This window comes from Carcharodon carcharias, chromosome 9, assembly GCF_017639515.1.
Source record: "Carcharodon carcharias isolate sCarCar2 chromosome 9, sCarCar2.pri, whole genome shotgun sequence".
Lineage (NCBI taxonomy): Eukaryota > Metazoa > Chordata > Chondrichthyes > Lamniformes > Lamnidae > Carcharodon > Carcharodon carcharias.
Window position 1 is genome coordinate 21,800,229 of NC_054475.1, and position 72,089 is coordinate 21,872,317.

The following is a 72,089-nucleotide window of genomic DNA, read 5'->3' on the forward strand; positions in this document are numbered from 1 at the left end:
GGGGTTCGCTAATAATTGCACAATGTTCAGCACTATTTGCGACTCCTCAGATACAGAAGCAGTCCATGTCCAAATGCAGCAAGACCTGGACAGCATCCAGGCTTGTCTGACAAATGGCAAGTAACATTTGCACTATACAAGTGCCAGGCAATGACCATTTTCAACGAGAGAATCTAACCATTGCCCGTTGACATTCAATGGCATTACCATCGCTGAATCTCCCACTATCAACATCCCGGGCTTTACCATTGACCAGATATTGGACTAGCCATATAAATACTGTTGCCACAAGAGCAGGTCAGACTCCCCAAAGCCTGTCCACCATCTACAAGGCACAAGTCAGGAGTGTGATGGAATACTCCCCACTTGCCTGGATGAATGTAACTCCAACACCTAGGAAGCTTTATATCATCCAGGACAAAGCAGCCCACTTGATTGGCACCCCTTTCACATGCACTCCCTCCAGCACCCAACGAACAGAAGCAACAGTGTGTACCATCTATAAGATGCACTGCAGGAACTCAGTAAGCCTCCTTAGGCAGCACTTTCCAAACCAATGACCCCTACCATGTAGAAAGACAAGGACAGCATATAGATGGGAACGCCACCACCTGGAAGCTCCTCTCCAAGCCACTCACCATCCTGGCTTGGAAATATCACCATTCCTTCACCGTCGATGGATCAAAATCTTGAAACTCCCTCCCTAACATCACTGTGGGTGTACCTACACCTCAGGGACTGCAGCAGTTTAAGGTGGCAGCTCAACACCACCTTCTCAAGAGCAATTAGGAATGGGCAATTAATGCTGGCCTAGCCAGTGACACCCACATCCCATAAATGAATTTAAAAGAAGTTTATTTAGTGCTGAATCAAATTGACATATGACATTGATTGTACAAGTTATTTACTGATTTCTGGAAGTATAGCATCAGATTTCCTGTTGAGAAACCAAACAAAATCATCTCTATGATAGATTTTAGTGTAAGTATTACAGAAAGGAAAAATGCAGCAGAGATTATGAATATCGTACATGGCTACTTCTACAATACATTAATCTTACCTAAATTCACTCTAGATTACATTTTGATCTTTATCCAAAATAGAGCACTTAAATAAAAATGTTTCATTTCATGTGAAACTCAATATACAAGTCAAAGTACAGATTAGATACAGGGCAATCCTTTCTGCTCTTCCTTCCTCTCTCCCATTTGGTAAAGAAATTTTCATTGTGATTTTTAGACTTATACAATGTAGACATTATAAGTAGATGGTACTGGTAAATTTAGTTATATAAGGATCATTTCATAAAGCCAGCTTAAACATAGACCATTATTTTATGCCATAAATATCAATACTTCATTTACAAAGTATAAAATACTCTAGGGATCAGACACATCATATGAGGTAACACATCTATTGGGAAAATAAATCAAAATTTAAAAAATAATTAATTATTTTTACAGGATATTCTTTATTTGATTTTTTGATTAAGATGAGCTTATAAAATGTGTACACGGTAATGTAAAAATGAATATTCCTAATACTCCCATGATTGCAATTGCTATAGCATAAGATCAACACTGAATCTGCATGTTAAAAGATACTGTGCTGGAACTGTACCACAGGATTATATAAATTAAAGGGTTTATGTATTATACAACACACAAAGGTACTTTCAAAAAGCATACCTGTTAAAAGCATATGTTTTACATAAGGATACATACAATATAAACAAGCTGTAACATGCTATTACTGGCAAAAGGCCTCTTCAGAAGTGTCACAAATACAAAATGTACACGCACACCAAGTGCTGATGTGCTCAAATAAATTGTGTGAAATTTGGATGGAATGTTGTCCTTGGAAAGTGAATAAAGTCAGTGTGAAGATCTTCAGACATTAACTAGGCAAAACCCACGCTTTGGTTTAAAAAGAGCAGATTTTCATTTAGTTGTTGGAGGGTACACCACAGTTATTGGTTGCTTCGTACCAGGCCGGATAGTAAAGGTCCTACCGTAAGATTGTGAAACTTGTGTATTCTGTGAGCTGGAAAAAATGGAAGATTCATGAAAGCTTTTTTAATTTGCAAATGTAACAATTTAAAACCATAAGATAATTTCAAGCCCAGTACTATCACAAGATGATCAGATGTATCAGTTACTGGTAACGTTGTGCTCAGTAACTACACTGTTCCCTTTCACATCCAGAAGTCACTAAGGATCTCTCACATCAATTGATAAAGTACCTCAATATTCTACCGCTATAAATAACAATTGCCGAGTGTTGTTTCTGAGCAACCTCAATTACTAGTTGCAGTTGTGACTGGTCTGATCAGATCACTTTCTAGCAATCTCATTGGCTGCTAGTGATGGTTTTGTTTTGCTGCATTCAAGTCTGACAGAAGTTCAACAGCTCTTATTGAATACTGATCTTTTCGTAACTGGTCCTCAATGCAGAGACACAAAGAACTTGAAGTAAACATTTCAGTTAATACTAGTTGTATTAATTTAATTTTTTAAAGCATTGGATCATTTTAGATAACATTTCCAAAACACACGTCAGTGCAGGTGTAAGGTAGAACTTTTAATCTGTCAGTTAAGTTTTAATTTATGATTACAGTGTTGTACACAGAAAATAATCAAAACTCTAATGGAATGCTGGCCTTTATGTCTAGAGGACTAAAATATAAGGGGGAGAAGTCATGCTTCAGCTAAATAAACCACACCTGGGACAGGATTTTCCCTTCTTCAGACGACACCCGTGGGTAGGCCCGGGAGTGGCCACAGAACACACCACTGCCTGCGATTGGGCCCCAACCACGGTTTCACACTGGCTGGCCAATTAATGGCCAGCCAGCGTGAAACACTCGCCGAGGAGCTCGGCGCTGCCGGGGTGGGGGTGGGAGGAGTGCGAGTGCAGGAGTCTGCACGTGCACAGGGGAGCACGCGCTGAAAGCTCCCCGAGGGTACAGAGCTGAAGAGTCGTGGGCACAAAAATAAACGTTTTAAAAATGAGAGGAACATGTCCCCACGTGACTCAGTCACATGAAAAGGGAAATGTTTAAATTAATATTTAAAATTTTATTTTAAATTACTGCTGGAAACCTCATCTTATCCACGGATGAGGTTTCATAAAAAATCCAAAGGCCGTCTGGCCGATTTGCTCGCCCGCTAACCGAATGGTTGGGTGGGCAGCAAAAAAATACAAAATAATTACCTGCTTAACAGCCTTTATCGGCCTCTTAGTTGTCAGCGGGCTTGCTGCTGCTGACTCTTGTGCGCGCTCACCGACCGTAAGGTCGCGATAACGTCGGGACGCTCGCCTGAAGTCATCGCGTGTGATTTTACGCCCAATCGGGTTGGGTGCGTTCACCTGTGCGATGTAAAATCCTGCCCCTGGTGTATTACAAGTAGTTTGGGCACCACACTTTGAGGATATATTGGCCTTGGAGCGAGTGCACGGAAGGTTTACCAGAATAATATCTGCACTATTGCTGCAAAAAAGAGGCTAGCTAAGCTTTTAGTTTTGCAAGCATCAGGACCTTGGCAAGAATACCAATATAAGGGGACAGTAACAGTTTATACTGTATGTGAAGAGAGTGCTGATTGGTTGCATGTGGCATTGATGGTGACTGACAGTTAACTGCCAAGCATTGTTTGAAATTTAAACCACACAGCTTGACCCTGATTGGTCAAGGCATTGCCCTGAGGAATGAGTCAGCGAGTAGCTGTCACAGCTTTCAGCAACATTCAAGCTCTGTACTATCAAATGACTATTAATATTTGGACTCCGAGGCTTAAATTACATGGAGAGATAACACAATTTAGTGTTTTGTTTCCTGGAATTTAGAAAGTTAAGGGGAAATTTGATCGAAGTTTTCAAGATATTAAGGGGAGCAGATAATTTAGGACCAGGGACATTGTCGATAGATTAGTGCCACACATTTCGGGACTGCAAGTAGGAAATACTTCTACACAAAAGGCTGGTAAAAGTTTGGAATGCTGCTACAAATAACAACTGATGCTAGATCAATTGTTAAATTTAAATCTGAGGTTTTTATTATCCACAGGTATTAAGGGATTTGGGGAAAGGTGGTTAAGTCACAGATCAGCCATGATGTCACTGAATGCAGAACAGGCTCAAGGGATTAAATGACCTACTTTTGTTCCTATGTTCTTTTTAACATAATTGCAAATGAACTAATTGGTTCTTAAAAAGGTTCACATTTAAATAGCACCTTTCACAACCACAGGGCATCCCAATGCACTTTTCTGCCAACAAAGTGTAATCATTGTTTTCACGCAGAAAATACGGCAGCAAGCCCCCACAAACAGCAATAAACTAATGACCAAATAACATATTTTTGTGATGTTGTTTGAGAGATAAATATTGGCCAGGTCACAGGGAATAACTCCCCTGCTCTTCTTCGACATAATGCCATGGGTGCTTTTACATCCATCTGAGGGGACAAGCAGAGCCTTGCTTTGATGCCTCGAACCAAGTGCAGCACTCCCTCAATACTGCAGTGAAGCATCATATGTAGTAGAATTTGAACAATTATTAAAAAGCTAAAGAGACAATAATGGAATTGAGTGATTTAGATAAACTGTAGACTTCCTTGAACTTTGTTCTTAAAAAGGGTTATTCTTTTATCCATTCCAGGACATATTTGAACTCACCTTTTAGATGCCACATCAGAATGGTTAGTGCTTAAAGCTTGCACCTTAGACTGCAATTCATCGATAACTTTATTCTTCACTGCCAGTTTGTTTGTTGATGGCATGGTTTCTGTCTGCTGCTGTTCCATCTTGGGTACATTTTTTCCATATGCTTTAGACATTAAATAAGAATAACTGTGCGAATCTGAAACTTGCTTTGAATTGTGAAATTTTGCAGAGCCTCCATTCACCACAGCACTATGCAGGAATGTGGGCTTTTCTGCTATTGAAGGCTTTTGCTGATCAAAGATTTTTTTGATAGGAGACGACAAAGTGTTTAATGGCAACTTGTTAATGGAATAAGAATTTGTATTGATTAGGCTGTTATAGTGATTAGATGCTAAATGGTCAGCACTTTCATGAGTGGATCCCTGTAGAGAAAGTCCTCTCTTGTCTGAATTGGCAGAATGTAGACTGTCAACCCCAGGTTCATCATTTACTTTTCTTTCTGGCTGTGGAGAATAATCTCTATTATCATCATGGTTCGAAAATTCAAATGGAGGTGGCAGAAGCCCAAATGAGGGCTCTTCATTCTCTTCATCACTAAAACTTGGTGGAGGTGGAATCAGAAGTAAAGACATGTCAACATCTTTTTGAGAGTCATCTGGCTCTGCAATTCTATGTGATGTTGAGTGGAGTGAAGGTTTTGACCATTCGTGACTTTTTTCAGTGCTGCTCAGAGAACTGAGTAAGTCATCGACGTGCTTGTTTTGTGCTGTAATATCTTCTGCCTGTGGAATCAAAGGACGTTCCTTGTAATTAGTTATTGGTGTGATGTGGATTGTATGTGAATTTGTTGACTTTATGTACCGAGTACCTCCCAAGGATAAGCTTGATGTCTCTGAACCAGCTTTGTGAAGTCCTTTGTTTTTACTAGAATCTCGCTGCTTTGCAGCCATGAGAAGAGCCAGTGGTGAACGTGAATTAATATTCTGCTCTGTGGAAGGAAGAGTTTGATCTGGAAAAGGATCTGGAATCTCTGCAGCTGCTGTGGCCGGTTTCTCAACTGGCTTAGAGAACTGAAAATCAAACATAGCATTTTCAAAATCCCTTGCCTTGGTGGATTTTGTTTTTTCCCCTGCTCTGTATTTCCCATATTCTATTTCTGAATTGGTGATTGAAACAGGTGAACTACTGGAGAAATTCTGAGTGTTGGTTGAATCATGAAATTGCATTGAACTGGTTTGCCGAAGATCCATGTTATTGCTCCAGTTCTCTTCTTTTTCATCTTGGATAGAATGATCTCTGGAAGTACCAGAGTATATAGGATGTATTCCATTATTTTGGACTGATTTAGATTGTTGCACGAGCAGGTTGTTCTTACGAGCTGGCTTCTGTGGCTTAGGTGGAACGGAATCTTCTTGCACCTTATTCATACTTGGACGTTCAGTGCCTTCATTCGACACTGCCTTCTTGTGTGTGGAAGCAGTGAGGTTAATTCCACCTGTCTGGTCTATTGGATACTGGTCAGCATCTTTCATGACTATCATGGATTTGCTTTTATTTGGCCAGTCAGAATCTAAAGAGCTTTCTGATTTGTTAACTGGTTCTGAAAATCCGAAAAGCTTTGCTGTTGCTTTAGGATTGAAAGTTGACGCAACCAAAGGCTGTGAAATCACTTCAGGAGATTCTGCCATATACAAAGATTGATTATTTGAAACTGATATTTGTGAAGCAGTAGGAAAGAATTTGAAAGAAGACAGCAAATCCCTTTCAGGTTTTGGAGTAAAATTATGTTGCATCATATCCCTTTGCGGAGGGGGTGGTGGTGATTTTTTAGGATGTTTAATTTGATTAGATTTTGAAACACCATCTTGTTGAGGAGATTGGAGAGAATAATCTTTAGGTGGAAGCAAGAGGGGAGGTGGGGGAGGTGGTATTTTTGGAGTGGATGGGGGAGATGTTGTTGTGAACTGGTCAATCTTTGAAAGAAATTTTTGAGGTGCTATTATGGGAGGCGATGGAGGAATCATATTTGGAGCTGATGGTGAAAAGGTTGTTTCAGGAAGCTGGTAGTTTGGAGTAGGTCTTTGTTGCGATGCCATGCTTAAAGGTGGTGGTGGCGGCGGAGCCATCTTTGGAGGTGGTGGAACAGCCACTTCATACGGCAAATGGGTCATACGTGGATTTGGATAAGTATTTTGTGTCGGAGGAGCCATTGGTGGAGGTGGTGGTGGAGCCATTGGTGGAGGTGGCGGAATCCAGTCATCCTCTGGCATGTTGATACTCGGTCCATAGTTTCCAACAATAGGTTTGTTGTTGCTGACTTTTACATCACTACCTATATAATTGAAACATAATAATTATTCAAATTCATCTTTGGTAACAGGGTAATAAGTTTGATAATAAATCATAAAGAAACAAGAGGTTATCTGGAACAATCTTTGTTCCAGTCCTCCCGAGGTCCCCTCCCTGACCTCTTTTCTCTGGGAGACTGATGATGACTGTATTAATGCTGCCCCCTGATTTTGTTCTGAGTGGGAAATTTTCATCAATTTTGTTTCTAAGTACTTGGCTTTCTTCTGCCACATTCCCAGTCCATAGGTTTCTTCTCCCTTTTGCCATATTTTTCACATTTCTCTCCTTCTCCGCTATTACGTATAATCAACAGGGCAGAAATAGGCCATTCAGCCCAAATGCTCTATGACAGAGATTAGCTTCCTCCCATCTTCCTTCATCTAATCCTATCAGCTATTCTGCTGTAACCATTTAGATCTCCTCTGGGTCCAACTTTTGTTTCTTTACTTCTCCCATCATCACCCATTTTTGCCTTGCAACATTATGACTTTTGTCTTTTAAAGACCCTCGTGCTCCTGTTATCACAGGCTAATACCCTACCCCATTTCTTCTAGCTCAGCATATGCTTCAAAGCTGTTCATCTCTAACATATTCCAGTTGCTTCATTCCTGTATCTTTCTCTATACCACAGATGCTGCCTGATCTGCTAATCTTCTCCAACATCAGCAATACTTTGCTTTTGTTGCAATAAAATGATGCTGATTATTGGCAAACCCACAACTACTCCAGTATCTAAAGCTAATTTTATTACATAGGGACATAAATATGTTTGAATGTCTTTCTGCACGACAAACTGTTTCCTTGGCTGATCTAAAGCTCAGCTTCCTATGGCCACTGCCTTTCTGATTATCTGTTGCATTCATTTAAATTACTTTCTCTCATATCTGACTCTATATGTATAACTATTTGTGACAACTTTTTTTGTTCCTTCCGTTCCCCACAGGTGCTATAAGAGAAATGCACCTGAAACCTACTGCTCCTATATCTGGACAGAGGCAGCCGAGATTTGCTGTCCAGAGTCATTTACAGTTTCCCAGGGACAATCCTCACCCAGGCCCATCACTGGTTCTGACAAGTATAAGGCATTAAAATGTTGGATTCAAGAAATAGGCACCTTCTGGCTGCTGACGGGGATTGGCAGACAAAAGTTCTGATCCTATGGGGGAGAAGGTGGTTATTAAAGTTCCCAAAATCACCAGACATTCTTCACTCTACTCCCTGGCATAATTGCAGACCACAGCAATCCAACAGGGGTTTGGAGGCAGCTCCACAATGCATTTTATCTGTATCTCTCTGTGCAGAGGTGCCCAGTTAATAATTGATCCAGAAAATGAGATCCTTCCTCATTTAATTGGATCAATCATGCCAGAAGTTACTGTACACGTAGACGAGCTCTGTACCCATCCCTCCAACCCCCAACTCAACAGTGCCATGGAAATCCCAGGAAGATGTTAAAAAGGATATGAGACCCAGAAAACTGGTTTTCAGTCCAGTTTTCATTACCTTTGTGCCAGGATGGGGATTGAGGGAACACATTCAAACATGAGGAAAATCATCTCCTTTGCTTCCAATTTCTAAATATTTTAATTAAATCTCCTCATTCTTCAAACCTTGATTAGTCTAAACAGTTTGGCACAATCAAATGAACATCCCATCATTTTGAGATAAAAGCAAAAAACTGCGGATGCTGGAAATCCAAAACAAAAATACCTGGAAAAACTCAGCAGGTCTGGCAGCATCTGTTGAGAGGAACACAGTTAACGTTTTAAGTCCGAATGACCCTTCAACAGAACTAAGTAAAAATAGAATAGAAGTGAAATATAAACTAGCTTAAAGGGGGTGGGACAAGTAGAGCTGGATAGAGGGCCAGTGATAAGTGGAGATAACCAAAAGATGCCACAGACAAAAGGACAAAGAGGTGTTGAAAGTGGTGATATTATCTGAGGAATGTGCTAATTAAGGGTGGAAAGCAGGACAAGCAAGTTACAGATAGCCCTGCTTGGCCTAAATAGCCAAGTGGTTATGGTACTGGGTTTGTAACCCCAAGATCAAGAGTTCAAATCTCACAATGGCAAACTATGAAACAATGTAAATTCATCTGAAACAGATGGAAATGGGTTTGTACTCGAAAGAGTTACAGATAGCCCTAGCGGGGGTGGGGTTAGGTGAAGGAATCGAAAAAGGCTAAAAGGTAGAGATAAAACAATGGATGGAAATACATTTAAAAATAATGGAAGTAGGTGGGAAATGAAAAATCGATATAAATTATTGGAAAAATTGGGGGGGGGGGGGCGGAATTGGAAAGTGGGTGGGGATGGAGGAGAGAATTCATGATCTAACGTTGTTGAACTCAATATTCAGTCCAGAAGGCTGTAAAGTGCCTAGTCGGATGATGAGGTGCTATTCCTCCAGTTTGCGTTGAGCTTCACTGGAACAATGCAGCAGGCCAAGGACGGACATGTGGGCATGAGAGCAGGGTGGATTGTTGAAATGGCAAGCAACAGGGAGGTCACGGACAAAGAGGTGTTGAAGGTGGTGATATTATCTAAGGAATGTGCTAATTAAGGCTAGAAAGCAAGACAAGCAAGGTACAGAAAGCCCCAGTGGGGGTGGGGTGAAGGAATCAAAAAAGGCTAAAAGGTAGAGATAAAGCAATGGATGGAAATACATTTAAAAATAATGGAAGTAAGTGGGAAAAGAAAAATCTATATAAATTATTGGAAAAAAAAGTGGGGGCAACTGGAAAGAGGATGGGGATGTAGGAGAGGTCACAAGCATTACCCAGACCTCCCTGTCGCTTGCCATTTCAACAATCCACCCTGCTCTCATGCCCACATGTCCGTCCTTGGCCTGCTGCATTGTTCCAGTGAAGCTCAACGCAAACTGGAGGAATAGCACCTCATCTTCCGACTAGGCACTTTACAGTCTTCCGGACTGAATATTGAGTTCAACAATTTTAGATCATGAACTCTCTCCTACATCCCCATCCTCTTTCCAGTTGCCCCCACTTTTTTTTCCAATAATTTATATAGATTTTTCTTTTCCCACTTACTTCCATTATTTTTAAATGTATTTCCATCCATTGCTTTATCTCTACCTTTTAGCCTTTTTTGATTCCTTCACCCCACCCCCACTGGGGCTTTCTGTACCTTGCTTGTCTTGCTTTCTAGCCTTAATTAGCACATTCCTTAGATAATATCACCACCTTCAACACCTCTTTGTCCGTGACATCTTTTGGTTATCTCCACCTATCACTGGCCCTCTATCCAGCTCTACTTGTCCCACCCCCCCCCCCTTAAACTAGCTTATATTTCACCTCTATTCTATTTTTATTTAGCTCTGTTGAAGGGTCATTCAGACTCGAAACATTAACTGTGTTCCTTTCCACAGATGCTGCCAGACCTGCTGAGTTTTTCCAGGTATTTTTGTTTTTGTTCATCATTTTGAGAACCTACTTCCAAATAATTTAAATTCTCAAGACCAGTGATCAAGTTGGTTTCCCTAAACTGTTCTCTTGCAGGAACCACAATGTGATTAAGTTAAACATCACCATGTACATGGGGAGCTAGGCAAGATATTTTAATTGGAGCATTTATTTTCATCAATTGTTTTGTTTGTGTGGAGCTAATCATCTAAATTGATCACAATATGGTTCCTATGCTAGGGTCACTGAACAGAATTGTGCACTTTCATAATGAGTAAGTCCTTGACCTCCACAACTGAAGAATCAGTTTATCTGATTTTTTATTACAATGCTTTTAAGTAAAAACAAACTCATATTAAGCACTTGTTTTATTTTGTACACAACTGTCAGATTTTTCAATTGGACAAAACCTGTATGCATGGAGCAAGAGGTTATTTGTTATCATAGGTACTGTAAATGATATTTATTTACATCACAAAAATCAACTTGGATGATTAGTTCCACACAAACAAAACAAGTGGTGAAAATAAGTGCTCCGATTAAAATATCTCGCTTAGTTCCCCATGTATAATGGTGATGTTTAACTTGGTGCAACATAGGAATGACAATAGGCTTTTTCCCGCAGTGTTTACTGAAGTCACAAATGCCATTTGAAGGTTCCTTATCTTAAGTAAAAAAGGACATTGCTAGAGTTTAAGTACAAGAACTCTGGGTTCACATGTATTTTGCAGAACTCTACTCAAAAGAACAAGTCACCACATACATAAAAATGGATACTTTTGCCGCCAGTTATCTCACCTTCGTTCGTCCTTTGTAGGCTGCCTTCCACTACCTCCCCCAAGTGACTATTAATCTTCCAGCCTTGAAGTAAGCATCAACAGTCCATTTGACTGCAGCATCATCAAAACTGAGGCCAATAATTTCACCCTCCCTCAATACTGAGAGATGTACTTCACATGGACAGTGATCCAGAAGGAGAGAAACTTCCCAGTCTACTGTTCCCCTCCCTAATGTTGAGGCCAAGAGATGTTTTTAGGAAGCTATGGTAAAATAAAATGAAGTTGCAAAGGGACAAGCTATGACAAAATGAAAAACGATGTCAAAAAATGTAAAGACTAAAGAAAAAAAAAGAAACCCGAGCCTGGATTTTACACTCCCGTGCCAGCTGATGGGTGAGTATGAAATAGCATGAATGGCTTTCATGCTGGGTTCCCACCCGCCCCAACCTCTCAGCAATTTTATGCTAGGAGGCCTGGGACGAGCCACCCGCCCTTGTCCCATTTGAGGCCCTTAAGTGGCCAATTATTGAATACTTAAGGGCTGTTTTCTGCCCAACCTCAATTTTTCAGCTGGCAGGAGGATTTCCCGGGTAAGGGCGAAACCTGAAAATAATCGGGTTTAGGTCTCAGGTGGGAGGTGGAGAGGGGGTTGCCTCCATCAAAAAAGGCCCTTCTAACTTCTGGCACCCCCCCTCCCCCTCCCCTTCCCTTAAAGTCTGGTAACTGCTGGACCTCTCTACCCAACCTTCCCCCCCACCATCACCCCCCACCCTGCCCTTTGCCCCTGGCGTTTCCCCCGACACTCCAATCCCCCACTGTTCAACCCCAAGGGTTCCCTTACCCTCCCCACCCTGAGACTTCCAAAACTGACCTTTTCCTAGAATCCCTGGACTTAAGCTCCAGGGACTGCATGCATTCCCAATCCTGTCCACTGCAGCTTCTGGCACGGCAGGGACTAGAGAGCTGCCAGCCAATTGGATAAAAGACCTAGAAAACTGGTTTTCAATCCAGTTTACACTGTCTTTGTGCCAGGTTGGGGATGGGGAGCACACGATCAAGCATCTGGAAAATCAGCTCTTTTGCTTCCAATTTCTAAATATTTTAATTAAATCTCCTCATTCTTAAAACCTTGATTAGTCTAAACGGTTTGACACAATCAAATGAAAATCTCATCTTTTTGAAAACCTATTCCAAATAATTTTAATTCTCAGTGGAGCGTGAAATGGCTGCTGGGCAGGTGGTGTCGTTGGGGATGTGTTCCCTACCAACTCTTCGGCAATGCTAAAATGTTTCAAACCAACATTTACCTGCAATTACCGATGTTCTTGGAATTTTGGAAAACAGTGCTCGGTCTGGCAAAGTTGGAGTTGGCACAGCAAACTTTGGACGTTCCTGGAAGGGCTGTAAATAAAAATTAATACATAAATAAAAAACAAATGAGTTGAGTAATTGCTCTTACAGATATGACATGTTAAACTGCTCTGAAGTTCTTAAATGTCTTATCATTCAACAATCTCTGTGAATCGTAGTATTGTTTAAAAAGGTGAATGGAAGTACAGGAGGAATTAATTTTTGATTAATGTATTTCCATTTTTTAAGTTTAGAAAAGCGTGATCATTCATGAAGTTAATGTAAATTAAGATCAGTCAGCCAATCTGATCCCATGAGTTTCCCGCTGAATGGGTGAGCGCATTTTGAACAATGAAATTTTGAGTTTGAACTGTAAGCCTGTTGGACGATATAGCGTAGAATTTGAGCTGTTCCTCCAAGCTCTTGTCAAATTTTCAATGGGACCGTCGTAAACTGCAGAGAAGTAGCATAAACCACAATTTTTTGGGGTTTCCCAAGGTTACAGCAGAAGATTAGGAGATAAGCAGAAATTTTATTGCACCACATTTAGCACTGAACACAAACTTCATCCCACCTCTGTGGATGAATAAATAACGAAAAAGCAATGCGAATGGTTGTTTAAGCTCCCTCCACATTTATGTGCAGCGTCTGTTTTATGCCTAAACACTGAATACTCAGTTTATGTTTACATTTAATGAGATGTTATTTGTTCTGTCCTGTTTTTCTGTGGATAATCACATGACCGAGATCACAGTGGTAAATCAAGCAAATTGAAAGTGATGTATTGGAATTTTTTTCTATCTTATTATTCTTGATAATACTCCATCTGATTAGGTTTATGCTTGTAGCAAATGTATGCATATTAATCAGATAAGTTCCTTAGTCCTTTCCACAATCCAACGAGGTGACTGTATAAAAACAAAAAAACTGCGGATGCTGAAAATCCAAAACAAAAACAGAATTACCTGGAGAAACTCAGCAGGTCTGGCAGCATCGGCGGAGAAGAAAAGAGTTGACGTTTCGAGTCCTCATGACCCTTCGACAGAACTGAGGTGACTGTATAGAAGGTTGTCATTTACTTCACTGTGCACATTTTCTGAAAGGACCATCAACTTAGTCCCTTGGCTGTCCCCATACTGCCTTAAATTTTGATTTTTCAAATATTTATTCGTTTTCCGATTATGGATTCTGCTTCCTTAACCCTTTCAATCTTTTCATGATTAACTCATTACCAACTCATCAATTCACAGAAATTGTTTTTCCCTATTTATTTACCAAAACCCTTCATTATTCTGAACATCTTTGTACATTCAGGAACTTTTCACTACTCATTTTTCTTATACATTTGGGCCGCATAAAGAAACAATTTATAATATAAAATAAACTGTATTGCAATTTGCTTTCCAATTAACCAAATATTTTCTGCGAGACCTCATTTACTACCATGAGATCCAACTGAATGGGCTGGATGTTTGTTCCACTTGCACACAGACTTTCTATCGGGATTTCCCACTGGAACTTATTGTAAATTAGACAGCCAAAAAGTGTAACACGCTCTACAGAGCATCTGAGACCGATGCAAATAGGGCAAGCAATTGATGTGATTGGTCAAAGCAATACACATTAAAGAACCATTAGTGAGCACACAGAGTCTAAGCCTAAGTCTACATGTCAGTTAGAATATTGAATTCAATGTCAAATCAGGTATGGAAAGTGAAATAGAAGAAGAAAGGATGAGATTACAAAAGAGATAAAATAAACAAAATTTAAAAATGTGTTTTATATCTTATTTACCTCTCCAACAATAATTAAAATCTGAAGGAATAAAACTCCACATCTGTAAAAATTAATTTTCAGTGCAGGCTAGGTTGTTTGGCGAATGTAGTTCATAACTGTCAGTTAAGTACAGCAACTTTTAGCCTTTCAAAGTATTTGAATGGTGAGTCAGTCAGCAAAATACCACTGCTGTGCAACGTTTGGAGAAAATAACTTCTTGATTTCTGCATTTAACTTCATGCGTAATCACTGGAAGTTGTGGTGCAATTTCCACATAAGTAATAGTGAATACTGTTAACCTGACTGTTATTTTTACTGCAAAATCTGGTCCAATTGATCTTAAAGCAGTGAAGCCTGTATTAAAAACATTTAAATTTAGCCTGACAGATGCCGCAGATACTGTTTCAGTTCAACCACTGGAAACCATCCAAAATAAGTTTGGATTTTTTTTTTTGCACATTAAATTGTTCAGCTCATATGAACAACGCGAAGCACCGGAGACAAGCATTTCTGGATCCCAAATTGAGATGACAGTTCAGTGTAAACATTTTACCTCTCTTTCAGCAAAGTCAAAGGAACTAATTAATTTGTACAGATCCTGCAGTACATCTTTAGATGACAAGCTTTTGTTGCAAGAACAACTGCACCCGCATTTTCATTTATGCAAAATCTAAAGACAATTAGCAACAGAAATTTAATATGAATCATCTCGTGTTTTTTAAGGCAAACCTCAATTGCTGCAGGTGAGGTGACACAGATAGCCTTTTTTGACAATAATAAATTTTGTTCCAACTCTGAAGCATTGTAAAAGATAAAGGAACTAAAACCAAACATTACAATGGCAAGCTTGACTGTTGGCCGCTGTTTCACTTTTGCTGTTCCAGAATCCATCACTGTATTCATCGCTCCTTTACTGGATCGAGTGGCTGCTAGGATCTCATCTAGTTTGACTGGAAGCAAACACAGGTGGCGAAACTCAATTAATGCAATTTTAAAGAACAAAACATTTACTCAAAGTCTAACTTCAGAAAAAAATCAGCTTCTTTACATTCTCAGTGATTCATCAATAAAATAAGTTGGGGACAAATATGGCAATAGCAACAACTTTCACTTAAAGCACCATTAACAGAGAAATGCTCCAAGGTGTTTCACAGCCATGTATTTCCAAAGAAGGACACCAAATCAATGAGCTGCATTTTCATGGGAGTGAGGGAGACTCCACAGACCTTTAAAAATGGTGGCTGTGTCCTTTTCTGGGATACCAAAACCCGATTCTTGGGGTCTCTGATTTTTAACAGTGTCTTTTAAGGGTGTAGGCTGGTTCGGGTTGTGAACCTGCACCCTGCATTCCTCATCTGGCTGGCTCCATTGTGGGGATAGGCATGTCCCAGTCCTCCGCAATTTTCACGGAATTGGGCCAGCTTTTCAAAGAGTTGTGGTTCATGGCCCCTCAAATGGTGTTGTGAACCATAGTCCACATGAAAGGTAACTTCAAAAGGTCCTCATCATTCCCTCCATGCCAAGATATGCCCACTCACCCACCACCTATGGCCCCCATGCCCACCACTCCTTATGGACCAATGCCAAGATATGCCCCCTCCCATCCGGATGGCCCCTCATGCCAAGTTATTGCACTTCCCTTCCCATTCACCCACTATATTCTGTATAGAACCAATGAACTATAGTGGCAATAGGATGTATTAAAAACTTTAAAAGCACTGATAACTTTCCACTTGCTTTAAAAAGAAATCTCCTTTTTACTATAGTCTAATAAAAGTGTCAATCATACAGACACTTTAAAGTATCAATAGCAGAAACTGCAAGCACTTGAAACTTCATCGTGTGTAAATAAACATTGTGCAATTGACAGCATAGATCGAGAGCCAGAGCTGTCAATCAAGCAATGTTTTTCCTGGGGTTCAGGGTGTTTCAGTACACTAATGGATTTAAGGTTCTCCGCCATATCCTCCATGCCAAATGCATATTGAGGTATGAGGAGCCATAGGAGCTGGGTGAAGGGCATGAGGTGCACATGATGAAGGTGTGGCAAACGAAGGGCTAGAGGGCCTGTTTTATTATAACTGGGACAAAGTCCCACAGCATCGAATCTGGCCTTTCAAACAGCCCATCTTGGCACCCAACGTGCAGCTGCTGCCGAAACTTTTTCCTGGGTTGGCTAGCCCAAATGTAGCCTGCACCCGCATACCCCACCATCAAAAATTAAAATAATTGAATCCCTTCTATGTGGCCACTTTCTGCTGAGGTGGGCGGGCCGAGCAAAGAATTTTCCCAGAGCCCACTGCTTGCCTAGGGGATGAAAATGGAGCCCATTATGAGCAATGACCAAAAGCTTGGACAAGAGATTGGTTTTTAAGAAAGCTTTAAAAGAGGGATTATAGGAAGGAATCCCAGAGTGATGGAGCATATGCGAATGAAAGCATGGCTGCTTAAGGGTGGGGAAGGGACCAGAGTGAGACACATGGAGAGTTTGAGCAGATTTGTACAGCTGAACAGTTACGGAGATTGCAAAGGGGTAAGGCCATAGAGGGATTTTCTATTGTAAGACACAATCTTAATATGATTTACTTCTTGAGGGACCACCTGTAAGTATGCCACAATCCTCAGAAGAATTCTCCTCTGTTCCAGCTATTCCCAGAGGTAAAACTTTAATTTATCATCTCTTGACTGTGGGTGCCTCAAGTCCCTTGTTCTAGCTACTTTTCAAATACTTCCAAGTTAATTCAGCTGATTGCTTTCTTTTGGAATATTCCACTCAGGCCTAATGCAGATTCTTCCAATAGCTTCAAATAAGGCAATCTTCCAGTTTCTGTTCTCCCAGAAGATTTAAACTGAGATTAAGCCTCATCCATATTCCATACGATCAGTGATGAAGTTAGTGTTTTACTTTCTTACACTGCAGGTCTTTCTAACTGTCATTTATTTTGGTTATTTTTTCTCAGTGAGCTGCAAACCACATCAGGTCCAAACTGCAACTAACTCTCTCAGCAAACATCTAGGTAAATTGTAACCAGAGAACCTCCCCAAGCTCCTCCCATCCTCATGATGATGTGTCCTGCTCTGGGATATCTTCAAACCAACCTTTAGATTAATTATCTCTAATTTACAATTTCTTCTTTGATTTGATGAAGTAAATGGGTTTTTAAACAACCATTCAGGGTTTCCTGAATGCTTTAAAGTAAGTTAGCTCTAACTCCCAAAACAAAAATATCTCTCAGGATTGCCCCCGTTCTTGTAAGCACTGCAGATGTCATGTCTCCGGTTCTTTAGCTAAGTAAGCCCATCTGCTGTTTCATAGCTCTGTCTCTTCTATTCTGACTGCTATTTCTTTGGTTGTTTTGGCAATCTCTAAAGCCCAGCATTTTAATTTCCTTACCTTTATAATTTTAATCTTCACAGAACTAAAAATTACCTCTAAAATATTAACCATAAAATATGAACCATGAACTAGATATTTGCAACGACATATAGAAGCTTATTTTAAAAATTCTAGTCTGCCTGGCTGAGTTTCTCAAGTATCTCTGTGAAACAATTTCATTGGTGCATGGGAACAAAAGACTAACAAATCTAACCCCTGCACACTGATTTCTTGTAACCAAGTGACGATTAAGATCAGGCTACACTTAGGAGGGTCGTTAATTACTAAATACTCCTTTCTGCCAGACTTATAGTACAGTTAGAAAATAGAGGCTTTTTCTGAACTTTTCGCAGTTCAAAAAAGATTAGTATCATCACTGTTCGCATTTCATTTTTAAATGTCCTTTCAGCCTCATTTATTTGTTTTTTTTTTAAACTAGGCAGTGACTGATAGAGAAATTCAGCCACGTTTCCATTCCTGAAGCTTCACGGGTCCCAAGCCATTGTCTCAGCTTCATGGTTTTCTGCTGTTTTTTGTTACCTTCTTAAAAGGAAGGCACAGGTCAGGAAATATTTCTTTTATGATTATCTCCTCCAAAACCTTTTTGTGCAATTATCTATTCCTGTAGATCAGTGGCATCACTATTATATCTTTTAAAATCTATTTTGCTGCTTTTTTTGAACTTCTAGCATCTGCTTTGGATTTCTCTTTGGGAGTCTTAAAGACAGCTACTGAGGTTGGAGAGGGGTGAGGGAGTGAAAAAACAGCAAACAGAGATAGACGTGCAACAGACAAAGAAAGTGCAAGAAGTACAAATAAATCATCACAAAGGCTTCAATTTTACCTTGGTGGGGGCCAGTTTATGGTGAGTGACTGGTGGCACCAATCAAAATTCACATCCTTAATCAAGCTTTTAATCACCTCTTTGAATTTCTGTTTTTGTATTGGCATCTATTTTGTCTAAATAAGCTTCTGTGAAGTGTTTGTGTGGCTTTTCTATGTTAAAACTGCACTGATCTCAGAAAGGCATTCCAGCAGTTCATGGCCATAGAGAAATGGAGTCATTCCTGCACAGAAGGAAGTCATTCAGCCCATTGAGCCCATGATTCATTTGAAGTCCTCAAAATCTTAGTAATTTGTCTCACACTCCAGTCTATGCATTATCCTATACAATATAGGGAGAGAAAAACATCGCCCTCTGGCATTTTTAGGACCCCCTCCATAATTTTTTTCTGTAACAGATCACTTGGGGGAGGAGATGGTGTAGTGGTATTGTTGCTGGACTAGTAATCCAGAGATCCAGCATGATGCCAGTCTTCAGCCAACTCAATTCAGTCCACGTGATATCAAGAAATGGCTGAAGGTACTGGATACTGCAAACTGGGGCTGTAATTGGCCGGGTTGGATTTGTCCTGCTTTTTGTGTACAGGACATACCTGGGCAATTTTCCACATAGCTGGGTAGATACCAATGATGTAGCTGTACTGGAACAGCTTGCCTTGGGGCGCAGCAAGTTCTGGAGCACAAGTCTTTGGTGCTGTTGCCGGAATGTTGTCAGGGCCCAAAGCCTTTGCAGTATCCACATCACATGGAGTGAATCGAATTGGCTGAAGACTGGCATCTGTGATGCTGGGGACCTCTGAAGGAGGCCGAAATGGATCATCCACTCGGCACTTCTGGCTTAAGATTGTTGCGAATGCTTCAGCCTTATCTTTTGCACTGATGTGCTGGGCTCCTCCGTCATTGAGGATGGGGATATTTGTGGAGCCACCTCCTCCAGTGAGTTGTTTAATTGTCCACCACCATTCACGGCTGGATTTTTCAGGACTGCAGAGCTTAGATCTGATCTGTTGGTTGTGAGATTGCTTAGCTCTGTCACTTGCCGCTTATGCTGTTTGGCATGATTGTAGTCCTGTATTAAAGCATCACCAGGTTGACACCTCATTTTTAGGTATGCCTGGTGCTGCCCCTGGCATTCTCTCCGGCATTCTTCATGAACCAGGGTTGATTCTCTGGCTTGGTGGTAATGGTAGAGTGGGGGATATGCTGGGCCAAGAGGTTACAGATTGTGTTTGAGTACAATTCTGCTGCTGCTGATGGCCCACAGCACCTCATGGATGCCCAATTCTGTGTCTTATTTCTTAGTCGCAGTCTGTCTGATGTTAACATACTTCCTAGACAACAAAACTTACCTACCTGTTTGATCTTTTCTTTCTTCACTGTGATCTTACATTCTGGTGTGCTTTTCTTTTTGGACACTATGAGATGTTTTGTTTTCTTACAATTTATGCTCAGGCCTTTCTTCTCACTTTCACTCACTCTATCCAAAATCTTTTGCAGTTTCTCTTCAAGAGGTGGCAATAAGAACAGTGTCATCAGAGTACCTGATATATTAAAGTTGTAACTGCTTTAAAAGTCCTTTACAGCTGATGAAATACCTTTCAAGTGTAGTTACTATTGTAATGTAGGAAATGCAGCAGTCAACAAGCTCCCACAAACGGCAATGTGAACATGACCAGGTAATCCATTTTACTGATGTTGATTGGGGGGTAAATAACAGCCAGGTCACCAGCGGTAACTCCCTTGCTTTTGTTCAAGATAGTGTCAGGGTCTTTTAGAGGTGAGGCAGAGGGGACCTCAGTTTAACATCTTAGTGCGGCACAGTCTCGCTACTGCACTGGAGTATCAGCCCAGATTTTGTGCTCAAGTTTCCTGGACTGGGACTTAACCCATAACCTTCTGACTCAAAGGTGGTGTGCTACCCACTGAGCCACAGCTGATACCAGGTCACATTCCCCTCTGCATAGTATAATGTTACTTGCTCACACAAATCAGGACAATGCTGCACTAAATATCAGAAAAGCATGAATGCCTGCCTTCCACCAGCTGATCACATGCTTTATTTAGAATATGCCATCACATCAAAGGTCATTGTACCCATCAGCTATTGTTCTCTGCTTATCTGATGAGGGGCGAAGTGGAATTAAGATGATCTGTGTCTCAGTCATCTCTTCCTGAGTAGCTGCATTTGCAGTTACAATGAGCTCTATCCAGCTGTCGTCTAGGAACCAACATGACTCCAGTACGCTGGCAAGCAATTTAGAATTACAGCATTTACTGAGTCTCAAAGAAGTGAATGAGTGGGTGCATGTGCTTGGGGAGGGGAACAGACAAATGAAAAGTTATTTTTCTCCTTTAGAAATATAAAATGGGCCCGGGAACTGAGTGTGTCTAAATAGACAAGAATAATAATACAGTATTAATATCATAACAGCAAGGGGTAGCTGGAGTGGACATTAAAACACTGGAAGAGGGAAGGACAATGAGCAGAAAAATGTCAAAATACTACACAAATATTTTCCAAAAGAGGATAACATAAATATAATATCCCACTGTTATTCTTTAAGTATCCAGATATTTGCAACAGTAGCTCAACCTGTAATTGTCCTAAAGACAAACAAATCCACAGAACATGTTGGTACATATTATGGTGCTGAACATGATGAGAAAAGAGAATTACTCAGGACTGAGTATCCTATTGAGTCACTAGGTGCTAGTGAGATGCCAAGACTGAAGAAGGTAAATAAAATACATATATTTAAAAGGAAGGCAAATTGAATCCAGACAAATACCAGTTAACATCTGCAGTAGGGTTAGGCTGCAGTAGTATCTGCATACAAATAACAGAACAAAGAAAGTCAATAGAAGGCGAAAATCACAGATTAAAAGCTCTCTTAATTTCTTTGAGGTCATTATTGATAAAGTGTAGTATTGAATTCACCACGAGAAGGTCTATTTAGATTTACAAAGGACATTTGTTAAGGTTCCGTGTGGAAAAACTTCTAATTAAGCTGAACACCATGAGAATCCAAATTTAGATGTGATGCCGGATATGAAGTTGGGTAACAGATAGGACGCCTGCACACTGGTGACGTGTTTTGTTAGACTGGAGTGAGTTAGGTAGAGTTTGAGAAAGAAATATTGCCTAGGACACTGGAAGAACACTCTGCTCTTTCTTAAAAAGTATTATGAAGTTTTTGGTCTACCTGAACAGACAGGGCCTTGATTCAACATCCCATCTGCAAGCATCCCTGACAATGCACCATCATTCTTTGTGGCAATGGAGTGTCAACCTAACTTACGTCAACAAGAAAACATTTACCCTTAATCAGCTGTTCCGTATTCTATACCTTCAACCACAATCACTCACTGGCAATGGCTGCAAGAGAAGTTAGGAAATGGATGGGACCACTGAGGACAGGAGTGTTAAACCTTAGTGAAAAACTTAAAAGTGCACTTTTGTAGGAGGGGAGAATGAAAACAAAAGGCAAACCATCAAGAAAGCCATTGCTGGAGAGAAAAACAAACTCAATGCTGACAGAATCCTACACAAGTTTTTGAACATCAGGGAGATGGTCTTCAGGGAAATTGAATCTGAGTAGGGTTAAGTTGCACTGTGGAACGCAACAGCCACATAAACCGGAAGGGTTGGGGGAATTCTGAGGGGGAATTTGCTTAGTTAGGAGGGACCTTACAGTAGGGCAACATGAAAAGGTGAAAGCAAGTAATTGGCGAATTAAGGAAGCCCCAGTGGCAATCCAAAAAGCTGCATGCCAAAAATTCAAAGTTAATTTACAGATGTTATTTGCGTTTGTGTTGGTGCCAATTTTCAACTAAGACCACACATTGCAAATTAATATGCCACAGCTCGTAAATACCAGCGTGATTTATAACTCTGACAGGTTTGACATATTTCTGTTGTGATAAGGTAAGTCAGTTAACAGAAAACAACCTTTTCATAACAACACATTATTATTGACATTAACCAAACCTGTTTTGCATTTGTAGAAAAGCACAATGGCTGCAAAATGGAAGATATCTAATGGAGAACTACAGAATGCTGTTTTTATCCAATCATTGAGGAATATCATATAAATCACAAGACTGCTTCAGCCATTCACTTTTGAATTAAATGGCAACAACATTCTACAACAGTCCACTATTCTAATTATATCAAGTTTAATTTTGTTCCATTTGTTCTCAAAATCTTTGAGATCTCTGCACTCTTCCAATTCTGGTCTCTTGTGCATACCCAATTTTAACTGTTCAACCATGGCCAGCTGTGTCTTCAGCTGCCTAGGCCCCAAACTCAGGAATTCCTTCCACAAATTACTTCATCTCTCAATCGCTCTCTCTCCTCCTTTAAAGACAGCACCAATACTCTGATTTTTGTCCAAGCTTTTGACCATCTGCCCTAAACTCTCTTTACATGGCTTGATGCCAAATGTTTGTCTGATTAATCACTCCTCTCAAGCACATTGAGACATGTTACTACATTAAAGATTCTTTATAAGTATGAGTTGTTATTGTTGAGTGTAAGTGGCACTGTCACTGCATATTTTCCATCTTGAGTTGAAGTGAGATGATGACGTTTGGCTTCTTTTTTAAGCTGTTGCATTCCTTGTGGTGATGGTCCTCCTACACTGCTGTTAGGTGGGGAACCATTTGGATTTTGACCTAGCAATGATGAAAACACTGCATCAATTGTCCAAGTCAGGATGGTGTAGGAAGGAAACTTGAAATAATCAGATTCCCATAACACTGCTTTTCCAGACCTTCGTGGTAAAGAACACAAAGGGAGGCCATCAGCAGTCCAGTCAATTACTGTAGCGAAGCATGTATTGCTGCTACAGTGGTGTTAAAAACACTAGTTATGTTCAATGTCCATACATTAATAAAGTGGACTGCTCCATCCTTGATAGCTTTGAGTTCTTTAGTATTGTCAGCTGGCTACAGTCTCAACGAGTAGCGAATAATCTGTCACTGTCCTGATTTAAGCCTTTTTGTACGTTTGAGGCGCATTATGGGAACAGAAGTAATTCGTTCACGTGAAAGCAAAATTCAATTTGCAAAAAAACAAATGAAGCATGTAAAGGCTTAATTTTCCATAGGTGAGATACAGGGGTGTAGTGCTGATGAAGCACTGCTGTGGCACCTCCAACCAAGCCCGGGAGAGGAGGTGCAGACGGTTCCAAACACCGGAGTCTGGGGACTAGGGGGGCCCGGGCTCTGTGTTTTAAACGGAGTTCTCATCACCCATGCTGAGTAGCCAGAGCTTAGGACCTGACAGACCAGCTTAAAAAAAAATTCGAAACTGTCAGGCTGAGAGTTCCCATTTTTTACAGCCAGTCTGTCAGGTCAATTTCACTCATTGCTGCGCTGCTGCTGGGGAAGTTGGCGAGTAGGGGGTGGTGGAGAGAGGGAGGTTGGGAATGAATGCTGGGGGGATGGTGTGGGGAGGAGGTTGGGGTGGAGGGGGAGGACAGGAGTGTAGTGCTGCCAGGATTGGCCATCCGTTATACACCCCACTTGATTTTTCTTTCCATTGATCTCAGTGGAATCCCCTCTATTAATTGTCTGATTGGATTTTCAGTTTGCAAAATTGGTGTTGATTTTAATCCTCACTGCCTCCAATATTGAAGCTACTGGTTTCCGTGAGTAACACACGCAGGGGGATTTGGCTCATTGATGGCAACAATCAGAGCTAGAGGGAAATCCTCTCGCAACCACCTGGGCTGCATGACCTATGGCACAGAGGCGGCTGGCGCTGGGGCCATGTCGAGTGAATTCTACCTGTGGTATTATGTGGGACACAAGGGCAAGTTTGGCCATGAGTTTCTGGAGTTTGAGTTCAGGCCAGACAGTAAGAGTTGACCAGAATATCTGGAGCTTGCAGTGTGACTGTGAATCTGGAGCCTGGGGAGGTGAAGAGATGGCAGAGGGAAGGCCAGGCCCAGGGTCCCGGGCCTCGCACTGTGGCTGCTGAATGTCTCTGACTCAATGTGCAGCAGCAACAATAGCTGTAACCCTCCTGTACATCTCCTTGCTGTAAAAAAAAATACAGACCTCACGGTTCCCTGCACACAGCTTAAACAGGCACTTTAGGGTCTTTGAAGCTCAAGGTTCCTGGGATCTAAAGCAGCATCAATATCCCCAAACATGTTGCTGTGTTTACCTACTGAACATTCATTCCTTGGCTGTAATGGCCTGAGGATGTGAAACACAGTATAATGTTTGTATTCCTGGCTGGCAGCTTTACGTGGAATTTACAGCACAGAAACAAGCCATTTGGCCCATCACATCTATGTTGGTGTTTATGTTCCACACAAGCCTCCTCCACCCTTCTTGATCACACTAACAGGGTCACCTTCAGCTTCTTTCTTCCTCATACGCTTATCAAGTTCGTTGACTGTATTTATACTAGAATCATAGAATGGTTGCAGCACAGAAGGAGGCCATTCAACACATTGTCTTTGTGTCTATTCTCTGCAACAGCAACTCAGCTAGTCCCACTCCTCCACCTTTACCCTGTAGCCCTGTAAAAACTTCTCTCTTCAGATAATTATCCATTTCCCTGTTGAAAACTGCAATTGAATCTGACTCCACTACATGCCCAGGCAGTCCAAATCCAAACCACTTGTTGCATAAAAAAGTTTCTCCTCATGTCGCCTGTGGGTTCTCGACCTTCTGCTGATGGGAACAGTTTCTCCCCATTTACTCTACCCAGACCCCTCATGATTTTGAACATGTCTAACAAATCTCATTTCAAGTGTCTCTTCTCCAAGAGAAACAGCCCCAGCTTAGCCAATCCAACCACATAACTGAAGTCGCTGATCCTCAGAACCACTCTCGTAAATCTTTTCTGCATCCTTTCTAAAATTTTCATATCCTTCCCGTTGAGGCTGAACCAGAGTTTTATGAAGGTTCATCCCTTACTTGCTTTTGTACTCTGTGCCCTTATTTATAAAACTCAGGATTCAGTAGAATTTATTAACTACTTTCTCAAACTGCCCTGCCACCTTCAATGATTTATGTATGTATACACCCTGCTCCTGCATTTCCTTTAGAATTGTACCCTTTATTTTATGTCAGCTCTCCTCATACTCCTGACTAAAATATATCACTTCACACTTCTCTAAATTAAGTTTCATCTGTCATGTATCTGCCCATTCCACCAGCCTGTCTATATCCTCTTGAAGTCCATCACTATCCTCCTCACAGTTCACAATACTTCCAAGTCTTGCATCAGCTTCAAATTTTGAAATTGCGTCCTCTACACTCAAGTCTAGGTTACTAATTTAAATCAAGGAAAACAGAGGCCCCTCTATATACCATCCGCCAGTCAGAAGTAAATAAAGTTTTCTGTTTTCATAGGCTTAAATTAAATAATTAAACTAACATAATGAAATTCTAGGTATGCTAAAGACTAATGATTCAAAATACTGCGTGGTTCAAAATAAAATGCCTACCGACATGAATATTTTTCACTGAAAAAGCATAATTTTACAGACTTTAGGGGACTCAAATGATTAAGACATAGGAAAACAATGTGTTAGTAGATTTAGAAATGATACAGCCAACACATTTTTTTTTAAAAAAGAGATCCGGCACCTCAAAATTTGGCACTACATCCCTAGTGAGATAAGGCAGCCTCAAAGCTATTTAGAGATATTTAATTCCCTGATTTTGTTTATTTGGTGACAGGGTGATTACTAGGAAAGCTTTTGATGTTCAGCACATGATTTTCACTAGCATTTGGCTAAAGGGAAGACAATGCTTCACAAGATTAAGCGAGAAGCCTGTTCTGTTATGTCCATGTACAGAACTAAAATGAGACTATGAAAAATATATTTTCTGGGGATTATTCCTAAACTGAGCAATGTAGTCCTAATATTAAAAAACATACTCCCTGTAGTGAAAGTTAACACGGTTGATATCAATCAGTTCAAAAGATGAGACCTAATTTAGATTGAGGTAAGCAAAAGGTTTTAACAAACTAGCTTGTATTTTCAAACTGCCATTGTCGTTTTGGTCCATAAGAAAATGTTTGCATTTAGATGCTGCAGTGCCTCAGGAGTATTGTAAGAATGCTAAGTGTCTAATTATATATAGATGGACTGTTCTGTGAATGGACTCCATTTAAAACAACTCATATCCTATTTGAACATTCAGAATAATTATAACACATCAATAAAAATAAATCACTTATTTTTTATTAAAGCTGATTTACAGTTTCTAGTCAACCGCTCACACATGCCTGTGTTTACAGGAGTGGGGGGACAGATCTAATGATTTAAACCCCATTCAGATGGGGTAGGTCCAAACAATAACATTAGAACTTACTTAAAATCCATATATTCAAGATAAAAGATAAAATCTGTAAACTAAAATCTTAAAAAAGAAAATAAGAGGTAATGAGTGGTACCTTTAAGGATGTGAGAACAAACTTTTTCTTTCATACAGCAAGTGGTAATGGAACTCGCTGTCTACAAGAGCGGTGAAAGTGAAGACAATTAATGATTTCAAAAGGTAATTGGATGGGCTCTTGAGGGAACTAAACTTGCAGGACTATGGGGATAGAGCGGGGGAAACTCTTAGAGGTAGGTAGTAGATTGGCTTTAGAGAGCCACAAAGTAAGCCACCTGACAAAGAATACTCAGACTCTGACCAGTTCTAGTAACCATGCCATTTATGTGGCTGCTCCAGTTTTGTTTCTGGTGAATGGTGACCCTGAAGATGTTGGTAGTTGGGACTGGTGGGGGTCTCAATGATGTTATGCTCAAGGGGTTGTTGGGTTCTTTCTTGTTGAATAGTTAGGTCATTGTCTGGCATTTGCGTGGTGCAAAACAGTTTCACACAATTATCTTTTCAAACTAAATATTTGCAATAAACTCTTAAATGTTTGTGTGAGGTAGAATTATTGATAACTAAACACTGCATCAGGATCTAATTTGCAGCATAAAACAATTTGCAATGCAATGCACTTCAATGTAGAAAAAGGTAAAAGGGATGAAATTCCATCATTGCTGAAAGTTTTCTGATGCAGCCTCCATGTGCATTCATCAAGGTAACACTGGTGCTGTACAAATATTTAATAACTGTGGCACAGGACAGGTTCTAGTCTACATCATCACATAGAGCAAACTTGCTGAAATGGTACCAAACTGAAGAGAAATGTTTGCAGACAATAAATGGGAATTGAGGTTTGTAAGAAAATGATTTAGGGAGCAAAAATGTAATTGTGCTAAAAGAATTAGTTAATTACAAAAGCTGTAGAATGTTAAATTGATAGAAAAAAAAGTCTGAAATAACAAAATTCTGCCATTTGTCATGCCCAGTAAAGGTATGTCATGTCATGAACTTTCAGTCAATATGTTTAAAAATTGGAAATAAACAATCTGTTAAGATGGCTGCCATAAATGTGATTTTTGCATTTTGGACTACAGACAGTGTCAAGTCACTGGCAAACACTGAATTAAATATGAACATAGGGGAGAGTAACTCAGTGTTATGATCATAGCAGTGTTAATTGCTGTGTAAATCAAATCCCAGAAGGAAACTTGGCTTACAGGCAAGAAGACAACATCATACCGATCTCAGCTGTAAGAGGTCCAGTAACACTTTTGGGTTTTTAAAAATTAAAGGTAAAAGTTTTATTAACAAAAAAAGTTAAAGAAAACTTAAGCACACAAGATTGCAGTTACACAAAACATTTCCCCAAAACAGTGGTCAAGCCCACAAGTAAACACTTTCCAGGCAACACTCCCTTATAGATATTTAAATATAGAATCCAGTAATATCACACAAGGCAAATTGCTGCAGCTTCTATAAAGGTGTACTACATGATCTTTACCCTTTTCCACTTTACTATGGAATTTACTTCAGAATAAAACTACTTGCTGCAGCCCAAGACTTCTGAACCACTCAAACAGCTCCAGCCATCTCCAGCTTAATGGCTCAACAGCTATCTTTAGCTCCCTCTACCTCAACAGCTATCCACAGTAAATCTAATATACGTTTTTCACCTTTCATCTCAGTCCCATTATTCTCACACCCATTTGAAACTCAACCCTTCCAAATATAAGATCTTTCATGTCTCCATCTTGTCTTTGCTTTTGGGTCAATAAAAATATAATATCCCTCCTATGGGTTCCTGCAAGATGCAAACATCTTTCTTGTTATCTCCGATTCCCCTCTAAAATTCAAATCGCCTCTCAACATATCTAAAAATGCAAATGTTAGATCTAGCCTATTTAATTGTAGCTCAAACTTAACAATCTTAACCTTTTCATGTTTCCAAACACCCAGACTCCTGCCCAGCTTAATTAAATCACACACCCACAGACACAGACCATCCAGCCTTCTTTACAGAATAGCACAATATTCCCTAAAAATATATTTTTTAAAAATTCATTCATTCTCACAACAGCCATTTGTGGAATTCACAAATCTCATTGTTTAAAGACTATGGAGTTTTCAGACTGCCCATCTCCATGTTTCATACAGGAAAAAAGGGAAGGTTGAAATTCAATGACCTTTATCAACTTCCCACTGTATCACAATGGCCACCCTCATCCAAACTAGATTTGGTAGGCCTCAGAAGTGTTAGCTCAGTGGTCTTGTGATCAAAACTAGTTTGAGGGACTATGTTCTTATTCCCCGGGACCCAGCGGATCCATCAGACCCATCAGCCAGTCTGAGAATCAGACACTGAAACCTGCTACATATCATCAAGCAGGCCAAGTACTTAACCTGTTCCAGTTTCAAAGGTCACATGAGAACCAACCTCCTAGATATTCAACTATAAGAAAACTCACAACCTGCTGTGAACCCTTTACTTTACAAGGCCCTTACATCTACTTCAAACCATCAAAGCCCTTCAAGAAACCACAGGTTTGCCATGTAGGAGAATGGAAATTCTAAATCAGAGACTGAATCAACTGTAATGTGTGTGTGTGCGCATATATGTGTGGTGTTGCTTTAATTTGGGCCGTGTGAGAATAAATAACCTTCTTTATTTTAAACACATGAAAGCATGCTGCTGAATTATTTAATTGGAACATACACTCCAAAGGTAAAAAAAAAAGACACCTCTTTCCATATAAAACATACTGAGTACAGGCAGTAAGAGAGCAGATACATTCTGTCTGTGACACATTAAATTTCACAATGATTAACATACGTCCGGGGACAATGGAAACTCCAGACTGCCGGGAAGATTGCGTGACCTTTAGAAATTTGACAGTAACCACAAATAAGACATGGCCAACAGGAATTTTCAATAGGAAGTGAGAAACCAATAGTGGTCACAAAAGGAAATATATAAAGAAAGACTAGAGGTAAGAAAGCTATACGCTGTAGTGCACATAAACTTGTACATAAAGTTGTACAAACTAGGCAGAAACTATGAAGTGTGTCACTGTTGTATTGTACACACTGATTAGCATTGTGTTGTTACTGCAGGCAAGAACAATCAGGTGATCACTGCTTTAGCTATGCTGATTCCCTACCCACTTCAAGGAGCTCAGAGCTTCATCAAAACATGCAGGTATGAAGATAAAATGCATTTTGTGGAGAAAAATTCATCCTTTGTAAATTACAGTTCTGGTGCATTACTATTTACAAAGTGCAGGAGAGAGTCAATTCTCCTCACTGACAAGGAAAATGTAGAGCTCCTTAGTTTACTTCCATGTAAATAGATTCCCAATAGTATTTTAGGACATAAAACGATTTAAATTAGATTTGAAGATGAAAATTCAAAATACAACAATGCCAGTTAAATTAGCTTTGATATCAGTTGTTTGTAAAATAGAGCACATGTACTGTATTTTTGAGATCATAGTGCTAGTGAAAAGATTTAATATGTAGATTTATTCTACTTTGTAATGTTCAATGCGAAAAATGTAGATAAGGATCGTTTCAGGTAAGTTATAGACATGGGTTACAGTAATCTAAAATGTGTCATCCTCATGATGGCATACTTTAAAAGTAACAGAATACTGTTGTCATTCAAACAGAAAAGATTTTTTTTTAAGATGCCTCATACCAGACACTGCATTAAGGTCGACGAATATGGGACTATGTCAACAACAAAGTCTGGGTTAGTACAGGTTCGTTGCTGAAAACTGACTTAGTTCTAACTGATCCGAAGCAATTGCTCACTGGAAACAATTCGTCATTTGGTAATTTATTTTTGTTGCTTTTATAGCAGATAAAGAAAGATGACAATTTTCAGACTTCACCATGGATTCAAGATGAGGAAAGTTTAACATGAATTGACATATAAAGTATAAAAGTTAGACATGCATGGAACTCGTTGGCAGAGTTCCACTATTGGGAATTCCTTCTGTGTTGCTTGTACTTGTACCTGAATTTGTGAGCATTGGAAAATGGTAATAATGGGAAGTGACTACATGTAAAGAAACATACAAACACGAGTGGTCCAGTCAGCCACTTGAGCCCGTTACAGTTCAATTGTAATCATTCAGTGAGATTATGGCTGATCTGCAACTTAACTCCATATACCCACCTTTGTCCATATTCCTTATTACCATTCGATAACAAAAATTTATCAATCTTAGATTTAAAATGAACAAACTGCCATTTGCAAAAGAGTTCCAAACTTTAACAATCCTTTTGAATGTTCAAATGCTTTCCAATTTTACTCCTGAAAGGTCTTTAGTTTTTAGTCTTAGTCCTAAACTCCCCAACCACAAAAAATCTCTTATTTACTACCTTTAATATCTTGAAAATTTCAAACAAATCACCCTTTATCCTTCTAAATTCCAGGCAATGCAACACTAGTTTAAATAATCTGCTTGTAATTTAACCCAAATTCCTGGTATCAATCTCATAAACCCATGCTGCACTCCCTCAAAGGTCAATATATCCTTCCTAAGGTGTGGTGTCCAGAACTGTCCTCAGTACTCCAAAGCCAGGATTATATGGTGTTTGTGGCCAGGTTTGCAGGAATGGAGCCCATAAAGTTCCCCGGTGGCTTTCCCACCGCCCTCTTGCCTGCCCCCTGACCTGTCTGCAATTCCACAGGAAGCAGTCTGTGCCTAAGGCAGCCTGCTCACCCTTGTCCCAATTGTTGGCCACTTAAGGGCCGCTCTCCACCAGGATGCAATTTTTCCACCAGCAGGAGGTGTTCAGAGAAGGGGGTGGGTAGTGTGGGTTGGGGGGATGCCTGACAGATCACCCTGCTTGGGTGGGAAAGGTGGGCCACTTACATTACTGGCCCTCTTTCCAGATCAGGCACCCTCCCCAAACTACACACTCCTTCCCAAGTGCTCCCTCCCCACTTGGCCTTGCCATCACGACCCCCATTCCTTTCTCTCTACTCATCCCTCAGGCCTCCCCCTAATGTCCATGGTGCATAGCCCCGGACCTAGCTGGTCCTGTGAGCCTCAGCTCTTAGGCTTGTGGTCCCAGGATGGCCACTGCTCTAAATGGTGCTGCTGGGGTTACAGAACTGCTGGCCAATCAGATTGGCCGGCAGCTCTCTGAGGCAGGACTTCCTCCCAAGTGAGGGATGGAAATCCCAATTCCAGCCAACAAACACACACCGACTCTTCAGATAGTGGTGCAGGAAACCCCCTATCTGAAATCTCCACCCCAGATGTGGTCTAACCAGAGTTCCGTATACTTGAAGCATGACTTCCACCCCCTTTTATTCTAGTCCTAAAGGCCAGCATTCCATTAGAATTTTTGATTATTTTGGGTACCTGTTCATAACATTTTAATGATCTATGCACCTAGACCCCCAAGTCGCTTTAGGCCTCCACTGCTCGTAGCTTTTCCCCTCAAAGTATGTATTCTATTCTATCCTTTTTTGGTCCAAAGTGGATGACCTCACATTTGTCTGCAATGAAATCCCTCCTGGCATAGTTTTGCACATTCACTTAATCTATCAGTATCTCCAAGTAATTGTATGCTTCCATTTACACTGTTTGCAACATGACCTCTCTTTGTGTTATTGCATATTTGGATATCTGGCTTTTTATCTAAGGCATCAATAAATATTGTGAATGGATGAGGCCCAATGCAAAGCCTTGTAGAATACCAGTCACATCTTGCCAATTAGCATCCCTACCCATTATCCCTACTCTCTCTCCATCAGATTGCTATGCCAGATGTAATGTGTAAAGATAGGCCATTCGTTGCTACTGGCTCATTTCACTGTTTTGCTGTGGCATGTGAGAGGGACTGAGTCACCAAGGATGTTGTTTTCTGTACAAGAAACAGCAGGTAAAGAAAGAACTTAAATGGATAGCGTCTCAAAGCACTTTGCAGCCGATCATGCTTTTTTTTTTGATTGAAAACAAAATTGGTGGAAATACTCAGCAGCTTAGGCAGCATCTGTGGAGAGAAACAGAGTTGATGTTTCAGGTCGAGATGATCTTCATCAGAATTGGCTCATCAGTTCTACTGAAAGGCTGTCGCAACCTGAAACACAGGGCAGAATTTTCTGTGCCCGCTGGCGTTGGGCGTCATGGTGGGCGTGAGTGGATAATATGGCAGGAAGGCCAAAAATCGGTTCCATGACATCATGAAACTAGTTTACAATCCTCTGTTCCGGCTATCAATGGTGGAGTGTGTTTCCCGCCACTGCACGTCGGGAACTTCATCGTAACACATCTGCATACCATTATAAGTCCAGCTCGCTGGAATCATCCTCCCACACTGAATTACCCGAGCATATCAGCATCATTGAATGCCGACATGTTTCATAACAGCATTTATTAGGCAAGCACCTGGCGAGCTGCACTTCGAGGGGAATTTGGAGGTGAATGATAAATTTCGAGATGTGTGCCTTGAATTCAGTAGTAATAAGACCACCGAGTCTTAGAGGTTTCTTACAAAACTAAATTAAACCTTTATAAATAAAACAAAATGATTTTAAACTTGTACATGGCTTTACAAATTACTACCATGATAACTCCTAGCTCCCCTAGTTAATCTGACTCCCAGTTACACCTCCATTAAGGCAAAAGTAAAACACACAGATTTTAAAAGACCCAGGCAAATTAACACAATGTCCTGCACAGTCGAATTCAACATTTGCATTTTTAGATAAACCGGAGTAATTTGAATTTCAAATGAGGTAGTGAAATGTTACACTTAGCCAGAAGAAGCCAAACAATGTGTTTATTTTTCCCAAAGCTTACTGATAAAATTGGTACTATGAAAGACTTTTATTATTAGAAAAGTAGAGTTCAAAAGACATATTGGGACAGTGGAATTTACATTAGAAAGGGAAATGAGGTTATGTGTAAGAGGAAGGCACTCTAAGATTTAACAAGTGTGAAAAACCTCCAGCCTCTAAGCCTCAAGTTGCTGCCTATATGAACTGAAGTGAAGAAAACTCACTTTGAATTCGACTGTGCAGGACATTGTGTTAATTTGTCTGGGTCTTTTAAAATCTATGTGTTTTACTATTGCCTTAACGGAGGTGTAACTGGGAGTCAGATTAACCAGGGGAGCTAGGAGTTATCATGGTAGTAATTTGTAAAGCCATGTACAAGCTTAAAATCATTTTGTTTTATTTATAAAGGTTTAATTTAGTTTTTTAAGAAACCTCTAAGACTCGGTGGTCTTATTACTACTGAATTCAAGGCACGCATCTTGAAATTTATACAAATTGTAAAATAGTTGGGGCAGTTGTTTCAAGTTTCCCTCTGGGATTTGAACAGCCTAGCATTTAGTATTCACTGTGCCATGACAGGTGCCAGGGCAAGGGCTGCACTGCGGTTGAGGTGAGTTGGGGGAGAAGGGGCTGCACAGCAGTTGATGGTAGTGCACAAGCATTTCCGGGTTGGGGGGTGGGGGCAGGGAAGCCACCATGCTTGTATAAAGTAACCATTCCTCAACAGCTGAGGGAGGTCAGGCGCAGCCACATTGACATGCGTGGAGTTGGGCCTCTAGCTTATCTGCCCACTCAAGCAATGCAGAGGCCTGAAAGTGCCACCAAATGCTCCAGAGCTGTTCACCCCTCGGGCGCAGACTACAAACTAATGAATATTTTAGTGAATTGCAGTACAATTAGATCAGTGTGCACATTATACAATCTCCTTGCGAAAGCTGGTAGAGGCGCTCACAGCCCATTGCAATGTCATCATTCCGGTTTGGACCAGTCTCCTCCATGGTTCAAGCTAAAAGCGCAGTCTTGCAATGCAGGTTAGGAGAATGTCTGCCCCTGAGCTAAGAGCACAGCATTCAGTCCAATGGGCAAAGCTGCCGCCAATTGGTGAGGTGGAGTGGGGTGTAAGTGGGTGGGGTTTCAGGCAGCCATGCATTGCACTAAACTCTAGCCATCCAAGTGGTGGCCAGCGCTCTCCAGGATGGATGAAGAGACCTTCAGACTTAACCAAGAGAGATTCTTAGTACACCCATGCTAATCCGCGCATCTCTCTCTTTCATCCTGCAGGAGTACAACATCAGGAGCACAGAGCCAGGTGAACTAGCTATGCGCCTGGTGGCTCACAGAGAGAGTGGAGACAAAGGAGAAGAAAGCAATGGAGGTGCCGGGCTGGGCAGAGGGAGGAGCAGCACCCTCAGGAAGAAGGGATGGCTGGGGTTTCCATGCATGCCGCTGAAGCGCCACAGACAGTGGTAGCTAGTTGGCACCAAGCAAGACCCAGGGCCTATAGACGGCGCGTTTCATTCCTGGCCGAGAACCAGTGTGGCTGAAGACTGCACACGTCTAGGGAACTGATCAGTTACACTTGCCACCTGTTGCAGGATTTGGCGCCAAGGGGACATCAAGGGCATCCACTACCAATGGCCATGAAAGTGACCGTGGCATTCAATTTTTACCCCAGTGGCTCCTTCCAGAGTTCCACAGGTGATCTCTGTGGGTTATCACAAGCCTCCATACACAAATGCATCTAAGAGGTCACGGACGCCATCTTCTCGAAAGCACACAACTTTGTGCATTTCACCCAGGATCAGGAAATCCAGGGCGCAAGAGCGCTGGGATTTGCCCAGGTCTTAGGTTTTCCATAGGTGCAGGGTGCCATCGACTGCACTCATGTTGCAATCAGATCTCCATGGCAACAAGTGCTCAACTACATTAACCGCAAAGACTTCCACTCGCTGAATGTTCAGCTGGCTCCTCGGGGACAAGGGCTACCTGCAGACGACATGGCTGATGACACCCAGGTGGCAGCTTCAGCATGTAGCAGAGAGAATGTATGACGGGGCTCATGGTGGAGCAAACCATCAGAATGTTGAAAATGAGGTTCAGTGCCTGGACAGGTCTAGTGGAGCCCTGCAATACAGTCCACAGAGGGTGTCACACATTGTCATTGCCAGTTGCGCCCTTAACACCCTGGCGCTCCAACACGGTGGAGGAGGAGATGGAGGAGCTGCACGTCTCCTCCAATAGAGGACGACGCAAACGGGGATGAGGGTGAGGAGATCCTCGAAGGTGAAGATGAAGGGGACGAGGCCCTCGCACTGGCCAGATGAGGTAGCCGCACTCGGGAGGCCCTCATAGCTGCTAGACTCATGGAGGATGCTGACAACATGCAGTGAAGGGACACCACAGATCCTCACATTGCATCAGTGAACGTTTGACTCCGGTCTTGCTGATGCCTACACACTGTTGGAAGCCAACTATGGCCTCAATGATGGAGTTCAGCCTGCGCAACAGTGCAGGACCGATGTCCTGGACCAAGGTCTCCATGGCAGCCACCACCCTACCAGTGTTGACCTCGGTGCGTTGGCATGTCGGCGCTATCACCTCAGCCTCTAGGCAGACGGACTCCTCCATCATGCCTTGCAATCTGAGGAGTGCAGCAGACATCTCTTCCTGATGTTCCCAAACTTGTCTTTGCAACTCCAGCAACAGTGACATGACAGAGTCCAGAGGCTCATCATCTGACTTGGACTCAGCAAATTTCTAATCTCCAACAGTCCTCCAAGTGCTGGAAACCTGGGAGGTTCCTGCTGTCGATCAGACAGTGTGATGTGCTCACCACATTATGACCCTGAGGCTACTATAAAGCTAGGTCCCAAAGAGGTGAGTGCCTCTGCGCGCTGGTGCAGAGCATGGGCGAGCACTGTGACGGCTCTTCAATGAGGGTTTCAGCAGACTCCTCTGCTGAGGTGTCTCTGGGGCTTGAGTCGAGGACCTAAGTTGTGCACTCCTTCAGCTGTTTCCCAGCTGTGCCTGCAAAAGCAAGGAGAGATCATTAGTGCATGGCAGTGGCCTGTGAAGCAGGACACATCAATCACAGGATGGTTACCTGAAGAATGTTGCACTGCTGGACCCTCACTTGGTAGAGTACCGCTGACCTCACCATGAGCACAGGAATGGCCCAGATTGTTGCCGGCCAACTGGGTGGCTCTATTTTCAAATTCTGTGAGGACCTTGATTTCAGGCATTCCTCCACCAGTCCATGACCTCTCCCTTTTGGTGTGTGCCAGCTTGAATACAGATGGAGAGAGTGTAAGCTGGAGACCTGCTGGTCCAGATCATAAGTATGTCTGGCATATGTGGTGGTGAGTGGTGCCATGGATGGGATGAGGACACGATCCGCAGGGCAAACGATGGTGCATGTGAGTGTGAAAGTCAATGTCCCTTGAACTGGCAGTGAGTGAAATCATTGTGGACGTGTGATGGGTTTGAGAGTGTGAGGGAGTTGAGAGTGATGAGAAGAGTGACTTACCCGCATGGAGCGGTGGAGATCATTCATCCTCTTTCGGCATTGGGTGCTGTCCTCTTTTGCGGGCCATTGCCGCTGACCACCATTTCCACCACCTTCCATGCTGGGTTTGTCACCTTGCTTGCTGGCCTTCATCCAGAGAGGGGGTAGAAGGCATCATGGCAGGCCTCCACAGTGTCCAAAAGGGGTGCATCACTGAATTGGGGGACTGCAGTCTTCTTGCCTTTCAGGGTCCATGTCTTCTTTGCAGCAGTCCAGGGCAGGAAGCGCTGAGATGTGTGCGCGCAGCTGCATTATAAATATGGTGCCCGGCGTGAGGAAGCAGCGAGGTGATGGTGTGGTAAGTGAATCGGAGGCTGCCTGCCAGTGAAATGGCATGTTTCCTGGGAACGCATGATTAATGAGATGGGATTAGGAAGATAATGCATAAAAAGCCATCATTGTAGCCGGTGGGTAAAACATTCTTTTTCCCTACCACTACCGCACTATGTGCAAACCTGGGACAATTCCACCAGTTAACTCTGTTTCTCTCCACAGAAGCTGCCTGACCTGCAGAGCACTTTCAGCATTTTTTGTTTTTATTTCAGATTTCCAGCACACACAGTATTTTGCTTTTGTATAAGCATCTTTTTTGAAGCATGTTCACTGCTGCAATGTGGAAAAATGTGACAGTTGTTTTGCACACAACACAGCAAAGCCCTACAAACAGCATTGAAAGAACTAACTAAGGAATCTACTTTAGTGATTTTGGTTGAGGGATAAACATTGGCCAGGCCTTTTTTTCCCCCAAAAGTGGGATGGTATCTTTTATGTCCACCTGAGAAGGCAAATGGGGACTCAGTTTAACAATTCATCTGAAAGTTAGCAACTCTGATTGGCAGCACTCCCTTAGCCTAGATAATGTGCTCAGGTCTCTGAATGAGAAGCAAGAGTGTTCGAGACTAGGCCATGGCTGACACGTATAAATGCACGGAAAGTGTTTGTCTAATGGATCAGAATCAAATGATTTTAAATGGTGGGATATGGAACTAAACAGAATAGCTACCTGTCTGTAATCACATTCCTGTACATATCGGTGCCCATGCATAAACAGGTGATTTGTTACTACAAGGAGACAAATCGAAAACTTAACTTTCATTAACACAGGTACAAATTTCATCAAGGCTATGTTGGGATTCAATCACACTGGGTCCAATTTTAACTCTTTGTAAGTGGGTGGTTTTGAATGGGTTAAAATCAGGTCCACTGACACCAATTTTAACTCCAGGCAGGTAGCAAGATGAATTGGGAATGCTTTCTGCTACAGAAATAAGGGCAGGGCTATTATAACACCCGGGCTTTACTACTGCTGCTGACATGCTGCTGGTCCACTTCCCGCTGTGAAATAGGCGGGAAGCAGCTGCTGAAGGAAAAGCCGGGCAGCTCAGGGCCAAAACCTCAGGCTCTGGATGCAATGGCAGATGCGCTTCAACAACCTGATCAGAGGGTCTTTCCATTTCCATTTTACAGTGCTTCCTCTAACCACTGATCTCACCAGAAATCTGAGCACTTCTCTCCCACAGAACACATGCTCTGCCACCACTCACTAAAAACACTGTTCCAACTCTGCTTCTTATTTAGATTACATCATCAAAAATATTCAGTTTTTAAGACGGTAGCAACTAATAAAACATGGCGTTCCTTTGCTGGCTGCCTTCTCATTTCAAATTCCAGCCAACTACTTTCAGATGACCATTTACCCAATCCTGCCTGCAACTTTGCTGCTTCTCCATCGCAGGGTGCATACTGTACAAAGAAGCCCCATGCATCTCCATATCGCCTTTCAAAAGCCACTGACTAACTCCTTCCCTCTCTCCCCCAACAGGACCAAATGGTTGACAATGCAAAGCAGAGAACCAAAACTGGGGGAGGCATAGCAAAGAGCTATGCCTTCAATAAGATGGAGCTGGCAGCCAATTGGGGCATCTGGGCAAGGAGCATTGAGAACGGTGAAGCTGGACGTCATGCTTACCACATTCCACAGAATGCACCACCGAGAACTGTCACATACACAAAGGCTGGAAAATAGGCTGCACATGTTGAACTAATCCAAAAATATTACAATAAAAGCTATAAAATCAAAATCAAGTGATATATCTCAAATGAGCTGAGGGTACTCAAAAATATTAGTGGGAAGTGCTAATAACAACAACAACAACAAACAAAATTTAATTACTATCGCCATAAAAAACCCCATGGCTACCAGTCATGGTTTTTATATAAATAAGCTGTACTGGGTCTCTTACTGCTCCCAGTTTTGTTGGCAGGACACAAAACAACAGCATGAACCTTTCCCTCACACTCCAAAAGGTGGTAAGTTATTAACACAATGGCAAAATACTACAGATGCTGGAAATTTGAAATAAATTCAGAGCGGGCTGAAAATACTCAGCAGGTCTGGCAGTATCCGTGGAGAGAGAAACAGAGAAAGGGAACAATGAGAAACGTTTCAGGTTGATGGCCTTTCAGCAAGGTTATCAACGCGTTGTGATTGGGGAAATACCCCCCCTCCCTCTTTCATTGTTGTAAGTTTTGATTTCAAAACTTACAGATGAAGCTTGAAGATAATTGAGATAGAATCAAACTTCAGAATATTCTGCAATTAAGTGCTTTGCTCAGCTTTGCACAGGAATTAGGCATGAGTAACCTTTCAACTTTTCTGTTTAAAAGATGGGTGTTGTCTTCTAATGAAGCAAGATTACAAACTAACCTCAGAGACATTTGATTACTCTATAAACCAGCCCAATATCAAAAGTCCTGGTAAACATTTATATTTGGAAAGCGGTCACTCCCTTGACTGTTCTACTTAAAAGATGAAAGCCCAGATTGTTTCATGTTCAGACCTTGTGTAGAAATAAAGAACTTCTTAAACAATAATAAAATTCAAAATATATTTTGTTGTGAAGAAATTAACCAAGAGCATAATATAACCAAAATGTACTAAGTTGCCACACATGGTTTGGCTTTCTTCTTTCTTCCATCCCCTCATCTGTTGTGCAGCATGATCCAGCACTTACTCACTATGTGGGTCTGCCTTTCCTCGCTGACTTTCTTTCCCTCCTTCCAAGCTCCAATCTGACAACATGTTGATAGCCAAGGCTAAGATTTATTTCATTTAAACCAGGCAGAGACTTTGCCTTATGTTGATCGTGTTTGGTTTCACAGTTAAAGATACTTCTATAACATCATTCCCAACAGAAATAAAATTCTGGTGATTCTCACCTCAGCAGCAAGTTTACTATGCTCCAACCTGCAGAAACTTCACCTCCATTTTACAAAACTAGCCATGGTCAGTTACTCCACAGGACGTAGATAGTCTCAGACAACTAAAAACACACTTGACAAAATTTAGAATTAAATATTCACTTGCTCATTTGAGCTCAATACATATATCTACAGGAAGAGAATTAAACTTTGGTCCTTAATATATGGATCAATTGATGAATCTCATTTATCTTGGCAAAATTCAAAAAAGACCCTATTTGCATACATTTCAGAGAAAAGAGATGGTTTACAAGAGGAAGTATTAAATTTTGGAAGATCATTTTTCATCATAAGTATTTCACTTTAATGCATCAAAACATCTTTCCCACAGCTCCCTGATCAATGTGCTTCATCCAAAGCTTTAATATTCTAGTGCAGTTTCAACATGCATAATGACTACAATTACGTATCAGCCTGGCTCAGTAAGTAGCACACTTACCTCAGAGTGTAAAGCGCAAAGGTTCAAATTTCACTCCAGAGGCTCAAGCCCATCATCTAGGCTGACACTTTAGTGCAATGCTGAGAGGGTACTGCATTGTTGGATGCACTGTCTTTCAGATGAGATATTAACCGAGGCCCCATGGGGCCTCTCAGGTGTATGTTAAAAGATACCAATGTACTATTCAAAGATCACTTAGTCTCCACCAAGTGTCCAGCCAATATTTATCTCTCAATGAACATCACTAAAACAGATGAACTGGTCATTATTCCATTGCTGTTTGTGGGATCTTGCTACCATATTTCCCTGCATCAACAGTGACTACACCTCACAAGTGCTTTATTGGCTGTGAAGTGCTCTAGGATGTCCTGAGGTCATGAAAAACCATCAAGATTTACCACATTATGATACTCCTGAACACGTGCAACATGCAGAGCAGCATTTTTGCAAAACAGCTTCATATAAAGACCACCATTTTCTGGGGACTGGCAGTCATATTCAGCAATCCTGAATCTTTAATGGCAATTTGGGAAAATCATAATCCATGAAAGCCAACAGGTCAGCAGTGTTACTTCTAAGCAATAATGCCTCGTGATGGTTGAGTTGGTAAATGTACTGCCTAACATGAAACTAAGTCTTTAGGGATCAGCAAGATTCTAGGTACAATCCCAAAGCAATGGTAAACTAGGTATTCAAATGCAGTTTACAAGGCCCTCAACATCACCTGTGGCAGCTAAATGACCAATTAAATACTTTTGATATGGGTGTTAGAGCGGCATCACTAAATCATTCATTTTACTTTAAAGCAGTAAGCCTCTGTTCCTTTTCAGATCAATAGCATTTTAAATCTATCAGAATAATTTATGAAAAATTCACAATACAAACTGAGGTTATACAACCGATGCTTATTCAACCCGAGCACTTGAGCACCTTTCAGACATCTGACATCATGCTGTTAGCCAGATCAGAGGTTCATTTTAGTCACATCAGCTGAAGACTTTGCATTGAGTTAAACAAGTTTATGTATCTCTTAGCTTGGCAACCAAAGAAGCAGGAAGTTGCCCTAACACTTTACAAGAGAAACAAAAGACAAATGTCACATAACATGTCAGTAATAACATCGTCTGACCCACAGTAACTTCACAGCTATTTTATAAAACAATCTAGTTTAGTAAGCAAACCAGCACCTAATCAGTACACAGCAAGGCCCCATAATCAGCAAATTAGATAACTTAGCATTGGTTAAAGGATGAATGCCAGTCAGGATATGAGAGTACCCTGCTCTTCTTTGGATAGTGCTGTGGGATCTTTGACATCCACCTGAATTAGCAAAATGAGCCATGTTTTAACATCTCATCTAAAAGATTGCATTTCTAACAAGACAGCACTACTTAGTGCCACGCTGAAATGAGTTTATACCATAGACACCACAGATATGTGGCCCATTATGCTGAACTAGGAGCCATCTTAAATTATTAGGACCATATAGGTTTTATAAACAGGAAACTACAAAAATTTGCTAAGCTACAGATATTCCCAGTTCTGATGAAACTTATTGCCCTGAAATGTTAACTCTCTCTCTCTCCAGATATACTTCCTTTTCCTGTTGAGTATTTCTAGAATTCCATGTTTTTATTACAGATAATGGATACATCATTAAAATGTTTCAGAACAAGATTTTAGCCTGGTCTGACTGGAATTATTTATCTCATCTGTAGTGCGGCCAAGAATGAAGTAGAACCTGATCAGTTAGCAAGAAAACATGTATCTATTTATATTAGACATTTAAGAGATAGAGATAATAATGAATAGAAGTAAAGATACTTCGATCCATATGTATCTGTGCCCCACCCCATGACACCTAAATGACAACCTTCTATGGTCAAGCCGCTAGTAGAAATATAAGGTGTGTTATTTTGTTTGTCATTTGTTTCCACTTTTAAAAAACAAAGAACTAGTTTCAGTGGGTTGGGAGATTTACTCTCCATCCTATTTCAAAGCATTACAATTAGTTTACGAATATATGATTACTTCTGATGACGTTATTAATCTTGGGACTTTCACTAATGGCACAAGGTGATAAAATCACAGAATCACAGAATTTTAACAGCGGCACAAAATGAGGCCATTTGGCCCAGCAGGTCTGCACCAGATCTCCAAATAAGCATTATGACCTTGTGCCATTGCCTTTTCCCACGTGCCTCTGCACATTGTTCTATTCAAATAATCATCAAATGTGCTCTTAAATGCCTCAATTGAACCTGCCTCCACCACACTTCCAGGCAGTGCATTCCAGACCCAAACCACTCATCGTGGGAAAAAAATTTTTCTCACATCACATTTGCTTCTTTTGCAAATCACTTTAAATCCAAGCCGTCTCGTTTTTGATCCTTTTACGAGCAGGAGCAGTTTCTCCCTATCTACTCTGTCCAGCCCCCTCATGATTTTGAGCATCTCTATCAAATCTCCTCTTAACCTTCTTCTCTCCAAGGAGAACAGTCCCAATCTCTCCAATCTATCTTCATAACTCGAAGTTTCTCATCCCTGGAGCTATTCTTATAAAGCTCTTCTGCACTCTCCCCAATGTGTTCACATCCGTCCTATAATGTGTCACCCAGAACTGTACACAATATCTTGTAATGATATTTGTAACATTTGAGTAAGATAATTTTATGGTCACACTGTGTAAAGATTTGCTCTGAGAAGAATAGCTGTTACTTTAAAAGAGGTCCTTAGAAGAAATAGTGTGCCTCAACATTTCAGGCAGCATACTCTGCCCATTAATGATAAAAACAGAAAACGCTGGAAAGACTCAGCAGGTCTGGCAGCATCTGCGGAGAGGGAAACAGGGTTAACATTTCCAGTCCACATGACACTTCTTCGCTCTGAAGAAGAGTCGAACTGACTTGAAACATTGACTCTGTTTCTCTCTCCGCAGATGCTGCCAGATCTGCTGACTCCTTCCAGTATTTTCTGCTTTTACTTCAGATTTCCAGCACCCATAGTATTTTGCTTTTATTATTATCTGCCCATTGTATGGAGGAATGACTGGAACATGTGAAACAGGAATGTGGATGGGATCTTATTGCTGACTGGTCAGGGTTGTGATAGATCAGCTCGTGTTAACATTCTTGCTGCTGATTAGTCAACTGTGCAAAATGGATGGTAATGTGTTTCTGAGTAAGGGTGGCCAGATATCACTGATGAGAAGACCACTGTGTTGGGGGACAGTGTAGTATTGGTAGGTCTCCACGCCGTCCTTGACATGTCAACAGTGCATGATGGATGAGATAAGACTAGAGTTGGACTATTGGATATGGTGATTATTAAGTTGAGCGCATTTGTTGATAGTTAACTTATCCATGAACTTTTAGTCAATACTCTATACTTTTAAAGACCACAAAAGGATGGCTGCCCGAGGATCGCCCAACTTCTCTTGTGGATTGAAACCCTCTCCTGTCTCAAGAGGAACAAAAAGAATTTTAAGGGCTGATGTTAACACGATGTCTTTTCCTGAAACTAATTCAAAAGGGCAATTTCAAATTGAATGGATCATTCAGATACACAGACACTAGCTGTCTCAAATTTTCAAGGTGTGAAAGTCATCACACAGGATGTATAATCGATCTAGACACCCTCCTTATTTGGAAAAGAAAATTGGACTTGTAACAGATCACATGGTAAGACAGCCATGTTTGCTGCCCTATTTTAAAACAGCAAGAAGCTATTCAGGACAGGATTCCATCAGACAGCTATTGAACCTGCTGTACATCAAATAAGCAGCCAAGGTAATAAACAGCCATACGTTGACAGTGGGAGAAGGACTCTCCCCAACCTGTTCCAACTTCAAGTTCACCTGAGAATTAACCTCCTGGAAGCTGACTACAAGAAACTTCAAATCTTACTGAAAATCCTCTGCTTTACAAGACCTCCACTTCAGCCAAACTATCAACTCATCTAGGAAACTATAGGCCTGCTATGAAAGAGACGGAAACAGTTATAAATTGTAATTGTACTATTTTTTCCTCATCTGTATCCAATGTGTTTGAGTCAAGTGAACGAGATGCCGCGTTTAAACCTATGGGACAAGTGTGTGAAGATAAATAACCTTCCTTATTTTAAAATTCACAAAAAAACTTGCTGCTGGAAATATTTAAATTGGGAAAATCAGGCTGAGGGTAGGAAAACACACACTTATCACATATAAAACACAACGATCACAGGTAGTAAGAAAACGCATAACACTTGTGTCACTGACAGAATTTATGTTCCTCAACAAAAACAGAATTACCTGGAAAAACTCAGCAGGTCTGGCAGCATCGGCGGAGAAGAAAAGAGTTGACGTTTCGAGTCCTCATGACCCTTCGACAGAACTTTTTTTTGTTTTTTGTGTTTGTGTTTTTTTGTTTTTTGTTTTTATCTTTATGTTCCTCAAGTCTAGTGTATAAACTGTGGCCTGTTTGCCCAATGCAGATGAATCTGCAATCGCGTTTATTATGAGATGGTTTCTTGTCTTTGTGGGTATGAAGGATGGAGTGGGACTTCTTAGATTACTTGTGCCAGCCTTACTCAACATTACTGCCCTCACCATGAAAACCTTCAAATAACAAAACCTCAAGAAAATCTAGGATTTTGTCAAATGGCTTCATTTATTTCAATCCATTCTGGAACTGGAAGGTTCAAGTAATAAAAGAGTCATAGTTTCCTCACTGTCAGTCACATTTCCAAGTTTAATATGATCAGCAAATTTTGAAATTTTACTCTGTATTCCAACATGCAAGTCATTTATTTGTATCAAAAAAAGTGTTTCTAGCATTGACCCTTGGAGAATACCACTGTCTACCATCCTCCAGTCAGAAAAATAACCATTTATCAGGGCTCATCATTTCTTGTCCTTAAGCCAATTTTTTATTCAAGCTAACACTAAGGACGGGATTTTCTGGCCCCTTGGTGGAGGGACCCATTGCGGGAGATTCAGCAGTCAGCCAAAAGCCCATTGATTTTCGGCAGCACCAGACGATCCTGGTAGTGGGCAGGGCTAGAAACTCCTGCCCTGATCCTATTTCACCCCCTTTAATTTTATTTCCAACCTTTTAAGTGGTACTTTGTCAAATGCTTTCTTCAAATCTACGTAGGTAACGTCAACTGTATTCCCTTCACAACCTTCTCTTATTATATCAAATAATTCAATTTGATCAAACATAAATCTCCCTATTGCAAATCCAAGTTGGCTCTCTTTAGTCAACTCAAACCTCTCCAACTGCCTATTAATTATTTCCCTGATTATTGTTTCTAAAACTTTACCCTGGTGTTAAACTGACCTGTCTTTAGTTGTTAGGACTGTCCTTATACCTTTTCTTGAACAAGGATATCATATCTGCCACTTTACAATCCTCTGGCACCTCCCCCATATCTAAGGATGGCTGGAAGATTACAGCAAGCCCTTGCACTATCTTCAGCCCCACTTCCCTCAGCAACTTAGGATGTAAGCCATCCAGATCAGGTGACATAGCTACTCCAAGCCTTTCCAGCACCTCCTGCCTATCAATTTTCACCCCATCCATTACCTCTAACATCTCCACTTCTACTGATATTTTGAAAGCAACCTCTTCTTTAGTAAACACTGATGCAAAGTACTTATCAAGTATTTTTGCCCTAGCTCTAGTGTATATCAGCTTCTTTGTCCCTAATAGAACCCAGTGCACCTCTTATTACTTGCTTTCTAAATGCCAGTAGAAGATTTTTGGGTGTCTCACTTTTTTTATGAAACTTCGATTCTATCCTTATATTCTCTCTTTGCCAGTCTTATTTTCCTTTTTACTTCCCCTTTCACTTTACTGTATTTGGCTTGGCCATCACTTGAAGAATTCACTTGGCATGCAACATATACCCTCATTTTTTGTTTCACCATATTCTCGATCTATATCATCATCCAAGGAACACAAGAACCCAAGAAGTAGAAGCAGTAGACCACATGTCCTGTCGAGCCTGCTCTGCCATTCAATACAATCATGGCCAATCATGGGTCATCATAGGTTTCAATTCCACTTTCCTGCCTGCTCCTCATATCCCTCGATTCCCTGAGATACCAAAGATCTGTCTATCCCAGCCTTAAATGTATTCAACAATAGAGCATCCAAAAGTCTCTGAGTTTTGTCGGTTTCAATGAGATCCCCTCTCATATTCTCTGAAGTTTAGAAGAATAAGCCCAATTTACTCAGTTTCTCATTATAGGGAAACCCCCTAACCCAAGAGACCAATTTACTGAACCTTCACTGCACTGTCTGCAATGCAAGTATATCCTTTCTTAACTCTGGAGACCAAAACTGCACACGGTACTCCAGATGTGGCCTCACTAAAACTGCTTAAAATTGTAGCAGGACTTCTTTATTCCTGTACTCCAATTACCTTGCAATAAAGGCCAACATGCCATTTGCTTTCCTAATTGCTTGCTGCATCTGCATACTAACTTTGTGTTCCCTGTACAAGCACACCCAAATCTCTTTGAATATTAACACTTACAAAATTCTCACCTTTTAAAAAGAATTCTGCTTTTCTATTCTTACAACCAAAGTAAATAACTTCACATTTCCTTATATTATGCTCCATCTGCATCTTGTTGCCCACTCAATCTACGACTCTTTGCAGCCTTTCCGTGTCCTTCCCACAGCTTACCTTTCCACCTAGCTTTGCACCATCAGCAAACTTAGTTACAGTACTCTGTCTCTTCATATAAGTCGTTAGTATAGATTGTAAACAGCTGAGGCCCCAGCACTCATCCTTGTGAGACTCCACAATTCACTGCCTGCCAATTTGAAAATGCTCCATTTATGCTCACTTTCTGTTTTTCTATCTGTTAATCAATCCTCCATCCATGCTAATTTATTACCCCAACTCCATGAGTCTTATCTTGCCTCTTTGTGTGGCACCTTATCAAATGCCTTTTGGAAATCCAGGTATACTACATCTACTGGTTCCCTTTTATCTACCCTACTAGTTACACCCTCAATTAGTCAAACAGGATTTCCCTTTAGTAAAACCATGTTGATTTGTTCTAATCATACAATGCTTTTCTAAGTGCATTGTTAACATTCCTTATTAAGAGATTCCTGCATTTTTCCAATGACTTATGTTAGTTTAGCCTGCCTGAAGTTGACTGTTTCTCTCTGCCTCCTTTCTTGAAAAGTGGTGTAATATTTGCCAACTTTCAATCTGATTGGACTGTTCCCAAATCTGAAGAATTCTGGAAAATCATAACTAGCACATCCATTAGCTCTGCAGCTATCGTTTTTAGAACCCTAGGATGTAGACACTCAGGTCCCAGGGATTTGTCAGATTTTAGTCCCTTAAGGTTTTCCAATACTTTTTCTCTGTTGATATTAATTTTCTTAATGTACTCATTCTTTTTAGTCTCTAGGTTACTGTCAACTTCTGGTATGAAACACCTCTGCTATTTCTTCATTTCTTCTGCCTCTGCTTCTAAGGGACCAATGTTTACTTCAGCTACTCTTTTCCTTTTTATTTACTTAAAAAAGTTCTTATAATCTGTTTTTATATTTCCAGCTAGTTTACTCTCATGTTCTATTTTTTTCAATTTTATCAATTTTTGATGGCCCTTTGCTGGTTTCTAAAACACTCCCAATCCTTGGTCTTCCCACTATTATTTTTGCAAAATTTTAAAGTATTTTTCTTTCAGTCTAATACCATTCTTAACTTCCTGAGAGAGCCAAGGATGGATCTTTGTTGCTGAATTTTTGTTTCTCATTGGAATGCATTTTGGCTGAACAAAGAGCATTGATTTTGGTCCCCCTGCCTTTCTCTCTTGTTGGAATGTACCTAGCTTGTACCTGAAACATCTCCCTAAAGGTCACCTATTGTTCCATTACAGTTCTTCCTGACAGTCTTTGATTCTATTTTACCTTGATTAGGTTTCCTCTCATTCCACTGAAGTTGGCCCTCTTCCAGTTTAGAAATTCTACTTTTGATTGTTCCTTGCTCTTCTCCGTTATTAATCTGAACCTTATGATATGATGATCACTCTCACCCAAGTGTTCTTCCATAAACACTTTGTCCACTTGGTCCACCTCATTCCCCAGAGATCCAGTAATGTTTCCATCCTAGCTGGACCAAGAATACACTGGTCAAGGAAGTCTCCTGAACACATTTCAAAAACTCTTCCCTCTCCTTTCCTGCTACTCTAACGTTATCCCAATCCATATTTGGCTAATTAATGTCCCCCAGCATCACCCCTCTTACTGTTGATGTATATCTCATTTCCCTGCACATTTGCTGTTCTATTTGGAGGCAGTAGCATGATCATCCCCTTTTTGCTTAAATCTAACCAAATGAATCAGTTTTTGCACGTCCAAAGACATCCATTGTTTTCAAAACTAAAATGTCTTCCCTTAACAGTTACTTCCCTCTCTTTTCTCAACAATTTGCATCCCTGAATATTAAACACCCAGTCCTCAACATTTTAAAACCACATTCCCAAACAGCTATTGTAGTTGCACACCAACCTTATTCACCACACGTTATGCATTTATATATATCAATTTAAACCTGTTTTTGTATTCCTCATAGTACATCTTAGACTATTCCTGTTTAATATGGTATTACTTCCTTCCCTAGTACTACTGTTATGATCTAGTTAGGGACTGTTAATGTTTAAAAATAAATTCAAACACCACTATGCCATAAGATTTAACTATTTTAAAAAACAAAACAACTTTTATTGTACATAAATGACTTAAGCAAAACAAGCACTATTAATTTAATATGATTTACAATTATGTATGTTGTGCACTCAGATTTACTCCCTACTTCCCCCCGCAAGAATTCTGTTATAAGACACATTAATCTTCAAGTTATATACTTCTGTAAGAACCACTCATAAGGTCCTCTGGAGAATTTCCTCAGTTCCAGCTACCTGTATTCGCAGAGGCAAAATTTCACTTATCTTCTCTTGACTGTGGATGTCTCAGTGCCTTGTTCTAATTACTTTCCCAGTACTTCCAAGTTAATCTGCTGGTTACTTTCTTTCGCAATAAGGAGCTGTGAGGCCTACTATAGATTCTCCCACTAGCTTCAAGCTAAGCAATCTTCCAACTTCTGTTCCTCACAAAATTCAAACTGAGATTAAACCTCACCCGCCTTCCACAAGGTCAATGATGAAATTTGTATTTTACTCTGCTTACAGTGCAGGTTTGTCATTTACTGTGGTTAACTTCTCTGAATGAGCTGCGAACTGCAGGAGGTCCAAACTGCAACTAAAAAATCTCTCCCAGAATAGACACAGGTAAATTGAAACCAGAGAGCCTTTCTAAGGTCCACCCATGTCCATAACAACATAGCCTGCTCTGGGCTGTCCTCAAAATGAACTTTAGGATAGTTATTTCATTTCTTTCTTGTGAAGTAAATGGGTTTTACAACTTTTCAGAGTCTACTGAATGTTTTCAAACTAATTTTGCCCGACCACCCAAAACAAAAACATTCCCCTAGACTGCCATTTCTGGCAACCACTAAAACACAGCATTTTAATTACCTTACTTTCACAACAATAGGAAGAGCTGATTGTTATCTCTAAAACATCAACATGAACAATGATCTAGATATTCGCAACACTATCCGACACTTGCATTCCTTTATGCACTTATTCATCTTTCCTACTTCTGTATGTTGGTACCCAACCCCCCTGCCAATTGAGTTTCAACCCTCCCCACAAAGACATTGGTCCCAGTACTCTTCAAATGGAACCCACCCCTTTTGAATAGATGCCTCCCTGCCCCAGAACTGGTCAAAATGTCCCAAGAGTCTGAAAGCCTCCTTCCTGCACCATGCCCCAAGCCACACATTGATTCTCCCTATCTTCCTATTTCTGCTCTCACTAGTGTACAGAGATTATTACCTTCAAGGTCACACCTTTTAACCTCTTTCCTAGCATCAACATCTACCCTCTCTATGCCATTCTTCATACATATTATTGCATGGAAGAGCACCATTCAGTATCAACTCTGTTTTCAAAGCACCTTTAATATTTCATAAAGATATGTGAAGGCATTATAGAGGTACAAGGTAGAAAGTACTTGATTATCATGTGTGATCTTTCATTAATGAGTTGGATTTATGAATTGTGAAGGCAGAATGAAAAATGTACGTTTCTCATGAATTCTCTTCGGCATTTAATTTACTTTTTAATTGAACTGAAGAGGGATTCTGGTTTGCTTTTACTGAGTGCTGAATTCAGCACCATGCCGTTTTAAAATTTCTGTTTAGACATCTTTTTTCCTTCTTCCCTTTCCTTTTTATAGCTAAATGTCATTATCAAAGATATGTTGCTCTTCTTTCAAATTTGGCATTGAATGGAGCCAGGCATTGTGGCACTTCATTTGATTTATAAACAGGTTTTGAACTTTTAACCTCCCACCCAACCACCCCACATTTCACAAATGTGCTTGTGTCATAACAGAACAAGAGAATAGATATTTACCAAGTTCAATAGGAAAACAACAAAAGAATAGATATTTAGTAATAGACAAGTTCAATATGAAAAGGTTACAGCAAAATAACATGGATTACTGTATATTCCCAGTAGAAAAAACTGTTCATTCACTTCTGTATTAAAAACCTGGGAAATTATTTTTCCCAGGTTTGTCAGGTTAGGTTTCAGAAACAGAATACTTGTGAGGGATGTATACTACTTCACTCCAAAGCCATGGAAGCAAGCAGAATTACTCAATCCTAGGGAGGTTATGCTTCAGTTATACAGAGCACTAATAAGACCACATCTGGAGTACTGTGTATAGGATTAGTCACGTTATTAAAGGAAGGGTGTAAATGCATTGGAAGCAGTTCAGAGAAGGTTTACCAGACTAATACCTGGAATGGACGGGTTGTCTTATGAGGAAAGGTTGGACAGGCTGGGCTTTGTATCCACAAGAAGAGTAAGGGGCGACTTGATTGAAACATATAAGATCCTGAGGGGTCTTAACAGGGTGGATGTGGAGAGGATGTTTCCTCTTGTGGGGTCATTGTTTAAAAATGAGTCGCCAATTTAAAAGGGAGAGGAGACAAATTTTTTTCTCTCAGAGGGTCTCTTCCTGAAGAAGCAGTGGAAGCAGAGTCTTTGAATATTTTTCAGGCAGAGGTGGATAGATTGTTGGTAAGCATAGGGGTAGATGGAATGCAGATTTGAGATTACTATCAGACCAGCCATGACCTTACTGAATGGCAGAGCAGGGTTGAGGGGCTGAATGGCCTACTCCTGCTCCTTGTTCGTATGTTTAATTGCAGATCAGCATAAAAACGCAACTCAGGCACAAAATTTTATATTTGGACATGCATCAATTGACCAGAAGTGTTAAACCATCCAAACTTAGTTTATGAATGTTCAACTTTGCTCTGCAAATTCACAATTTGCAGCCTCGCATCAAATAAGAAATGATTTAAAGAGACAATGGAGTGCTGCAACATGAGAGGAGATACTTTTCTTAGAGATTATAATGTTGTGCTCTGGACATATGTTTTAAGGAGCAGCATGCTCTAGGCAAGATTTATGACTGCTACACTGCAAATAACATTCTGAATTAAATAGCACACATTTTTATTATCGCCTACCTCAATTGGTTAAATCCGTCTCACTCCATTCAATTTGTTTACTGTTTCCTTTTATTATTCACCATGTTACAAGATCTTTCCTCCCACACCCACCCTATTAAAAAAAAAGTCTGCCCAATCACTTTCATGCAGAATAATAAAGTCTCAGCTGCCACTGTGGTTCTCCATTAATTCCACCACATACCTTTAAAACTAACATTTATATCATAACTACCGCCTTTAATGCAATAAATTATCCCCAAGCACGAAGGAGAACCAAACACTTGGGCTTAGAGGAAGTACCCAAAGGCACAGTTGAGCAGGTTGATTTTGATGAGCTTTTGAAAATGAGGACAGAAGAGGAAAAAGGCTTTGAGAACAGGATTCCAGAATGCTTTGATGGTGCAGCAAGATGCCTGGTGAGAATATGCACGGAAGGCCACAAAGAGCAACTTGGGGCCTAGGACTGGAGGAAGTTGCAGAATTAGGTTGGGGCAAAGACAGTGAGGAATCTCTAGACAATAAAGATAATTTTGAAATCAGTGTGCTGGAGGGTGGGAAGCCAGTGGAGATCAGGATGATAGATGACTGGAACACTGGAAAAACTCAGCTGGTCAGGTGGAATTTGTGGAGAGAAATTCAGAGTTCTGGTCGATGACCTTTCACCAGAACAATCTATTATATTACAAAAGGTCAAGCTTGGTCTTGACAAAGGAATAGATAATATTAAAAATTCAAATTAAAAAACACCAACATGCTCAAACTTACCCATACCATTTACACTCCGCCCATCCCAACTCATCTCACGAGGCTCCTCAACCTCATGTACACCTTCTTCCCAATTATTAGAACCAATCACACTCTGTGATCCAATTACCATTACAACTTATAACAGTAACACTACAATGGCAGACTTATACAACATGGCTGAGCAAGCTATCTTGTAATGCACACTGTATTATCCTGCTGCTAAAATGAATCAGTCACTCTTTAAGGTTACAGCGTCTTATTGGATTAGGTCAATTAGAATCTAATTACTCTTCAGGTGGTGCAAGTGACAATCCAAGATAAATGCCTGGCTTTCTCTCTCTCCACCACTGAAAGTTATAGACATTCTGATTCCTGGATCACTAAAGTATTTTCAGTTGCTGTGGGAGTTTTCCCTGTACATTCCAAATAAATGATTTGGCTGTTTCATGCTTCTGTTTTAAAAAGTGTTAACAAACATAGATGTGCATTGGATGTACTCTTTTATGGCAAATACTCATGAGGAGGAAGCAAAGTATAAATAATTAGAACATTGGAGTTGATATTTAATATTTTAAAATCTCATGTGGCTTGGAGCACAGCTTGTTCATTGTAATGCAAGTTTCCTAGGCAACCTGAATAGCAAAGACAGATGTAATATACCCACTTGACTATAGGAAAAGAGGGAAATAAATTATTAGGTTGCATTGGCAGAGGTATAAAGTACAAATGAAGAGGCTGTTATGTTGTTGCATAATACATTGGCCATACTGCATCTTGAGTACTGGGTGTAGTTCTAATCAGCAAATTATAGGAAAGATATTATTCCTCAAGTGGATTTAGAAGTGACAAAAAGATACATTGAGTCTACAGTACACAAACAGGCTATTTGACACTACTGGTCTATGCCGACATTTATGCCCCACACAAGCCTCTCCTCCTGTCCCTTTTCATTTAACCTTCTCCAAATACCTTTCTATTCCTTTATCCCCCATGTGGTTATCCAGCCTCCTGTTAAATGCATCTACATAATTTGCCTCAAACACCACTTTCCGCATTCTTCACACTCTTTGGGTAAAGAAATTTCTCCCAAGGTGATCAATAAGAATTATGCGGGGTGTCAGGAATTTGAGAAAAGGAGTTCTGGAAGTTAGTTTTATCTTCTTTTTGGAAAAGGTTATGAAAAGAATTGACAAAGCTGAACCAGATTAATTTTTTCACTAAGATGGAAGTTTCATATGCAAGGGACATCATTTAAAAATAACTAAATGAGGAGTATGAATGGAAGACAAGCTAATGAATTTATGGATTAAGCTGAGCGAAGGTTACATAAGCAGATGTTCTAAATGAATTCAAAAAACAACTGGATGCTTCTGTACAGAATGCATTGAGAGGTCTATCAAAATGAAATTGTTTCTAGTACGTAAAATATTTTAATTCTCAATATAACCTAGTGAGGCTGAATATTTAGAAATTTACTGTTTGGATTGTGACGTCATATTTAAATCTTGCATTGTTTTAAGTACATTGCTGCTTTGGCAGATTATTACCCTTTGCTGAAATGAGAATGAGGTCTTGTCTGTCAACTTTTGAGCTCTGATATGTTACATCTGAAGAATAGTTACACCTCTAGCATTAGCTTGTCTTTCCTTTTTACATTCACTAATTGACCTATGAAGTTCCAGAATTTTCTTTGTTTATGATCTACAAATTTTTGGGCAGAGCTGCTTAACATTCATTACTTTAGGCAATTATGTTAAATGCTTTACTTTACATTCTTTAGAACAGTCATGTTGCATTTTCTAATGAAGCTTTCATAAATGTTGCTTAAAGGAAAGTAATTCCTTGCTGTGCATTAAATTAAATTGAAGGGGATCTCTGATTTTCCACAATCATGAAGTAATTTCCCTGGCCTCTGATTTTTTTTTATTAAACTGTCTTTTGATTTTGATTACAGAATTCCCTTGTTAAATTTCAGGAAGTCTGCAAGGAGTCCACAAATTGGAGCTGATGACATCATCTAGAATATCCCTTCAGTAAATCCAATCATATAAGTAATCCCAGACCACTTATGGTCGAGTTAGGTTTGTGTTGATTGTTAATATAGATTAATATAGGTCAGAAGCAGCATAACTTGCTCACTACCTAGCCCCCAAAACACTTAACGCTTCTACTGTGTTAATATGAATTTTCCATCTTCCACATTAACCATCTTTGCCACCTTCTGCCTTTGTTTACATGCTGCATTTACAAGTAAGTTCATTTAATTCAAATTCTAGGTTCACACTAAATCCAGAGCTCTCAAAACTCTGAACTGGATCAAACTCAACAACGTTCTTGATCTGAACGCCCATGTCAATTTAGCAGCACATAGAGTAGAAGGTCGGGGTATTGCTAAATTCCACACACTTAAAATAGTCACTGACTGCTTCTGTCCACACCTCATCTCACAATACCACATACATGGCATTTACAGATCAGAAACAGGCCATTCAGCCCAACAGGACTATGCCAGGAAAATAGTCACTAACAAAGTATTTCTTCCATTATTTCTGTTAGTGGAAAACGTAAACTTAAATAAATCAGAACTTTTAAAAATTAACTTATCTTGTTTAAAAGAAAGTAAAATTCACATTTATATAGCACTTCTCACAACCACCTGGCATGTCAATGTGCTTTACAGCCAACGGAAATCCTTTTGAATTGTAGTCACTGTTGTAATGTGGGAAATGTGGTAGCCAATTCGCACACATCAAACTCCCATAAACAGATAATCTGTTGATTATCATCTGTGATGTTGATTGATGGATAAATATTGGCAAGGACACCGAGGATAGCTACCCTGCTGTTCTTAGAAATAGTGTTATGGGATATTTTAAATCAATAGGATTGCAGGATCTGTATTTCTCCCTATCCGCCTCTTGTTACCCCACCATATCACAGTATAAGCATTTCATGTACATGCATAAAAGAGACAGTGAGTCTAATGTCAAATTGAGATTAAGGTGTCATCCATTTTGGACAGTGAAAATGGGATGCTAATCAGTTCCAAATCATGAACAACTCTGCTGTGCCATCAAATCCACTGGGAACTAGATACTGGTCAAATGCATTTCACTTGGGAGCCTACTGGGAACAAGATTTTCATCAATAAACTGGATTTGAACTCAAAAACCAGTGACGAAAGTACAGTGCTGCCCCCACTCAGTAATCACCATTTCATTTTTAAAAGGCATCATACAGATTCCACCAGCCCTTTTCTCTTTAAACGTTCACAGCAACAATGTATTAGTATTTAGAAAATGTAAGTCATTTCTTAATGCCCTTTTCACACGTCTGATAATCCTCGAGACAATTTTACCCTTCCTTTAATTCCATCTTCCTCCAAGCACCTGGATGAAGAGGGAAATCCTGAGACTTCCTATAATCGACTTGCTCTTGCTCCTTTTGCCAAGGTGCTTTTCCAGCCTCATACCGCCGACAGTAAACACTCACCCTGTTCCTCCAAGTCACCGGCGCCAGGGATGGCTTGGCCTGGCGGAAAGGTGGCCGCATAAAGCGAGGGAGAACTTTTCCTTCTCAGAAGTTTACTGATGGTCTCTCCGGGCCCCGACTTCCTCATTGCAAAAGGACTGCTGAGCTCCTCATGGCGTCAATGCGGAATGGGCACTGGCTGCCTCTCTCTCTCTCCCTCCCTCCCTCTCCGCGTTCTCCAGCCCAACCCTCGGAATCCGCAGTAACCACGGCAACCGCGCACACCATCCGCATTCCACAGCGGAGACCCGCACCGGCAGGTTCAACAGGTGCAACCTCAATCCAAGCGAAGCCGCTGCTTCCTCCAGGAGGAATTGCTCTCAATGTACGGACGGACCTCACTGCTTCTGAAATGACAACTGTTTTAGTCCACGATATTTTCTTTTCGTTATTACCTCAGGGCTATTTGCAGATAACGCAAAACTCAGGATTTCAACGCAGCTCAAAATTTCCAAGACCAGCTAATCGAAACACAACGTTGAGTGGATAAATTAAGATTAACCCTTCCTCACATAGTTTAAAATGTATTATAAACAGGGGTACCTAGCCCAGCGGTTAGGACGTTGGACTGACAACCCGTGATTTAAAATCCCACCATGCAAATTGTGGAGTCAAATTTAAGCTTTAGTCATAGACTCATTTATAAAGCACAGAAAGAGGCCATTCAGCCCACTGAGTCTATGCCGGCTCTCCGCAGATCAATCCAGTCAGTCCCATCTCCATGCTCAATTCCCGCAGCACCGCGTGTTTATTTCCTTCAAGAGCCCATCCAATTTCCTTTTGAAATCATTAACTGTTTCTGTTTCCACCAGCCTTTGTGGGCAGTGAGTTACAGGTCGTTACCAGTCACTGTGTCTTCCTCACATTCCCCCTGCATCCCTAGCTGAAAACCTTAAATCTACACCTCCTAGTCCTTGTACCATCAGCTAATGAGGACAGTTTTTCCTTGTCTACCTTATCCAAACCTGTCATAATCTTGTACATTTCTATCAAACCTCCATGCAATCTCCTTTGCTCCGAGGAGAACAACCCCAGCCTTTCCAACCTAACCTTGTAATTAACAACCTCACTCCCACTGCCCCCATCCCTGAAACCATTCTGCTAAATCTCCTCTGCACCTTCTCAAGGACCTTCACATGTTTCCTCAGGTGTGGTGACTAGAACTGGATGCAATGATCTAGTTGTGGCCTAACCATAGCTTAATAAAGGTTTATAACTTCCCTGCTTTTGTACTCGATGCTTCTGTTTATGAAGCCCATGTTCCTATATGTTTTGTTAGCCACTTTCTCAATATGTCCTGCCACCTTCAAGGATTGATGCACATCCACCCTCAGGTCCCTCTGTTCCTGGACATGCTTTGGAACTGTGCCATCAAGTAAGTCTATATTGCTTTTCTCTATCCATTCCACAAGATACATCACCTAACTCTTCTCTACATCAAATTCCATCTGGCATTGCCTGCCCATTTTGCAGGCCTATCTAAGTCCTGTTACAGCTAGCAATCGGTATCATTAACTGGCAATTTGTGGGCCCAGTCTATGTTACAAGTGACTCCAATCCCACACCACGGGGTTGACTTTTAAGCCTCAGATGCAAATAATCACTCCAAAGAAGACAGGCCAGGCAAGGGAATAAATCTCTCTAAACATTACCATCCTTAATCAGAGGCTGAAATGTTTGAATGTGTTTTCATCTAAAAGTCATGATCGCATTCTACCTCCTTCCTAGGACCCCACTATCACATAACAGTGCTTAGCCAATTTTTGGTTTATTTCATGTGACATTACGTGTACTAGATATAACCAAGGCCATGGACTTCAGTGGCATCCAGTCTACAGTACTGAAGGCTTGCACACCAGATCTTGTTCCTCCCCTAGCCAAGCTGTTCCAGTATAGCTATGACACTGGCAGCTACCTGACAATGTGGAAGATTGTCTAGGCATGTCCTGCCTATAAATGAAACAAGATAAATCTAACCCACTCAATATTGATTTTCCTGTCAATCATCAATAAAGTGATCAAAGGAGTCATCAATAGTAGAATCAGTGACACTTATGTGTTCTGTTGTAACAACTGTGCTCTAGCCATCATTGTCATGTTCCAGACATGAACAAAAGCATTGAATTCCAGAGGAGAGATAAATGCAGCTGCCCATGTTATCTATGGATCATTTGAGCCAAGCATGGTACTAAGGGTTGCTGGCAAAAACTGAGGACCGTATGGGAGGGGGAGGGGGAGGGGGCGTGGGCGGGTGGGGGGGCTGGTGGTCAAAAGTAAAATTCTCCAATGTATGGAGTTCTACTTAAGCCAAAGAAAAATGGTGGTGGTTGTCGGTGATCAGAAAACACAGCCTCAGAACATCACCAGGCCTGCTTAGTCCCTGGATTATCCACTATTGTTGCCTCATCAAGGGCCTTCTTCTTTATGATGTCAGGAGTAGAAGTATTTTCTGATTGTTTCAGTGTTTAGCATTCACAACTTATCTTACAAAAGATCTGGGCTTGGGCTCAAAAGTACCAGGTAACAATTGTACCACATAAGTGTCAGGTAATGATCACCTTGAACAAGAAAAAAACAGCCATTACCACTTGACATTTGATGGTATCACTTCTGTGCAGTTCCCCACCATAAACAAACATCCTGTGCATCACCATTCACCAGCAATTTAACTGGATGAGCCGTATATGCACTGTGGCTACAAAGGCCAGAGAATGGGTATTCTGTGATGAGTGGATCATCTCCTGACCTCTCAAAATCTGCAACATCTACGAGGCTGAAGTCAAAAGTGTGATAGAAAACTCACCACTCGCCTGGATGATGCTGGCCTAACAAAATTAGGAAATTCAAAACCACGATTGAGCTGTTTGTTTGAATGGCACCACTATCATCAGATTCAATATCCATTCCTCCATCTCTGACTGCAGTATGTTTAATCTACAGGATTAAGTGTAGCAACCCACCTAGATTACTGTGATAGCGCCCCTGCAACCTCTACCATCTACAATAACAGAAAGGTCATGAGAACACTTCTAAGTCATTTTCCATCCTGACTTGGACTTGCACCTTTGATGTTAGTTCAATATCCTGGAATTCCCTACCCACTGTAGGTGCAACATCACTGCAAGGACTGCCGTGCTTCAAGAACAGCCATCACCACCTTGGGCCAACAGTGTTTAAGCAATAATTGCTGGGCCGTGGCAGCTATATACTGCAAATTTTTTAAAAAAATATTTGTTACATAACATATTGGTGCATTCAATGGACATGGAGTGAATATTCTGTTGTGCTATTTCTGTATCTTTTTCTAACCACTCATGCTCCAGAACAAATACATTTGATGCATGAAAGTAGCACCGAGGGAGCTCCTTGATGCTTTGGCAAGTCATTTAATATGAAAACAATTTCATCGCTGAAGTTGTAATTATATAACTGAGGCATTAACACACTTTGGTATATTTCCCTGAACAACTATAGTTCAGGTGTGATTTACATTGCTCATAGCAAGTATCTGTAAGTTCTGTGCACTTGTTTTTTGCTGGATTTGCAGAGTCCATCCTGTCAAAAATATTTGGTCTTTGATGTATTCAGGCAAAATCTTAAATGCACAGTTTTAAAGTATGTTCACAATGTCTAAACTGTGACCACCTAATGTCAAAAGTCTGTTAGCACAAGAGGCTAACTTGACCCATTCATAAATTTTAATTAGTACTTTAATTTTACCTATGCATAGGAATGTTTCACTAGATTAAAAATCAAGCATATCTTCTTTACTTTGCCAACTGTCAGAGTTTACATGATTTAAGTCTTGGCAAACTCAACCAAGTTCCTGGTGGATATTAGTCTAATCCAGGGTTGTCCAACATATAGTCAATAGGCCAGAGCCTGGCCCGCCAAAGGTTTCCATCTAGTCCACCAACCAGTGTTCAAAATACATGTAATGAGCCTATCAGCACCAAAGGTGGGCAAGAAACAATCAGTGATTGGAGGAGCAGCGAGCAGCGGGAAGGTAAATAGCGGCACTCAGCCAGAACCCTGAGGAGTGGAGCAGCGGCAGTGAGAGAAGCTGCAGGGACAGGACACGGCAAGGGAGGAGTTACAGAGGGACAGGAGGCAGCAAGGGAGTGGCTAAAACAGGAAGGGAGGCAACAAGCAAGCAGTTATAGAGGAGCGGGAGCAGCTGTAGTGGGGTGGGAAGTGGCAAGGGAGTGGTTACAGTGGGACAGACACTGGTAGGGGTGCAGTTACAGTGAGACAGGAGCTGGCAAGGGTGTGATTATAACAGGACAGGAGACATCAAGAGAGCAGCTGTCTGCTGCCAATATTAGGCGAGGTTCAATATGTCTGAGGAGCAAGGCTCGCCAAGAAGATCTCCTGGAGGCTTACAAGTTATTCAGTAGTTTCTACTGAATTATCTCTCATTATATAACAGCTTGGGTTATGTAGCTGCTCAGGTAAATTGGAATTTAACAAACCCTCAGTGGAAACATTTTATTCTGATTTATAAAATGCTGTTCAAAGAGACTGGCAGCAATTGATTGGATAACGTAGGACACAAATAAATAACTGCAGAAATTTTAAAATAAAAGGGTTTGATGGGGTAGAGAAGCTATTTTCTCTTGTGGAGGAATCCAGAAGAAGGGGGCATGATTTTAAAATTACAGCTGGGCTGTTGTGGAGTGATGTTAGAAAGCACTTTTTCACGCAAAGGGAAGTGGGATTCTGGAGCTCACTCCCCCAAAAGTCTGTGGATGTTGGGAACAGTTGGAGCCTTCAAGACTGAGGCTGTCATGTTTTTTTTATTAGGGAAATGCATCATTGAAGGCAAGTAAAGGAAGTAGTGGCACAGATCTGCTTAGATCTAATAGAACGATGGAACAGGCTCCAGGGGCTGAATGGCCAACTAAATTTCTGATGCCCGATCTTTCCGAAATTTGCTCAGCAACCCAGTGAGTGAGGAAAAAAATTGAAATTTCGCCCTTCACACAAAAAGGTTGGACGCCCCTGTTCAAAAAGATCAAAGGAGGAAAAACGTACATTTTAGCACAAGTTGATGATAACTTGCAATCTAATTTTACTGATAACAGCTGGTGGAAACGTTAAACAAAAATCAGGAAGTGCTAGAAACACACAGCAAGTCAGACCGTGTCTGTGAAGAATTGAAAAACATGCCATTTCATGTATAACCCATCATTGAAACTCGAGGAGGTCAGAGATAAACTGTTTATATGGACAGAGTGTGGGAAAACATGCACAAGAAATTAAAAAGAACAGGCTGCAAAGTGATATAGGTGGAGGACAGGAATAGTTAACTGACTAAAATTATAGTATAAAACAAAAGGAACTATGGTGAGAGAAATAGCGTTTTCCTTTCTTTGCAAATGCTCCCTGACTTGCTCCGCAGTTTTTGTATCTGGTTCACTGCAGTTTGGTACAGGATGTGCATCACTATGTTTGTAAATGTGCCCCATTTTTCATCATGCTGGCAATTGGGGAAATCTCCATAATATGATAATTTTGTTGTGGATTAATGTTATGCGAGTAGAGAAACTGACAATGTATCGACCCTTGGCCTGATGCATGTTGATACTGGTACATAGCAATGGTACATACTCAGAGGCCTCAGGTCAACTCTTGTCAGAGTTTGTTAGGTAAGTGTTAACTGTGTGCAGCTCATAATACTGCATGCACTTCAACTTCAACTTCAGCCAAATCTCAACACCATCACCGTTCCATATACATGCACATGATGCAAGATATTATGAAATTTCAGTATCATTCATACATTTTGATACAAAAATTGGAGCTAGAAGTATTTCAATCCAAATTTAGCAATGCTGTAATTATTGGTGCTACATCACCAAAATGTAAATACCTGATGCCAATATTCTGCTATAAGGTAAGCAGAACTGGAATTTGAAACTGCAAGGATGGTTGCTGTTGGCACTGAATTAATTCAAAATTAGTCAATGGTGGGAGTGTATTTGGCTGGATTGTTATGTTTTGTTGGGTGAACTTAGAAACCATTCTTACTCTTCACCTAACTTGTAAAAAATGTCTAATCCTTGGGAGCTTGATGCCAGCTGGGGATAGGCACCCCGATCCTCCCTGAGGACATTCCTTACCTTGATAAATACAAAAGTTCACTACATAGGGCGGAGAAAGAAGTGTAATTGTACAAATATTCTTAAGAACAACAGCAGACAAAAATGCAAACCTGCATAGGAAAATTGTGCAATTGGAATATTTGTCCCTGCCTATCTATTGCATGTCGACTAGAAAATGTTATGTTTAATTCCTAAAATGCCATGTAATGCTATTGATAACTTAAATCTATCTGTCAAGCTCTAATTAAATAACCTGACCTGTGTTCTCAGCATTTCATTTCCATGGGAACCATTTTTCGCGTAGTTCAATCTTGTCAATCTTGAAAACTGCTAGTTTCTACTTATTCATCACCTAATCGCCAACTAATCATAACATTCCATTGGATTGCAAGAAACCTTTCAAACCTTCTGGGGATATTTAGCCTTTGACCACCTTTCAAATGTGGAAACAACTACTTCAGTAAAAGACTGAGCATGTCTTTATAACCTCGTGAATAAAGTGAAAGCCCCTTACTACAGATTGCATTTTAAAAAAATATTTGGGACTTATCATAGTGGTTCTATTAAAACTGTATAGTTTGTTGATCTTTGAATCATTATGAGCATGTGTTAATTGTATGCCTTCAATATAAATACAATACATTACAAACAACTTTTGAATGAATTAAATGGTTAATTGATTTCTTTTTGTCACATATCTAAACAAGAGTTGGAAATGTCATTCTTATAACTCATGTTGTGGGATGGCTGGAGAAGAGCCCCGGATCTCCCTTAGCTGTCTGCTTGATGACTTTCAGCCTATGTTGATACTGTACTGAAAAGCAACTCTGAGCATTATAAATTTCTTTCTCATGGTGATTAAATGCCTTGCCTAGAAATCCAATTGCATAATGCTCATTTTACAAGCATATAATGGGTCGCTAAGAATACAAGGTGTCTGCATGGCATCCTGACAGCAAATATAATTCATTCACCATGTCCCAGTCCTCTATGTCACCTTTATTCCAACCAGGCAATCAGGTCTCAGGCTGGCTACTGGATGACAAGGGATAACTTCTTCAGACATGGCTCATAATTCCTGTCAGGAACATGTGCATAGCTGCAGAGTTGGCATATGAGAGCCTTGCTCCCACCAGAAACATCATCAAGCAGACTGTCAATGTGCTCAAGCAACACATCCACTACCTGGACTATGCGGGAGGAGCTTGCTATACAGACCTGACTATGTTTCCAGATTTGGGGTTGTGTGCTGTATGCTTCCTCATTCTGTAATTCTGAAAGACTAGTCCTTACCAACACCTTGATAGCAAGAAGTGCAGGAGGACAAGGAGAATCAGTAGTATGAAGAGCTGGAAGATCAATAACAGCATTGATGTTATGATCTCCAGCTGAGGTTATCCCTGGACAAGCCTGATCCCAGGGTGGAACCCAGACTGATAGATCTTAACTTTTAATTGTTTGTTTAATTACATGGAAGTAGCTATGAACAGGGTCACAGGAGTCAGCTGATGAACATTTTACAAAAGAATAAAACATTTATTCAAGAAGAAAAGATGAACTATATTACAATACCCCTTCACCCACAACCATACATTTACAGATATATACAGATTTGTAAGGGTAACATAAGACACAAAAGCTATCTTATACTTTAATGTACCCAGTCCATGTAAACCTATGGTACCCTGTGTTCAGACACACCACACTCTGACCTCAAGTGACAGATGTCATCTCAACCAGATGCTAAGGATCTCTCCTCAACTCCCCCAAGACACAGTGAGCCAACCAGTCTCACTGAATTCTGTCCTTCACATGAAGGTTTCCAATCTCCACTGTCCAAGAGCTCACCTTAGACTCTTTTCCCAAACTGACGTTTTCTCTCAGACACCTTCTACAAGGGTTCATCTCCAGAATTTCAAACTCTTCTTCTGATGTTCCTCTTCCTTGGGTCACCACATTCATTCAAACTGTCTCCCATGCACTCTGTTTCTCTGATTCAGCCGTCAACAGTACCATTGTTTCACATGCCCATAACAAAGGGATACAGACCTTCAGTTGTCTCTTTGAATCTTCTTGCTTCTCGCAAGCTATCCTCACTTCAAACTGAAGCTTAGAGCCTTTCTCTTTGCCCCTCACTCTTAACTTCACTTAACAGGAACTTTTCCCAGATTCCTGTCCTTCCAATGACTACAAGGTCTCTTTGGTTTTTCCCCTCTTCCACTCTCCTGGATTTTTGTGTTTTTTTTTCTTTAGCTTGGGACCTTTTTGTTCTTTTGGGAAATCTGCAATTCCTTCTCCCAATGTCCAGTCTCTCTAGGATCCTGGCTTCAACTGAACTTAAAACTGCTGTTTCTTTAGTTCTGTATGTACGTCTGCCTACCTTGCCCCCCATTGCTAGGCAACAACACTATTCTTTCTACTCTTGTGCATTTACTTTTGTTTTATAGGGGTTGTGAATTTCTCATTAGACATGCAAACAGCTTTTTAAAGTGAAACTAAAATTTCATTGACCTTTGTTAACACACAGATACAGAAATATAAGTCAAACTTAAACTTTAAAGCTAAAACTCATTCCTAAATACCAATACAACTTACTTAAAATGTCTGTATTTCCTTACAAGTGACCACCAGACCTTAGCTGCCAGAATTCTTAGAGAGCAGCTCATCCTTTCTAACCTGAATGCATTAATAGTCCTGCAATCCTTATCACCATCCTTATTACCTCCATCCAATTGCCTTCCTTCAATCCACCTTATGGGGCTTGTTTCACATCATTGCCAATATTGATACCAAAACCAAAACAAAAATTAATCCAAGGACCCAATTCAATCTGTGTATAATATGTAATAGAAATAATTAAGAATCACCCTTGTACAATCCTTAGTGCCCATCTTTTATGCTTGTTGACTTATCCCAACACCCGTTCAAAGTGTAAACCTAATGCTGCTGAGCTTCCTTTGAGAAAACTTCAGATGGTTGTGATGGTTGACCTCAAATTGCAATGGGCTTTGACTGTCGTTTATAGCAACTCAGAATGAGGCAGTCTGGCCCAGTCCAGGGTGGCACTAACAAGAACACTGGCAGAGTGTAATGGGGAGCTGGCCTGATGTCACCCTGAGAGAGGGGACAGCAAGTGACTCCTCCAAGGAGCCAAAACTTGTCCCACAGGATGGTACCTCAGCAATCCTATGGCTCTGCATGAGAACAGAATGCAGGAGTGATGTGACACTCTGGAAGCTGAATATCTGTCAAAGCAGAGACGGTAGCCACCTGGGCTTCTGTAGGAACAGTGCGAGTTGTCACGGAAGTTGTCCCACTGACAAAAGAAATGATTGGGGTCAGGCTGTGGATGGGGCCACCACTGTGCTCATTAAATTCAGCCCTATATGACAAACTGCAGCTGCTTTCATGAGTTATTTATCACTTTCTGCTCTTCTTTCACAAGAAAAGCTAATGTGTATCTCACTTTTACTTCAGATGGTGAAAATAATCAACATCCCTATGCCACTTGGGGGCAGCCAGCTTTTCAGAAGATGTAGCATCTCTCAATCTGATCTGAGCAAGCAGCGGCTCAGACACTGGCACCATGGACACTTTAGGAGGTACATTAGAGGAGTGGACATCACGTCATAAATCACCAAGCTACAATTGTACAGGAGCTCGGGCATGAGAATAGGATGCCACAGATACCAGCTTCGCAGAGGGTGACATTGCATTCTAGCTTTTCTGTGAAGGACCTGCTACAGACTTTGAGACCCCTTGATACCTCAAAAAGATTGACGAACACATACCACAAAATTCTAACTCGCGGGCAGTGGCAGTGCGCATGCATGCAGGAATCCAGCTACAGCTACATTCTGTCTAACATGGAGCAGCTGGTCAGCTCCCTGAAAATCACAGTGGCAACCAGCATGATGGAGCTCTTGACAGTGGGACAACTTCTCTGACAACTCAAACTGCTCCTCGAGAAGCTCAGGTGGCCACCAGGTAGTTAACTGCATGCATTGGGGTTCCTGTGCCTTTAACAGTGATGACCGTGACTCCAAGAGCTATCAGCCAATCAGAGACTGAGAACTTATCAATCCTAGCAGCGCCATCAGCAGCAGTGGCCACTGCTGGGAATGCAGGATGCCCCAGAGCTGCAGACAGCAATGGAAGCCCTTAAAGACAGTGAATGGGTAAGGCTTGCGAGAGCCAGTCAGGCAAGTCCTGACGGAGGAATGGGGGGGAAGAGATGTCACTGTGGAGGGCAGGGTGATCTCTGCCAGCAGTGCCAGCCCCCAGAAGGGCACATGGTGCCCGATTAGGAGGTCACACCCCCCTCCCCCCAAAACTGCAGGGTACCTGGCAACCTCACCGCATAGTGTGCAATCTGCCTCACCATTGGTAGAATACCACTGGCAATGGGATGAGGCTTTAAGTGGCATGTACTGGCCATTTAAAAACCTCAGTTGGCCTAGGAGTGGGGAGGCTGACTTCATCCTTCCATGCCTCTGACTTAATCAGGGAAAGTCAAGAAGGTGACAAGCACTCTGTCCCGCGCCCTCCCAGCTAATTATACAGTGCCTCCCCCCACCACACCCCCACCCAACCCACCGCCTCCCATTCTCCCAACCCGCTCTGGGAGTTGGGGTGGGGGTGATGTAGTGGTTTGGGAGACTAAATTCAAACTATAGAGTGTGTAGGGCAGTGGGCTTTCCACCCCACTGCGGGGAACAAGAACTTCCTATTCCAGGGCCTCCAAAGAGGTACCAGAGAACCTGAGAACCTGACCTGCAGGTCTTGCAGCACTTTTTTTAATCTTTAGAAGTGTTTCCTGCTATCAGTAGTGCACTTCCCCTTTAAGAGATGCTGGTTGCATTTAAGTGGCATGAATCAGTGAAGCTGGATATTGCACTCCCTGAAAAAGGGAGTAAATGGATAGCACAGGTAACATTAGCCATACAATTGACTCATTCTAATGAGCTGGCAATTTAATGTGGTTCTTGTGCCAGTAAGCAGGTGTGTTTACCACTCACCCCATACCTGCACTATCACTTCCAGGTGCAATAGGATTTCTAGGCCCTTGTTTCTGCTGTTAGATGATTTTGCCAACGGGGTGGCTTTGCAAAGTCATATTTGGACAAGATTTCCCACAGAACTTAATTCCTGTGGGTGTCAAGGAGCTCTGGGAGGGGACACAACATACCAAAAAACATTTGACAGCCACCAGCAAATCCGTTTGCAGTTTTTCTGCTTTCAAACTGCCTCTCATTCAAGCAGTTTTGTGGGACCCATCTATGACTTGACTTTATTGGTATAGAGCTGAATGACAGAGGAGAAAAAATCTTGCACCATGTGTAGGATTACATTAAAATTACAATGTTCGAATATTAGCATATTAATGAATGCTGTTACCGCAATTAGACCAAATGATAAATCCTAAGATAAGGCCGCAATTTTAAATTCAGCAAATGTAAAACAAAAAATTAGGAATCATAAAAATGATTTAGCATACTTTCTCTGTCATTAAGCCCCCTGGTAACAAATATAAAATGCTGAAGAATTTGTCTCTCAGAGAAATGTTTTCTCTTAGAGGGTTGTTAGTCTGAGGAATTTTCTTCTCCAGAGAGCAGTGGAGGTTGGGTCCTTGAATATTTTTAAGGCTGAGTAAGACGCACTCTTGATTGACAAGGCAGTTAAAGTGTATAGGGGGTAGACAGGAAAGTAGAGTTGAGGCCACAATCAGATCAGCCATGATCTTATCAAATGGCGGGGCAGGCTCGAGGGGCCGAATATCCTACCCTTGCTCCTAATACTCCTGCTCCTAATTCTGTCCGTATGTAGATGCTGGAAATCTGAATAAAAACAGAAAATACTGGAAATGTTTAGCAAGTTAGGCAGAGTTTGCAGAGGGAGAAACAGATTAAATGTTTCAGGTTGATGACCATATGTCAGAATTGGAAGAAGTTAATAATGTGATAACTTTTAACCAAGAACAGAGGCAGGGAAAGGTGGGGGAGGTGGGCAGAGGGGAGGCGGGGAAGGAAGAACAAAGAGAAGTTTGGTGATGTGGTGGAAGGCAGGTATAGATGAAATGATACAAGGGATGATGGTGTCAGGTAAAAGGGAGCAGTCAAGAAACAGAAAACTGGGATCTTGAAGAGTTGTGACTGATAGAGTTCCAGCACCTGAGAACAGTGATTATGATTTGAAGCTACCAAAATCAATTTTCAATTCAAAAGGTTGTAAAGTACTTACCTGAAAGACGAGGTCCTTCACTGGAGGAGTGTAGGAGGTCAAGAACAGAGAGGTCAGACTGGGAGACAAATGGAGGATTAAAATGGCAAACGACCAAAATCTCAGGGTCATGCTTACAGAATAAATGGAGGTGTTCAGCAGAGCAATCACCCAATCTGCATTTTGTCTAGAAGAGGGCACCTCATATGCAAATACAAATCATTAAACAGAAAGAAGGACAAGTAAGTCACTGTTTCACCAAGAAGGAGTGTTTGGGACCTGAACATTATGAAGGGAGGAGGTGAAAGGGCAGCTGTTGCATTTCCTGCACTTGTGTGGGAAGGTGCTCTGGGAAGGGGGTGAAGGTTGTTGGGGGTGATGGAACAGTAGATCAGGGTGTCAAGGAGGGAATGGTCCTTAGAGAATACTAAAAGTGGAGGAGAGGGTAAGGTGTGTTTGGTCGGAGAACAGAATAGAGTCCTTACCAGAAATGGAATGGGAAGATCCACCCTTCCCTTTAACTTGGTTGATTTCTGATGTTTCTCTTTGCTTCCACTGTTTTCTTATCTCCATTTCTTTGCTAGGCAGCCAACTAATATCTACCATAAGCCTAATACCCATGGCAACTTTGACTACACTTGCTCCAACCCCACATCCTCTAAGGACTCTATTCCATTCTCCCAGCTTCTGTCTCCTTTGTGTCCGTTCTGATGATAAAACCTACCACAACAGTAGTTCTAGTATATCTTCCTTTTTCCCCAGCAAAGGATTCTCCTCCACCATAGTTAATAGGGTCCTTGAATGCGTCTGTACCGTTTCCTGCACTTCTCACCTTTTTACCCCCTCGCAGAGCCACAATTCAAGATGACATCCTCTGCGGTGGCTGCCACTTCCAATGGATACCACCACCAAACACATCCTGACCAGTTAACCTAGCTGAGTCGTCATTGCAACCCCAAAAAGTTGTTTGTTTCACAGTTTATAATTTAGTTAATCTACAACAAATTTTGGAAAGATAAGGCATTAGAAATTTAGGAATAGAAACGCCATTCAGCACCTCGAGCCTGTTCTATCATTCTATTAGGTCATAGCAGATCTGAACCGCTACTTCTTTTACCTGCCTTTATCATATCCCATGATGTACTTCCCTAATAAAAAAATATTAAATAATCTCAGTCTTTAAGGCTCCAACTGTTCCCAACATCCATGGACTTTTGGTGGAGTGAGCTCCAGAGACCCACTTCCCTTTGTGTGAGAAAGTAATTTCTAATTTCACTCTGGAACAGCTTAGTTCTAATTTTAAAATCATGTCCCCTTGTTCTGGATTCCCCACAAGAGAACATAGCTTCTCTACCTCATCAAATTATTTTATTTTAAAATATCTGCAGTTATCTATATGTGTCCTGCATTATCCAATCAATTGTTGCCAGTCTCATTGAACAGCATTCTATAAATCAGAATAAACTGTTTCCACCAAGGGTTTGTTAAATTGCAATTCATCAGAGCAGATAAATAACCCAAAATATTATACACAAAAAATAATTCAGTAGAAACAACTGAATTAAATGTATAATTTGCAATTGAAGGATATTGTTTAACAGACCAAGTCACAAGTAAGGTATCCAACTCTCCTTTGTTTTTTACACAGCTTGATATGTTTGCTTTTTTTCTTTCCTGTGATCTCCTCCAACTGCATACTTGGCATTTACCTTCCACCTATCTGTCACCAGTTTATTCCTCATGCTCCATAGCCTCTCTTTCAGAGTCTATCCATCCCCACCAGTGTCCCCACTCCAACCAAACCTCTGATCTACTGTCGGCATTGCTCTGAAGCCACTTCCTGGGAGTAGTCAAGGGAAGTCTGGGATAACCCTTCAATTTCCCCGGTGTTCTCTCTCTAAAACACTCAGGATGGCAGTGATTGGCATTGCCCCATGAACCCATTCCAGACATTGAAAACATTTTGATTTCAGCTCACAGACAGAACCCCTCACCTGTGCTCCTGAAGATCAGAGAGAAATGTGGTAAGGATGTCCATTACTTGTCCTTCCAGCGTCACATTGTCAGACTCCTTGACGTCATTGGCGTTCTCTTTGTGGGTATAGTGTTACCCGTAAACCTCTCAGGAGAGCTTCTTGGTGAGTTCCTCAGAGATATTTAACCCTGCTGGATATTGACAGTGGACAGCTGCTCCCTCAATGTCTCTTACCCCACTCCCTTGCCACCTCCTGTCCCACTGTTTCTCTCCCACCTTTGCTGTGAGAGAAACAGCTTGTGATTGAAGGAGATGCATCCTCACCACATTTCTCCCTGATCTTCAAGAACACAGGTGAGGGGTTCTGTCTGTGAATTGAAATCAAAATGCTTTCAATGTCTGGAATGGGCTCATGGGGCAATGCCAATCACTGCCATTCTGAGTGTTAGAGAGAACGCTGGGGAAATTGAAGGATTATCCCAGACTTCCCTCGAGCTGCTCATTTCCCGAATCTGTCACGTGCACTTACTTATACTGTCAGGTTAGGTGGAAACCTTTGGTGGGAAGGACTCTGGCCTACGGGCTGTATGTTGGGCAACCTTCATCTATAACTATTTATTGAGCAAAGGGATGTGGTTTGCAGTGAAAAATCCTCAGCCATGAATCCATTGGAACAGCCAGGAAAATAAGAAATTGGCTGGGCAAAAAACAAAGATCTAAAATCTGAAACTCAACCATACAAGGTTTGAAGGGAATTGTAGACCTCAGTTAATTTGGTTGCTTGCCTATACATGGAAGAAAGAAAGAACTTTAGTTTATATTGTGCTTTTCATAACCTCAAGATATCCAAAACACTTCAGCCAATACTTTTAGTATGTTGTCACTATTAACAAAGGAACATAGCAACATAGGGGCAGGAGCAGGCCATTCAGCCCTTGGAGCCT

At 41.0% G+C, this 72,089-nt stretch overlaps 1 protein-coding gene across 1 annotated transcript; it reads right to left on the bottom strand.

Annotated features, from left to right (window-relative positions):
• Positions 1 to 838: 838 nt before the first annotated feature.
• LOC121282613 (protein piccolo-like) lies at positions 839 to 57,018 on the bottom strand. The gene is made up of 5 exons (XM_041196391.1): positions 56,809 to 57,018; positions 15,180 to 15,292; positions 12,524 to 12,617; positions 4,677 to 6,996; positions 839 to 2,043 (listed from the first exon to the last, which is right to left on the bottom strand). Exons 1-5 carry the CDS (start codon positions 56,933 to 56,935, stop codon positions 1,941 to 1,943), a joined length of 2,757 nt encoding a protein of 918 aa, XP_041052325.1. The 5' UTR covers positions 56,936 to 57,018; the 3' UTR covers positions 839 to 1,940.
• Between the last annotated feature and the right edge of the window lie 15,071 nt (positions 57,019 to 72,089).

What these genes read in the sequence shown, in the direction of transcription:
- LOC121282613 (XM_041196391.1), bottom strand. Translation starts at nt 56,935, where the DNA reads ATGAGGAAGTCGGGGCCCGGAGAGACCATCAGTAAACTTCTGAGAAGG. An exon ending in CAACAGTCAAGCTTGCCATT is followed by an intron (nt 12,618 to 15,179) that starts GTAATGTTTGGT and finishes TTTTATTTACAG; the next exon opens with CCCTTCCAGGAACGTCCAAA. An exon ending in AAGAACATCGGTAATTGCAG is followed by an intron (nt 6,997 to 12,523) that starts GTAAATGTTGGT and finishes TCAATTATATAG; the next exon opens with GTAGTGATGTAAAAGTCAGC.